The 72,089-nt window shown below is 34.2% G+C and overlaps 4 protein-coding genes and 1 pseudogene across 5 annotated transcripts in view; all 5 read right to left on the bottom strand.

Moving 5' to 3' along the window:
• The window catches only part of LOC115951621 (cytochrome P450 94A1-like), a 6,760-nt gene extending 4,304 nt beyond the window's left edge, over positions 1-2,456 (bottom strand). The window contains exons 1-2 of the mRNA XM_031068790.1: positions 1,777-2,456; positions 1,267-1,273 (exon numbers count right to left, since the gene is read on the bottom strand). Coding sequence (XP_030924650.1) covers positions 1,267-1,273; positions 1,777-2,456 — 687 coding nt within the window. The remainder of the gene's footprint in view (positions 1-1,266; positions 1,274-1,776) is intronic.
• Positions 2,457-11,573: 9,117 nt separating this feature from the next.
• LOC115951620 lies at positions 11,574-13,942 on the bottom strand (annotated as a pseudogene).
• Positions 13,943-28,833: 14,891 nt separating this feature from the next.
• On the bottom strand, positions 28,834-49,593 carry LOC115952252 (ubiquitin carboxyl-terminal hydrolase 5). Of its 2 annotated transcripts, XM_031069341.1 has the most exons (15): positions 49,305-49,527; positions 47,449-47,703; positions 45,345-45,489; positions 45,176-45,235; positions 44,969-45,064; positions 42,831-42,861; positions 42,442-42,722; positions 38,414-38,554; positions 38,160-38,330; positions 32,706-32,963; positions 32,464-32,612; positions 31,380-31,955; positions 30,334-30,610; positions 29,774-30,003; positions 28,834-29,419 (listed from the first exon to the last, which is right to left on the bottom strand). In XM_031069341.1, the coding sequence occupies exons 1-14, from the start codon at positions 49,442-49,444 to the stop codon at positions 29,821-29,823; spliced, it is 2,763 nt and encodes a 920-aa protein (XP_030925201.1). In that variant the 5' UTR covers positions 49,445-49,527; the 3' UTR covers positions 28,834-29,419; positions 29,774-29,820. The 2 variants fall into 2 exon arrangements, with proteins under 2 accessions (XP_030925201.1, XP_030925200.1); XM_031069340.1 differs by having other exon boundaries at positions 42,442-42,861; positions 49,305-49,593.
• A 7,030-nt stretch (positions 49,594-56,623) lies between these two features.
• LOC115951619 (sugar transport protein 10-like) lies at positions 56,624-58,857 on the bottom strand. Its single transcript, XM_031068788.1, has 4 exons — positions 58,728-58,857; positions 58,020-58,345; positions 57,165-57,794; positions 56,624-57,043 (listed from the first exon to the last, which is right to left on the bottom strand). Exons 1-4 carry the CDS (start codon positions 58,855-58,857, stop codon positions 56,624-56,626), a joined length of 1,506 nt encoding a protein of 501 aa, XP_030924648.1.
• A 4,960-nt stretch (positions 58,858-63,817) lies between these two features.
• On the bottom strand, positions 63,818-65,376 carry LOC115951618. The gene is made up of 3 exons (XM_031068787.1): positions 65,205-65,376; positions 65,000-65,071; positions 63,818-64,889 (listed from the first exon to the last, which is right to left on the bottom strand). Exons 1-3 carry the CDS (start codon positions 65,374-65,376, stop codon positions 63,883-63,885), a joined length of 1,251 nt encoding a protein of 416 aa, XP_030924647.1. The 3' UTR covers positions 63,818-63,882.
• Between the last annotated feature and the right edge of the window lie 6,713 nt (positions 65,377-72,089).

Genomic DNA, 72,089 nt, shown 5'->3' with positions numbered 1-72,089 from the left:
GATTTCTCCAAGTGTACGGAGCCAATGAGTACCCATAACCACATCATACCCTTCTAGGGGCAGTATATAAAAATCAGCTTGAGTGACATAGCTTCCAAGCTTAATGGTGACTCCAAAACACCTTCCCTTGCTAGTAAGCCTTTCCCCAGATGCCACCATAACACGAATCTTCTTTTCTTGGACTGGCTGCAAAACCAACTTCTGTGCGAGGGACTCACTAATAAAATTATGGGAGCTACCTGAATCCAACAGAACCATGGCTGGTACTGGTCCAATTTTTCCTGACACCTTCATTGTCTCTGGCGCATGGTCACCACTAATGGCATGCAGTGAGATGCCTGGAGTTTCTTGTTCTTCCTCTAGCTCTAATTCCATGGAAACATCTCCATCCTCTTCTGTTGTGCAAGCTTCAATCAAAAAGAGCTTTTTACACCGATGGCCAGGTGCAAACTTCTCATTACAATTGTAACAAAGACCCTTGTCGCGCCGCTCCTTAAGTTCCGCTAGTGACAATCGTCGGACTGGCATAGGGGACCTAAAACCACCCTCCTCCTTGCTAGTGATAGGATTGGTTCTTGCCACAGTTTGAGAAGTTACTGGTGGACGCCGCAAAGAATTGTTTCGAGCTTCAAACAAGCGTGCCAACCCAATGGCTGTAGTTAAATCCAGAGGTCGTCCCGCCAAAACATCTGCCTTAATGCTTTCCTTTAGTCCGCTCACGAAACAACTTACTTGGCGTGGAGGTGGAAGGTATCCAACCTTGGCCAAGAGTTGTTCAAACCGAGATTGGTACTCCTTTACTGTGCTGGTTTGCTGCAGTTTTGTGAGTTCGCCAAAGTGGTCATAAAATTGCGTAGGCCCATAGCGAGCCAACAGCCCTGTTTTGAACGTGGCCCAAGTGGTTGTATCTGTCTCTTGCTGCAAGAGCTGATACCACAGTTGAGCTTCCCCTTCAAGATGGAATGAAGCAAGAGCTACTTGGTCCTCCGCCGGTGTTTCATGAAAGCGAAAGAATTGTTCAGCCCTACATATCCAACTTGTAGGGTCTTCACTCCCGTTGAACTTTGGAAAATCCAATTTCACCAAACGAGGAGCATATGACTGGTTGCTACCCCCAAGATAAGATCCCCCCTGTTGCCATCTTCCCTCAGGACGTTTTCCCGAAGCCACATGTGACCCTTCACCTTCCTCACGTCGAGAAGAGAGCTCCGAAATCTTTGCATAAATATCAGCCATTTTTTCGATCAACTGTTGTTGTCCGCTCACCAAGGAGCTGACATTTTGTTCCAATTGCTCCACTCTTTGGTCCATCCCCAAGCTCTGATACCACTTTGGTACGTATATCTCCTTATCGTTACCTATGATGGCTTATTTGTGGAATTTAAATAGGAAACAATGGATAATTTCTGGATTGATTCGTGGTAATCCGGCCTCCTTAAGAGATAAGTTTGAATGATAAATTTTTTTGATGACTTTTATTCCAATTGCTGCTGAATTTATACAAGTAGATGGTAACGTTCCAAAGCATAAAATCAGGACCACTAACACAATCGTGATCCTCTTAAACTCCAACTCCTAAAAAATAGAACTAAATAACAATAGACTCCAACTCCTAAAAGCTAGAACAAAATAATAACTCAACGTTAAAAAAACTACAACTGACATAACATTCAAATACCAATTATCTTGGCACAAATCAAGGAAACACCACTGCTACCAATCTTCAAAGATCCCACTTGCCCTGCAACAACTTGTGCACGTAACAGTAACGCATACAGGAATCTCCCAGAGCTAAGCATAGTGGCATTTTCAAAAGCCCGCATGAACTCAGCAGCACTAGTGGTCGTTCCATCAACGCTGAGACAAGTTGGGTCAACATTAAAAGCCAATTTACAAATATTGTCAAACGTAAAACGCTCCAAGATGTCTTGAAAGTCCAAAACTTGTTGTGTTTCCGAGGCTTTGATTAAAATAGGAAGCAATCTGGTATTGATCTCAACAGTGACATTTTCCATGACAAAGTTGCAGAGAGATTTGGTGTTGAATTCATAGCTTGCTGTTTTTCTTTGGAGCTTCCAGAGTTCACCATCAGAGTTGAAAATTCCATGGCCTAGAAAGTCTTCGAGAAAGGTTATAAAACGATTGCCTTTTGGGTAGTTTTCAAAGTTGGTCTTGAGCATGTGTTTAACGTTGGAAGGATTGGCTGTGATGATGCCATGGCCCTTGCCTGGAATCCAATATACAACACTGTTCGTGCGAAAATAGCTTAGAATTTCGAATGTCCAGTCAAGGAAACGATGCCTATTCTTCAAGAATTCGGGTAAAACTCCAACAATAGGGTATATTTTGGGGCCTTGTTTTTTTATGGGTTTTTTCTTGGAAGTGTTAAAGTTAAAGTAGAGATACAGAGAAAGAAGAAAGAAGAAGAGAAAAGTTTCTACAGAGAAGAGCTCCATAGACAAATATAGGATGAGACAAGAGATAAGATTTTTTTTTTCATATAACAAAGTGATAAGATTTAAAGTGCTAGACATGGATGAAGCATATGGGGAGGGCTTGGGTTTTATAAAGTTAGGGGTTGTCTCGCAGAATTCTTTTATTTAGTAGTTTAATTAGTGTTATGTATTTTGTTTTTCCGAAGGGGAAATAAATATTACTCATTTAATTCTCCACCTATAGGTAAATATTTTAATGAATTGATTCGTTTAACCTTTCACGTAAGTAATGATTTTAATGAATTAGTATTTAATTTTTAGTCATTTATGTTCAAGAATAAATAATTTTTATCGGATTGATTTATTTAACCTTCCAATTAAGCATAAATTTTATTGAATTAGTATTTAATAATTATTATTTATTTATATTCAACTATAAATATTTTTAATGAATTGACTCATTTAACCTTCTAGCTAAGGAAATATTTTAATGAATTACTAATTATATTTTTATTATTTAAATTGTTGGGCAACCACTTAGCAGCATGTATGCATGTATCTCATAGAAAAAAATTAATAAAATATATAATGGCATTATACACCATAGATGGCTTACCAACATGTAAATGCATGCCAAGTATTGGCTTGAATTTGGTCAAGTCCCATTAACTAACATCTCTGCCGCCACCTCCATAGTCCTTTAGTGCTATCACAAGTTACAAACACCAACCAAGTCCAAGTAATGCTTGAACTTGTCCTTTGGAACCGGCTTCATTAACATTTCAGCTACATTCTCCGAAATGTGAACCTTCTCAAGAAAAATTTCTTTTGTAACAATCAACTCCCTTATCTTGTGAAACCTCACGGCAATATGCTTTTTCATCACATGATAAACTTGATTCTTTGCCAAATAAATGGCACTCTATCTGTCACAATGCAACTGAATTCCTCCTTGGTTTAAACCAAGTTCTTCAACTAGCCATTTCAACTATATCACTTCCTTTGCAGCTTCACCTGCATCCATGTATTCAACTTCAATTGTAGACATGGCTATTATGGATTGTAATGTGGATATGCAATAGATAGGTCCACCTGACAATGTGAAAATATAACCATCCACATTGCCTACACAATCCGATTCCACATATCCTACCAATGAATTATCACCCTATTGCCCTGCAAACAAATTCCCATGTTCTGAAGTACCTTCAAAGTATATGAATATCCACTCACTACACTCCAGTGCTCTTTACCAAGGTTTGGCATATACCTGCTGATAGTACTCACTACATGAGCCAAATCCAGCTTAGTGCAGACCATCTCATACATCAAACACCCAATAGCACTTGCATCTGAGACCTTTGACATGTCTTTAGCTTCCATTTTTAACTCCTTGCACAACAAACTTTCGTCTATTAACCTCACACCTACTCTTAGCAGCAATTAACATAACATCCTTCTCTCTAGACACCCACTTGAAACCCATTGGTTTCTTTCCTATTGGAAGTTCTAACAACTCCTAAGTCTTGTTCTTATTCAAGATTCCATCTCCTCCATTGTAGCTTCCATCTGCTTGTCCCTTCAAAGCAATCCATTGCTGCATGAAATGTGGAAGGATCCCCATTACTAATCAGTAAATAATAAGAAGCAAAATTCTCTAAACTATACCTAATTGGTGATCTTTTGTTGTGTTTAGGTCTATCTGATATTGTATTGTGATTTTCCTGATCACAATTGTGAGATTCCTTATCGAGCTGAGACTTCAGTTCATCTAGCTTCACTTATACAATTGATTTACCACTGTCACTACAACTTCCCACTACTTGAGACTCCTCTTCCTTTCATCAAAGATCACATATCTACTTATCACCACTTTTTCTACAACCAGATCCCAAAGCATGTATCTCTTTACAACTTTCTTTAACCCAAGAAAGATGCACTTCTTTGATTTTGAATGCTCTCTTCACTAGGAATATGCCCATAGTCAAGATACCTGAAGATCCTTATTGAAAAATAATCAACTTCTTTCCCCATTCAAACCTCTTTAGCAACGTTCCCATCAAGTGAAAACCTAGGTGATCAGTTCATGATGTAACAAGACATATTCACAGTTTCAACCCATAAGACCTTAGGAAGCCCAGCATTCAATCTTATGCATCTAGATATTTCACCAAGTGTTCTACTAAGCCTCTTAGGTTTTCCATTTTGTTGTGGTGTTCTTGGTACAATAAAGTGCCTCCTAATGCCATGCTTTTCACAAAACCTCAAGAACACCTTATTCATATACTCAGTGCCATTATCAGTTCTAAGGCACTTGACTTTCCTTCCAGTTTGGTTTTCCACTTCTTGAACTTTGCAAGGGCATCAAACTTGTTTTTAAATAAGTAAATCCAAACTCTCCTAGAATAGTCATCAATGAGACTCATATAATATTGAGAACCACCTTTAGAGATAACCTTCGCCGGTCCCCAAATATCATAATGAACATAATCCATAATACCCTTTATCTTGCGTGTGGAAGTTTTGAATTGCACTTTACACTTCTTTCCCATAATGCAGTATCTACAGAAATCTAATTTGCATGACTTAATTCCAGCCAACAGATTTCTATTTTGCAATTCCCCCATACCACACTCACCTATATGCCTGAATCGCATATGCAATAAGAGTGTATCATCCTACTTAGATTTAATAACTATAGTAGCTCCACCTATATATGGTGCTACCAAGCAATCTGTAGATATTACCATTTACTTTCTGTCCCTTCAACATAACCATAGCACCTTTCGATACCTTTATTATCTCATTTTCATATTTATATCTAAAACCATTAGAACTTAGGGTTCCCAATGAAATAAGATTTTTTTTTTTCAAATCTAGAACATGTCTTACATCCTTTATTGTCCTCACAACATCATTGAACATCTTAACTTCAATTGTTCCTATTCCAACAACTTTGCAAACAACTTTGTTTCCCATTAGAACCAAACCACAATTAATTAACCTGTGTGTGTCAAACCAATCCCGATAAGGAGTCACGTAGTATGAACATGCTAAATCCCCGAAACCCAAGAATTGATTAACCTGTCTACACTTGATGAAACAGAACACAAATCTCAATTTGAATTTGCATCTACTGCCACTATGTTTACAGGTTTTAAGGACCCTTCCTTTTCTTTATCCTTGTATATTTTCCACTATAGACAAACTCACAACATATGCCCTTTCTTTTGGAATTTATAACACTTCACTGTCTTACTCTTGGATTTGGATCTACTATGTCCCCTAGCAAAACTGTTATCCTTGTCTTTTTTTCTTCCACGATCTTGATTGCCTTTTACCATGAGCCCTTCACTAGAACTCTCACCCAAATTTTGTTTCCAATGGTAGTGATCCATCAAGGCTCCTAAGATCTCTTTAAATTCAAGAGTCTCCTTCCCCAACATAAGGTTGTAACCAAGTGTTCATAGGAAGCCGGAAGTGAGGTCAAAAGCATCATCGCTTTATCTTGATCATTGAGTTTTATATCGATCCTTAACATGTCACTAGAAACCAAGTTGAATGTGTTGATGTGTTGAGTCAAATCTGCACCATCTACCATCTTAAGCTCATAAAGTTCCATTTAAGATTCGATTTATTTGTGAGGGACTTGGACATATACTGGCTTTTTAACTTTAACCATATAGCAACAATGAGCTCATCCATGACATCATTCATAAGCTCATCTGTCAGACATGTCCGAATCGTACTCATTGCCTTCATCTCGAGTTCTTCCTACTCGTTATCAATCATCTTCTCTTGTTTCTTTGTTTTCCCATACAAAGCCTTCACCAAACCTTGCTATAGCAACATATCTTTCACCCTTCTCTTCTATAACCCGAAGTTACTAGTCTCGTTGAACTTAACAACGTTTACCTTGGCAATAGAAGCATTAACCTCCATTAGATCTACCAACCTGGAGCTCTAATACCAATTATTGTGAAAATAAACCCACTTATGCAAGATTAAAGAAGAGAGAAGAAAATTAGACATAAGGAATTTTCGTGGTTCAGCAATATGCTTACATCCACTGGTGGTGACAAAGAAGGCTCCACTATAAAATAAGGAGATTACAATAGTAGCACAATAGTACCCTCACAAATATACCCTTGGCTCTCTCACATAAAGAATAGAGCACCCTATTGTATTTTCACTAGTCTTGTAGCACTACACTTTCTCACACATAATTTACTAAAACACAAAAGAATCTATGCATATATATATACTAGCATAGGTCAGCTACTACAAGTCCTAAACCAAGTAGGACTTGGTTTTCTAGTGCATGTCATACACGGCCAAAGTAGAGTCATATTACTACTAGGACTATGCAAACCTAATTTGACCAAATACATGCTATTGACTCAACATACACTAAAATGATATCTATCGTAATATATTCATCATCTTACCTAATCAATTTCATCTCCATATAGTGTGTTTGGAAATAGATTATGAGTTAGTTTTTTTTGCTTTTTAGCTTTTATGTATAGTTTTTTAAAACCTCATTTTTTTCTAACTTTTTTTTTTTTTTTCAAAGTACAAGTACACTTTTACACACACTTTTAGCAAAAACAAAATCAACAAAAAGCTAAATAAGCTATTCTCAAATAGTCAGATATAGTCCAAGTCAATGTTATCATCATCTTCATCATATTACAAAATCATCTCATCATCTTCGTCATCTTCAACATTTAACATCTTTTCTTTTTATTCTCTTTCAATAATTGTTCCTTTGTATATTTTTTTTTTTTTTTAGAGAAAGCCCCAAATGGGGAAGTATTGTTCATTATTCAAGTAGAGATCATTATTGTAAACATCACACATATCAAGAGGAACAGACTCCATCCAAACAAGAAATTAATTACTAATAGCTCTTCTAGCAAGCCTATGAGCAACACAATTCCCTAACCGTCTAGAATAGCAAACAAAAACATTATTGAATATAAAAAAGAAAAAAAAAATTAGCTTAATATCTAGACGAATGTGACCAAAGGACGAAGAACCCATATTGTCTCCAATGATAGAGTGTATAACAGATTCCAATCACTTTCCAACACCAACTTGTCGAAGCCCAACTCTTGTACGAAACAAAGTGCTCAACATTCTACTAACTCTTCCACCATCTCTACTGCAGTAGGCGTGGAATTTGTTGTGATAGAGTAACCCTAAGTAATCCATTATCATTATGTATTATAATGTCGAGACCAACAGTACAATCTTTTAAGAAGAGAGCACCATCAAAATTCACCTTAACCTATCCCGTTGGAGGAGGCCTCCATCTAATTGATCTTACTATTGGAGGGATCTTAATATGAGTAGGCTGGAGTTGCTGAAATTTCTGGATCAAATCCCAGGCCATGGAATTTATCTTTGATATTGGGACCTATTTTGGTCTTGGCCTTCAAGTTTTAAAGTTTACTAACCTTCTTGATTCTGTTCTTGATTAGATTGACTAAAAGGAAATGTCAAATCAAAGCTGTAAAGAGTTCTAGCGTTTAGGTAAAGGTTCAAACTTTGTCTCTTCATTTTCTTGTTGTTTGTTTATTCTTTTGTGCTTTATTGCTTTATTACCTCTGTCTTTAGTTTAGGTAGTTTAATGTTTGTGTTATAAGATGATGGGTTGCAAGATTTCCCTGTTTAAATTTATTTGTTTTGTATTTCTAAGTTTGTGTTTTTGGGCATGTATGCATGCACATGTTTTATACATACGTACACATACACACGGGATGTGCAAGCACTCCCCATGTATGCATACGCATTCTTATGCCTAAAAGCCCAAATTCAAGTTTCTTTGAATTCTATTTGTTTTCTTTAATATGTTTAGCTTCTATGTAATTTAGTTTCACATGTTTAGCTTTATAGTCAGTAGAATAACATGTTTTGCTTTATTTAATTATTAGATGAATGATTAGGGTTTGTGCTTGGATGAATAAGATGAACATGCATTAATGTATAGGTACTGTGATGCAAAGAGATAAGTGAGATAAGGCATGCATGGCCACATGAATATGGTTTTGCCTGATATTTGTGAATTGATTGTTCATGATGAATATGCTTGGTTGATGCCATGATGCTTTGATGTCTTATTTTGCTCAAATATGCATGTGTTGATGTTTGATGCTACTACCTTATGAAGATTATTTGCATGTGCTTTTTGCCGCTCTTGGATAATGTGAATGAATGACATGATAGATGAATGTTAGGGTTTTAGGATGTTATACCATGTTGATTTCTTTAGATGCATGTTAGAATGTGTTCACGTCTAGAATAACACATTAAAAGACCCCTTTATAGGACTAAGATTTGGAACACAACGAGTAGAGGTCAGCCTACGGGTCGGGTGGGGTTAGGTGCCTAACACCTTCCCATCCTATACCTAAACTTCGAACACGTGCTTTGGTAAAGATCAGTCCTTTCACAAAGGCGCTTTACATATGATTCCCAAACCTAATCTAGGTGGTTACTCCATTTATACCTTCCACTTGGTTCACCCTAGGCCAAGGCGTACTTCGCACGAGGAAAACACTCATTACAGGCGCTTGCACCCACACCTTCATCACGCTATTGTTGGATGAGCTTGGAGTATTCACACTATCCTCTTCCAATAATAGATGATACCTAGATTTAACCAAGAATACCCCATCATAGTTCCTAGGCTAGAAAATTCTATCCTCTTGATTGGAAAGGGTCAACATAATGGATTTGATGGAATTGGTTACGTGAGGTTGGAAGAATCTATCAATAGTCGAATCCCTCCAACAATGAGACTCCTGATCAATTAGGTTTGAAACCATAGCCTCCGGGTTGTAGTCTCCAAGAGGAGATAGAACTCCCCCATATAGTAAGTCTGGTAGCCAATAGTCTTGGTAAATCCTCACAGATAAGCCATTCCCTCTCCTCAATTTCATTCCCTTTCTAACTACATCGTGCCCCTTCAATATACTCTTCCAAGCTAAAGACCCTATATTTTCCTTGGAATCGAAGATGGTACCATGAGGAAAAAATTTGCTTTAAAAAATCTATAGAACAATATTGAGTCTCGATTACTCATCAATCACCACACTTGTTTAGCTAATAAAGCATCATTGAAGTTTTGGAGCTCTTAGAAACCAATCCCTCCTTCATGCATCGGTCTACACAACTTGCTTCATTTAACCCAGTGAATCTTTTGTCAATTACCCCTTTTTCCTCACTAGAATTTTCGAATCATAGCCTCTATCTCATGACAAAGAATTATGGGTAGTTTGAAACAGCTCATGGAGTATGTTGGAATAACTTGTACCACTATTTTCAAGAGAACCTCTCTAGTCTCTACCTGCTTGAGAAATAAGTTTTTCCTTCCAACCTTGAAGTTTGGACCATATCCTCTCCTTAATGTAAACCAAACTAGCTTTTTTGTTGCATCTCACAAAGGAAGGAAGGCCCAAATACTTTTTATATTTCTTGATCTCCGGCACCCCAGCAAGTCTTTAATGCTATCTTGAATCTCTAAAGGGGTAGCTTTGCTAAATTAAGAACAAAGTATTTTGTTCTTGTTCAGTTGTTGCCCTGAATCTTCCTCATAGATTGTAAGAATACCGTGGATGAACTGAGACTCTCGCACTGAAGCTTGGCAAAACAGACTATCATTTGCAAAAAATCGGACTATTCTACAATTACATTTTGTTTGGAATTTATGCTTCCTAAACTTCAAAATTACAAAACTGACCACAGAGATTGATTTTATGACCCCCTGTGAGTTTTTGCGGTATTACACAATTCAAACTCCAGGAAGTAATCAGAGATGATTGTTCATACATGGCCTTACAAAAAGACTGGTATGATTTTACAAAATAAAGTAGTATAATCCTCAGGTCTTTTAGATGCCACGCTTAATTTGTCCCGCGAAAGTAAACTAGGAGGCTACTTGACATGTAATGTGATGACCAATCAAACCTTGAGCAGCCTTGCGGCCAAGAAACTATAAAATCGTCTTCAAAACCGCAAAGGACTAGTTCTTTCATGCTGACTTTAACATGCCATCATAATCATCACTAGAATCAGACTCCACACAGTAAACTATCATAACAAAGAATTTTTTTTTTCTTATGTACAAATAACATGTAAAAAGAGTTTGTGTTTATCTTGGGTAAAGCAATGTATGATGAAGTATAATAAAGGAAAGTTAAAATCTGATTTTTCATGTTTTATTTTAATATATATATATATATATATATATATAGAGAGAGAGAGAGAGAGAGAGAGAGAGAGAGAGAGATTTTTTAGTGTGATGGTATTTGAGATTGGATGGTTAAGGTGACGAACTAGCGTGCAGAAGATATATTTACAAAAGTTGAAGCCTTAAGTTACCATGAAAAATTGATCACTAACAATGATTCAAAACACTTACAGCAACATTTTTTTAAACAATTTTGGATTTTAATTAGTTTGGATTCCTCCTGGCATACGATTTTGGAGGCCTTATCATGAGAAAGATAACAAATAGTCCAACTATATTACTATTTTAATTATTTTTTCAATATAACTAATTATTAAACAAACATTTAGGGACATTTTACAATTAGAATAACAAAGTTATTGATTTTTTTATGTAGAAAGTATTCTAATATAAATCTTGTGTTTGTAACAAAAACTTTACCGGTTAATTGAACTAACTGAAACCAAAAGCACTACATAAAATAGTAAACACAGATATATACAAAAATATCTATTAAAACATATTTGTATCTACATGTATAACAGATAAATGCTATGTTTATGATATTTTCACAACACATTTATAACAAATCTTAAGTGATAGGTTATTACTAGTAGATAAAAAAGTAATTTCAATGTTAGGTTCAAATTGGAAACAATAATAATTTAGCACCTAGTATTTGTTGTAAAAGTATTATAAAAATGTTGTGAACATAAAACTTCTCATGTATAATATTATATAATTCCATGAACATTGCTATATAACCAGCTTATTTTATAAGGAATGTCAAATGAATACAAGGTAGGTTGTGATTGATGAAATACAAAATAAATACAAAGCAAGTTGTGATTGACAGAAATTAAAGTAGAAGATAAAAAGTGCTACATAAGATATGAGCATCATCAATTATTCTCATCCACACATCTTTTCCTCACCCTCACAGATAATCCATTTTTCATCCTAAGAGTCAAAGCCAACACAAACTCAGGAACCTTATCCTTACTTTCCACTTCCATCTCAAAACTTTCCATCACGGACGCAGCAATGGACTTCATTTGATTATAAGCCATATCTTTCCCAAGACAGATTCTCGGCCCGGTTTGAAATGCTGGAAACCTAAACGGGCTCTCTTGCTTACACACTCCATTCTCAATACATCTTTCAGGTAAAAACTCAAAGCAATTCTTCCCCCAAATGTTCTCCATCCTACCCATTCCATACAAGTTAAAACTCACTTCCCAACAATAGTTCCATCTGGCATTATATCATCGTTTAAACATGTTTTCTTATTGGCCGGTACAGGTGGGTAAAGTCGTAGTGCTTCTGAGATTGCTGCATGTAGATAATGCATGTCATGAAGCTCATCATAACTATATGTTTCACCTATTTTTTTCCATAACAAACTCGAATTATTTCAAGCTCTTTCAATATGTTTTGTTCCACATTTGGATGCGAAGATAAGAGCCAAAAGAACCAACTCAAAGAGGAAGAGGTTGTGTCACGTCCTGCTAGAATAAAGCTTATGACAATATCTCTAAGAAATTCGAGTGAATTTTCTTCATTTGACATAAAACGAGATAATAGGTCTTTTTCCTTATCAACTTTATGGCCCATTCTGGATCGTATAATATTGTCTACAAATTCATGGACGATTTTGATTGATTCTTTTAGCCTTCGCTCTGATCCAATATTTAGAAACTTTTTGACTTTTACCATAAATGGAAACGCATACATGAATATGTAAGAGGAAATTTTTGTAGCTTCTTCAAAAGTCCTTATGAACTCAAAAGCACTAGTTCCATCAACGCTGAGACAACTTGGGTCGACATTGAAAGCTAATTTACATATATTATCAAAAGCAAAACACTCCTGTTAGGTTCTAAAGACTTAGGATTTTATGTATTTAGAACTCTAATTTGTATTGTTAGCAAACCATGATCAAAACAATGTGTTTAGAAGTGTTTTAGTCTAGCTCAAAGTTGTGCTTTTATGTAAAGTTGGAATCGAGTTAAAGCAGGAAAGTATTGTGCCTTTCGGCCTGGCTCGATCGATCAAAGCTTAGGCTCGATCAATCGAAACTCGGGCAGAATGTTTTTTCTGCAGAATTTTCCAACTCAGCCCTAGTTGTTTTAAAACGTTTTTAGGGTTTCTTATTTGTCCTAAGTATAAAAGGCAAACCCTAGCCACAGTTTAGTGTTGCTCATATTGCGGTTTGTGTAAATCTCTTGTGAGATCTAGAGGAGCTTTCCTTTATACAAACTTAGGGTTTTCAAAGAGAAGATTTATCTACAAATTGATGATCAATTCAGTTGCTGCCATTGAAATTTAAAGAAAACACAAGCGGGTGTGCTTGTATCTGGTGGTGAATCCAAGAAAGAAGGAGTCTGTGGATTCGGAGTTTGCATGTGGTCATGTCAGTAAGTTCTACTAGTTGGTAGCAATAAGAAGTCGAGCGTGAGGGCTTGTAAGTCTTATTGTATGAACTTCGATTCTTTCAAGATAGTGGATTCAAGTTTACCTTGAAAATAGCTAGGTCAAATCCTCCCCAGGTTTTTACCGGTTTGGTTTCCTAGGTGATCATATCTTGTGTTATTTATTTTCCACTGTTTTGCATGATTTGATCTTTGTTATTGTGATAACCTAGACTTGTTTAATTGGACTAAGTAACAACTTGGCTAATTACCTAGGTTAAATCAATTGTTTTAAGGGGTCTAAAAGCTATCAACTCCAATATGTCTTGTAAGTCCAAAACTTGTTGTGTTTTTTAGGCCTGTGTTAAAATGGGAAGCAATCTAGTATTGATCTCAATGGTGATGTTTTCCATGACAAAGTTTCGGAGAGATTTGGTGTTGAATTCATGGCTAGCTATTTTTCTTTGGAGCTTCCAAAGTTCACCATTGGAGTTAAACATTCCATGGCCAAGAAAGTCTTTGAGAATAGGTGTGAAATGATTGCCTTTTGGGTAGTTTCCAAAGCTGGTCTTTAGCACATGTTCAAGGTCGGATGGATTGGCCGTCATGAAGGTATAACCCTTGCCTGGTCTCCAATATACATCACTATTTGTTGGGCAATCTCTCAGATTTTCAGTGAACTAGTCAACGGAACGATGCCTATTTTTCAAGAACTCAGGTAAAATTCCAACAAGAGGGTAAATTTTGGGTCCTGGTTTTTTTATGGGTTTTTTTGTGGAAGTGTTAAAGCGAAAGTAGAGATATATAGAAAGAACAAAGAAGAAGAGGAACGTTTGGATAGAGAAGAGCTCTATAGACATTGGAAGAGACAAAGAGATAAGATTTAAAGTGATAGAAATCCATGGAGTATATAAGGAGGACTTGGGTTTTATAAGGTTACATACTAATACAAGCAACGTTTAACAATGGAACATAAAAAGTGGGATAAGGAATTTATATTCCTAATTAATATAGTCCTACTTGGGTTTTATAAATTTAGGTAATAATATAAGCAACACTGCGTCAGCATTTTCTTTAAAAAAAACAATCCACATCAAATAAAACAATAAAAACATTAAATTTTAAACTTCTGATTTTTTAATAAAATAAAATAAAATAATTAAATTAAACCTTTTTTCTTTACATTATATTCTTCCTAGTCATCGTGAAGAACATGCCATCATGTTCTTCCTTAAATAATATGTTTGCATGCCTAAGAAATTTAAAATAAAAAATAAAAATAATAATAATAATAATAATCAAGAACAGACCCAACATGGAACACGTAAAATCAAAGGGCACAAATCTACAAAATAAAAAGACCTTTAAAGATTCAAAACACAAAGAACACAAAACCAAACCCAACAATCAATCTCCAGCAAACCCATAACATCACATGAACCCAAAAAAATGAAAAATCAAACCCTCCATATATATCAAACCCAAAAATTTCAAACCTAGAAAAATTTGAAAAAGGAAAAGACCATTAGATCCAAATCACTTCAAACCCAACTGATTGTTAAAATTTCCCACTACAAACAAACCCACATGAAACTAAAAAGCCAAACCCAAATGAAACTAAAACCAAAACCAAAGATCTAAGATTACAAAACACAAAGGCCTTTAACAATTACTCTGCTGATTCTTTCACTTTCTCAATACAAAACAAAAAAAAAAAAATCCATCGGAGGAACTCTAGCTTCTTCAAAAGCAAGGACATTGAGAATCTTGATCTAGGTCAATATGAAAATGGGTGCTTATCTCGGTTCTACCACCTACCTTCACCGCAATCTCCACCACCAAGTTGAGAGAGAGAGAGAGAGAGAGAGAGAGAGAGAGAGAGAGAGAGAGAGACCCACCCACCAATATGAGAGAGAGAGACCCATCGATATATCTAAGAGAGAGAAAGGATTTTAGGTTTTTAGTTGAGAGCCTGAGAGAGTTTGGGGAAGAATTTTGGTTTTCAGCTAAGAGAGAGAGTATGAGATAAGAGAGAGGGAGATATAGGAAAATAACAATGACGATGGGTTTTCAACTGATGTTGTGCTTGGTTGCCAAAAATGTTTAAGAAAAGTTGAGAAATTTACTACAAAAATTTTTCTCAATCTTTAAAACTGAAAAATTAAATTTTCTAGGCAACTAAACATGATATTCAAGGAAGAACATGAACTGTCATGTTCTGGTGAATGTTCTTCCAAAAAAAATAATGAAAAGAAAAGGAAAATTTATTTTATTTAAAAAATCATAAGTTTAGAATTTCGTTTTAATTGTTTTTCCGAAATGGATTTTTTTAAATATGTAGCATTATTTAAATGTTAAAGAAAAATTTTATTATTATTTTAATAACTTTGTAGGCATTCTGTGTGTCAACTGTGCACTTTGTCTACCACATAGACTATTTTCCTTTAGTAAGATGATGATAAAGACTAAAATAAAACGCATTTTTCATTTTGAAAACTAAAGGCGATAAAATAAAAAGTAAAAACCTAAATGAAAATAAGATTAAAATATAAGGACCAGCAGTACATTTAAGCCCTTTTTTATCTAAGCTGCCTCACGTCACGTCACACAAAATGAAAATAGAATTCTAGAATGCTTGAACAGCTCTAGAAGGTCAAATCAGTTTATCCTCTTCACACAAGTCCCGTGGGGTGTCAATGGTTAATGGCTTGTAGTGGCAGCTTCATTCTTACAATTCCTCCTTTGTTGCTGGCTCTTCTTCACCTTGGCTGAAATGTTGACAACTCTTCTTCGATTGCCTTAATTTTCGACATCTAATACTACCACTTGTCAGTTACAAATTACAATGTCAGCATTCTCGCTCAATTTCTTTTGACTATTTCCAATTAGATAACTATCTCACTATTTTTTTTTCAACAATTTGCTTGATTTCTCTTCTTACATTAAGTGATAATCTTTTCTTATCTGGAGTTGTAAAGGAATGTGCAAATTTTCGTACCAATCAATTGTTCATTTACTCTGCCATACCATTAAAAAGGCTATGGAATTGGAACCTTTAGTAGTCATTTGTTTTATCATGAACACTAGACCCTTATGAATTCTGTATAGAATTACATGAAGTTCTTTTGCTTGTAAAGTGTTTGTCATATTGTTTTTCATCTTCCTAGAGTTGGTTGTAGATGAAAGATTATCTGTAAAGTACCTGCATATAAATTATCGGTATATAAAGAGCATAAGAATCATGTTTTTGTTTCAAACTTCACTTTTATTTCATTTTCACAAAAGCAATTCAATATAAGTCTACTTGAACTCCAAACTACTTGTAAAAAATAACAAATGGTCTTCTATCTAGTAGCAACCATTTTGGGATCAACTATTAAGGATATATAAAATGTAAAACAAATTTCCAAAATCTTTAACACAGCTGATTTCTTCCGTATTTCCTCCTTTTTAATTTGTTCTTTACTTAAATTTCTTTTGCAAACGCACTGACAATGCGACTACCCTTGCGCTGTAGAGAGGAGAGAAAACCAAAAAATAAAAAAATAAAAAAATAAAAAAACAAAAAAAAAAAAAAAAACTTTGAGAAGCAGTAAAAGCCCAGAGGGATCCATGAAACGGATCAAAATTTTTTACCTAAAGCAAAAACAAGTTGTCCCGTGACTCTACTGGTGTTTTACGGTCAACTCAATCTAACCCAACTAACTCGTGACCTAACCTATTTTTAATTTTTTTTTTTTTTGGTAAAATATAATAATAAAAGTAAGAAATTATTGGTTTGATTGTAAAATATAATAACCCGTTGTGAGTTTTACGGTGCACACGTCAAACTCAATTGGCAATATATAATAGAAATTATTATTATTAGTTTTTATATATAAAAATAAAATAAAATAATAAAATAAATAAATAAATAAACATTAATTTTTTAATATTTTTTGGATAACACCATTCAAATATATATATATATATATATATATATATATATTTAACACTATTTAAATACAATGGCTTTAAGGAAACAACTAAGACCCTTACATAATTACATTTAAATGAATTGAAAGATGAATAGTTGAGACATTCTATAATGAGTTAAGATTTTTAGATATCAAATAACAAATTACATAGCAAGATTATCTGGTTACAGTAGAATAAAAAAACATATATTTACAATTATATACATGTATGAGAAACATAAGTGTGAAAAGAGTAAAGCAAAGTCTATCAATCAAATTAGCATAAATTTTGGATACTTGGACCCATTTTTTAACAATTCATGTCCAAAATAAATGGCTTTTCAAAATAAAATATGATATTTTTTGGAGTGTGTCTTTTAACAATAACATTATATTCATAAAAAGACACCATATATAAATAAGTAAACAATCAAACTTTAATGTATATTTTCAAATTGAAATAGAGTTCCAACCACAGTTAATATTAGATTATAAAATTAATTTTCAAAATTTTAAATTTCATATATGTTTCTATTCTTTGTCAAATTAGTTATCCATTAAGGCATTTGTAATTTTCTTTTATATTTTCGATGTTGATATTGTGTAGAAATGAAACTTGTGTGGTTGTTTTAATTATTCTTTGTGCTATTTTGTGTTTTGGTTAGTAATATTGGGATTTATGTAATTTTAAAATTATTGAACAAGTATTAATTTGTTTAGCTGAGCCATTCTTGATATAAATGTTGAATTCAAAGTAATACATTTTATATCAAGTAATTTTCTATATAACTTTCCAAATGACAAATGCATTTTTTTTTTCTTAAAAGAAAAAAATCATGTGAAAAAATACGGGTAGACCCGACCTGATCCGACCTTGCAACCTGATTGACCTAACTTGTTTCTAATCCGCTTAAAATGACCTTTTTTTTTTTTTACCCAAAACCATTTCTGACTCACAACCTGATTGACCCAAACCCGACCCCGACCCCAACCCTGGCCATTAACCAAGCTGAACTAAAAAAAAAAAAAAAATTTGAGTGAAAAGATGAGCCATGTGCAAACTAAAATGTAATGTTGCCATTTGAAGGAAGGTTAGTGAACGAAAGAGAGGTGACGTGAGGCAGCTTAGAGAGAGAGAGAAATGCGTGTCGTTAGCTCACCGGTGGTACATGAATTGGGATAGGAAGATTGAAACAGAGGATGCTCTAAGCAACGTTTAAAATGAAACACAAAAAGGGGATAAGGAATTTATATTCCTAATATAGTTCCTGCTTCGGTTTTATAAGATATAAGCAATGTTTAAAATAGAATACAAAAAGTAAGATAGATAATTTGTATTTCTAATATAGTTCATTAACCAAGAGAGAATTCTATTATTTTATTAGCTTCCACCTTAATTATCTCTTAATTTATTACTCTTCTTTAAAATGAAAATAGATATCATTCATTTAATCTTCCACCTGAGTAATATCTAAATGAATAAGTATTTAATTATTATAATTTATTTATATTCAACTATAAATCATTTTTGATTAATTCATTCATTTAACCTTCCACCAAAGGAAATATTTTAATGAATTATAATAATTAAATACTTTATTTCTTATTTACTATTTATTTATATTCAACAATAAATAATTTATTTCTTAGTGTTTAAATTTTAATTAAATTTTTTGGCAACCACTTAGATATATATATATATATATATATATATTATAGAAATAAAATCCAAAAACTAAATAATTGTATTATGCACCATAGATGGCTTGCCAACATGTAAGTGCCAAATACGTAAATTAGCATGTTAGCCAATAAATCTTCTAAAAAAAAGGTGTCTAGTATATGTTATTATCCCATGAACTTTTAATCATTTACTTAATTATTTTTAGTATTATTTTTTTTTCCCAAAAATAATTTTAACTTTTGTGACAAGATATTAGTTTATTGTCATATTTTAAAAAAGGTACATGCATTCATTTCTAATTACTAATTTTTTATAGCTAGTGAATCAATTATTAATATAAAGAGAATTTGTATGGCTTTTCTCTTTTTCTTTTTAATCACAACTAGCTGCGAAGGAGGACTTTTTCTTTTTCTTTCATTTTTTTAAAAATTTTTTACTAATGTGTACAACATTGTACATATTGTTTAGTCTATAATGTAATCTTATATTACTAGTAAGATGTGAATTAAGAATTTTCCTTTTATTTATTGGAGTAAGGTGTACATTGAACAAAATTTTGTAGCTTAGCCTTAAATTCTTCTGGTAGCCTAGAAGCTAATTGGCACATCTACTCATGTCTAAAACATGTAGGGTCGAATCCCTAAAACCAAATTGAGATCCAATGCAATATCATTGGCTTCAAAATTTTGAAAATTTAGGGAACAAAGTTTTTGATGTTTTGGGTTTTTTTTTTTTTTTTTTTTTTAACCTTTTGTATATAATCCAATGGCTGATGACAAAACTTAACTTTTTAATACTTCTTATAAGCCATTGGAATTTGGATGGGATATAGATCTCCATCTCCTAAACCACTAACTCCTTTACTTTTTTTTCTTTTTTTTTTTTTTTTAACTTTAAGCCCTTTATTCAACCAAACAAAAGAAGACAAAAAAAAAGGTTAAATTCTAACTAGTCACTTATCCATCATATATATATATATATATATAGTGGTACATGTTTGAAATATTTATCAAGAAACAAAATGCTAAATATATATATATATATATATATAAAATATTTAAAATGTATAACTTGTTAGAAAGCACCAAACGTAATATAATTAGAGTTTGTTTAGTATTGGATTGTTTTATTCTTTTAATAGAAAACTGAGTTGTAATTTGTTTTAACTAATTTAAGCAAAAAAATTAATCAAAAATAGGATAAATTGTATTTTTGTCCTCAATTTTAAAACGTTTGACTTCAATCCCTGAAATTTCAAAAATAGGATAAAACGTTTGACTCTAATCCCTCCATCTATTTTTTAGTTTGCTCGATTATTAAGATGTTGAGGCACACCCACGATAAACAAGCCATGCTTAAGAACTGAATTTAATTCATGCCAGCTTAAGCTTTACAAAAAATGTGCCTAATTGACAAAATGCTTGACGAAGATTTAGTCCAGGTTCAGTCCCATGATCAGGACATCAAAGAAAAAGGTTAAATTAATACTCTAAGAGTAATGCTCATTTCTCTCACACATGAATGGTAGGTATTAACATAAATTTTATTAGTGAGATCTATTATTATATAAATAAATAAAAAGGTGTGGGTTCCAGTTAGCTCAATTGTTAAAGTCTATGATGGTTGAATAAGAGATCTGGGGTTCAATTCCCGCCTACACCAAAAATTGATTGGTGTCTTGGTCTAATAACTAAAGAGCATCATCAGGAGTAGACGCTATAGGTTGAAACTCTCTAAAAAAAATAATAATAAAAAGGTAGCATTGCTCCCAAAACACTGAATAATTACTCATTTTCAACATTCCTATTAGGGTGCTTGGTACTGTTCCAAGTTAAGCCTTATAGATTATCATCACTAGGAATGAGTACTAGTATGTTTAATTTTTATTATTTTTTATAATTTTGTTTAATTTTAATTAATTGATCATTTTGAGCAATTAGTCACTTGGCCTAAACTTTCTTATAGGCTGTTCCAATAATTCCATATTGGGTATGGAAACACGGGTAAATTTGTCTAAATGAAATGATAGTTGTCTACGTTGTTGTCATTTGTCATAATGTAAATTATATCGTGAATTAACTTTTTTTTTTATTTTGTTGTGTCATATCTCATATCACGTATAGTAAGATACACAAACATTTTAAAAAAAATTATAGATATACATATATAAATGATATCTTTATTATAAATCTAGAACATATTCAAATAATGACCAATTTGATTATCATTTATGAAGTATTATTTAACAAAACTAACTAAATAAATCAATTTAACAAAACTAACTAAATAAATCAATTTAAAATACATTTATAATATACACATTCAAATTTGTGAAATTCCAAAGTGATGATACATTGATACATGATATGTAAGCTAAAATAATATTTTCCATCGTAGCATATTTATCATCTTGCCTAATCAACTTCATCTCTATAATCCAAGTCAACATCACCATCGTCTTCATCATATTACAAAATTTTCTCATCATTGACGTCTTCTTCATCATCTTCAACATTTACCACCTATTCTTGTTATTCTCTTTCAATAACTGTTCTTTTATATTTCTCAATGAATTCCAGTTAATAACAAAAATAAAAGATAATAATATTTTCATTTAATACTTTATTCAAAATGTACAAAAGCAATTTGCAAATGCAAAAGTGAAATTTCAAGTGTGTGGTCCAAATTTTATACAAGAAAAAAAAATATGGACGTGTCATTTTATTGGCTCAACCATGTCACTCAATAATTTTGTGTTAAAAATAAGTCCAATGATATGTTGACTCAAATTAAAGCACAAATTTTAGCACCAAAAAAAAAAAAAAAAAAAAAAAAAAGCCTCAAGAAATGCACATGTTCATATATCATTCAATAGATACTATTCATAAAATATGAACATGCATTTATATATCATTTGATTCATTAAACATGGTTGATATGTAACTATAATATGGCACTTTTTTAATTCAATCCGATACCTAAGATACTATCGAGGTAAGAATAGGATAGTGTTTTGTATAGGATAATTTCCAGTGTAATAATTTCTTGAAGAATGAAAAGAAAATAGGAGGAAAATAACAACAATACCTTCATGTCCACATAAACAAATATGAAAAGAGAGGTAGCTTGTCATGTGCTTTGCTTGGGTGTTAGAATGTGTCGATAAAGACTAGCTTCATCTAAGAACAATGATAGGGGCAAAAGAAAAGAAGATTGTTCTGAATCTTCATTTGCTTCAAAAAGTAGGTTTCTCTAACAGCAACGCTGGTTAAGAGATGTTGAATGGTTGATTTGTTTTCGTCGCTAAATTTGCATGAATTTCATTTTCCGTCTCTAAACTTTTAAAAGTTTGTTTTTCATCTCTAAATTATTATTATTATTATTATTATTATTATTATCATTATTTTATATATATAACCGAAACCTCTGAAACTCCCATAATTTTCCACATCAGCACAATATTAAAAAACAAAACAAAACAAAGCAAAAAAAACCGCAAAAAAAAAAAAAAACTAATAAAACTTTTCTAAATACGATGCTCTGCCTTTCCCTTTCATGATGCTCTACCTTCTCTACCCTACCTTCCTTTTTACCAGCTCCTCCTCGATTAGACCCACAGCAAACCAACAGCAAAGCATTGCATCGCATAAAGACCCACAGATTCCTTAATCAAAACCCACCATACCCACCATACCCATAAACCAACAGCCATCTTCTTCCTCAGAACAGAGGTCAATCTCCTTCCTCAGACCACCCATTTGCCACAAACCACACACATCCAACTTCTACAACCCAGAAATGGCGCCCCATTTGCCGTGGGTCTCATCCAGCCCATGGCCACAGATTCCTTAATCAAAACCCACCAATGGAGCTTACAATCCCATACAAACCAAACTCACTTTTATTTTCTTCAGCTCCACTCACACACAACTCTCAAACTCTCATTCTTCTCAAGCTTCCTAAGAACCCCAGGTCCAAAAATTCCCACCACAGACCCAATTTTCGTATTCTAGCTTCTCCAAACCCAAATGGGTCTGATGGGTTTTCATGGCTGAGTCTGACTCGGTCAGTCCGACATGGCTCTATTGTAGGGAAAAGAAAAGAAAAGAAAAAAATTTTAAATGGAAAAGATAGGAGAGTGATACGGAGTGACAACTAGAGAGAAACTTCCTGGCAATGTATATGTAAATACTATTCCAACTATCTCCCAATAGTCTTAATAAAATATGTAACTCTAACCCCAACGTGACTCTATTTAGTATTTTATTTTTTCTTTCTTTCATTTTTCAATAGGCACATTTTCGGTCAAAAGACACCTTTTGATATATCTAATATGAAGAGTTATGACATTTCAATAAGAATCTTTTGGTAGTCACCTTTTTATTCAATAAACACATTTTCATTCAATAGGCACATTTTTGGCCAATAGACACTTCTTCGGTTAACAAGCACATTTTTAGCCAATAGACACTTTTTGCATATATATTACAACCTATCTTTTATATACCTATATATACAACACAAATTAAACTAGAGACGCAACATTCTGTCTTTTATTCCTTCCCACAAAAAAAAAAAAAAAAAAAAAAAAAAAAAAAAAAAAACTAATAAATAAAACAACATTACTTTCTTCTACTTAACTAATAAAACTTTATGCTATTTCTTTCAATATCTTTTTTTTTTTTTTTCATGCATTTTTACTTACTACTCCAACTCAAAAATAATGGTTTTTTTTTTTTTCTTGAAACTCATTCAGTAGCTATTCTCATGCATCGCACAAGTTCGCGACTATTTACTACTAGTCGCAGACCCACATGATGCATGGGGATATACAACTATTTTGTAACATTTTATAATATATGATTTATTCTAGAAAACGTACTGAAGATATTATTTATAAAATTATTTTTCATCTCTCCATCTCTACAAATATATCATTCTATTATTTTGAGTTTTTTTATTATTTAAAAATTTAGGTGCATTTGATTGATATTAGTCTATTATATTTTTTGAGATGAAAGAAAGAAATACTATTTTTTTTTTCAAGTGATCTATTTTATTCAAACTTTTGTATAGTGAGTTATGGTTTTTTTTCTACAACTAAAATTTTTAAGTTCCAAAATTAATTATTTGAATTTCTCATTCTCTAAAGAAAATTATCATGATAATCAAACCTCATTACAAATTTACAATTGATATTACTCAAATAATTTATAGAGACATTAAAATACATAATCATCTCACTTCTTAAATATCTAAAAATTAACTCAAACCAAAACTATAAGATAGAGAGTACATGTGATAAATAACTCAAAAAACACACCACCAAAGTGTATCATCCAAAAGTAGAGACACAAAAAAAGTTCATTAATCTAAATTTACAATTGCAAGAAAGAATTAATAATTGAGAGAGAGAGAGAGAGAGAGAGAGAGAGAGAGAGAGAGAACAATCACCTTTTTTGAAAGAGAATGTGAGACAAATAATAAAATTATATAAAATAAGATGAGTAAAAAAAATATTTAAAAGAAAACTATATAGTTCTAAACACCAAATTATCCAAGTCATGCTATGTAATAGAATAATAGTAAATCATTCTATAATTTCCAAGGATAACATGTAACAAATAAATAAAATAATATTTAAAAGATAATAAATTAAAATATAACCAAATCATATCAATCTAAAGTAGAGTAAAACATAAAAATTTATCAATCTAAAGAATTAAACATCCACCAAAATAAAGAATATATATATATATAGAGAGAGAGAGAGAGAGAGAGAGAGAGAGAGAGAGTATTCACCTTTTTGTATGATCAAAATATGGATTGAATGTAAGAGAAATAACAAATTTTTATAGTCAAAAAATGGGGAGAAGAAGAGTCAAAATAAAAGGAAGTTGAAGGGATGGAGAAAGTGTAAGGTTAAGGTGTAGAGTAGTGGGGAGATAAAAATGTTAAAATAAGTAAATGTTGGAAAATGTGTAATTGTAAAGTGGCAAATTAATAAGGAGAAAAAAAATTAAAAATAAGAGAGAAAATATTAAAAATAGATTGAAGATGTGGTGTTGGTGTGGTGTTGGTGTGGTGCTGATGTGGCTCGATAGGAGCACGACAACATTAAACTCTACGTTTCAACTTTTAAATATATAAAGATTATCACAAAACTAACAATAAAAGTTCTTTTTTCCTTGTTACACTACTAAAAAAAACTTTTTAAAAATCTTAGAGATATAGCAAAGAGCTGATTCTGGTGGGCATCCTTTGAAGAAGGAATAGAAATTGGTGAAAGATGGCATCGGGAATGGTCTTCATTATTACAAGTTCAATTGGAAAAAGATTTTCTTGGAAGCCATATGCTCTTACCTTCACTGTGTTGTTTCTCCATTGGCAGTGTAGACTTGGTCTAAACCATTAAAGAGTACTAATGTCTCTTAGGCATACCCGATCCCTTAGCCAATACTTAGAGGGTGTTTGGATTGGCCTGTTTTCAGTTATATAACTCAAAACTCAAAATCCATGGGACCCACTAGTTGAAATGTTGTTTGGTTCAGTTTCTAGTTTGTGTTTTTGTAACTCATATCTCAAAATTTTGAGTTTTGAGAATGAGAAATGAGAACTCCTCAAAGGCTATTTTCACTTTCTGAGAAATGAGTTTTGTGGCATTTTGAGTAAATAATTGCAAATATGTGGGACCCTCTTCAGTGTATTGTCACATCACCCTCAAAGCCGTTGGAAGCTTTTACTGTGCCAAATGCTCCAGCTTCAGTTATAGCCTCTATTTTCCTCTATTTTCTTTACTCCTCTGACTTCTCCATTTACTTCATTTACACCTTCTCCATTTACTCCTACTCCTTCTCCATTTATTACTTCTCCATTAACAACTCTCACCCACCTCTACCAACATACCATTATTTCAAACTTTTGCCTTTTCTTTTATTGCTCAGACCTCTCACTTGTTCCATTTTTTTCACAAGCTACTCTTAAACCCGCACAAAGCAAGAGGAAGAAGAAGGAGTCCCAACCAGAAACAAGCACACCTCGACACATCCGATACCGGCGCCAACACCGGTTTAAGAATCCGACCTCTGCCCAAGTGACCACATTTTCTCTCTCTCCCTCCGTAAACCCACCTTGCTCTGTTTTGTATTCCTTTAAATTTCAATGTTTGTATTTCAAAGTTTTTGTTCAGGTGCTCTGTTTTGCTTTTGTTTGTGTTTCAATGTTTTTTTCAATTTCTCTAAACATTGATAGGTTTTGTAAAATAATGAAATTTGTGTCTGATGTGCTCCTTGGTGTTTGTGCTGGCTTTGGAGTGAAGCAGCGAAGCTTCATCTAGATGAGATATGGGTTTTTCTTGTGGGTTTGTGTAGGTACAATGTTTGATGTTTGGCTTTGTGTTTTGGGCTCTGATTTTGGGGCTTTTGATGGTTAAGGTTTGGTGTCTCTATTCTGTGTATGGGTTTTTGTATTTGGAGATTTGAGGTTTTGGATGGAACTATTATAGATTGTGAGTTTTGTGTGTGTGTGTGTGTGTTTTCTCTCTCTCTCTCTCTCTCTCTCTCTCTCTCTCTCTCTCTCTCTCTCTCTCTCTCTCTCTCTCTCTCTCTCTCTCTCTCTCTGTTTCTACTTCTCCTTTCAAGAATCTCCCTTTGGATTTTCAATTAACAACAAAGAGCTCCAGAGACTCTCTCAAAATTGCTAGCCGTTAGCTTTTGTGAACCTAGCGGTTTTTGGCACAATTGCTAGCCATTTGAAAAGGAAAGGACAAACCTGTGGGGTTTGGGCAGAACAGTGGGTACGATTGGCCTAGAAGAAATGGAGAAAGGGGTTTGATGGAGATGGGTTTTAAATGAAAATTTGGGGATTTAGGGGTTCTTTTGGGACAAAGGAAGAAGAGCAAACCTCGTCCATCATAGCCCATAAAACAGAGAAAGAAAAGGAACTCACCGGCAGAAATCAAGTTGGCTGTTTGCAGGCAATGGGTCTTCGGGATATTAAGGCAGAAGTGTAGAGAAGGAAAAGAAAAAGAAAAAACCACAAAACCTTGTTCTAACATTTAGTGTGTGTGTGGAGATAGGAAGACAAAACAGTGTTTTGGGTGAAAGGAGAGAGAAGAGGACACGCACGAGAGGAAACTCCCCTTCTAACCTATTCAGGTTGTGGACTCCACCAAAAAGTGAAAAAGTTAAGTACTGAGATGTGGGGCACACTTTTGAGATATTGGAGCCAAACAAAAATTTTCAGTTTTGGGTTTTTAGTGAGATAGAGTTTTGAGAAATGAGTGATGAGTTTGAGTTATGTGTTTTGAGTTTATGATTTTTAAGTTTTGAGATACTCTCAATCCAAACACCCTCTTATTTTCCAAAGACTTGTGTGTTCATGTCTCTAAGCCTTTGTGTCGATTTTTGGGGTTTTCCATCTTCCCAATTTTGTTTATCCCTCTATTTCCCTTATTATGAGGATCCCTCACCCCATTGCAAGATTTAAAGAAAATAGATGAGCCATCCAAATCCAATTCTTCAAACAATCTCAATCACCATTTATTCCAACTGCCCAATCTAAAATAGTTGTTTTACCATCAACCCTAAGTTATTTCAAGGATTTTTTTTTTTTTCCATAAATAAATCGTTTTATGATTTTTTTTTTTTTTTTTAATCTCAAAACCAAAATTCCACTTATGAATAAAAAGATGTTTAATAATTAGATAGACACCATGTACAACTTACCTTTATGTAATTATCTTAAAAAATTATTTTGCTTGCCTTACTTAACCCACCCCTCCCCACTTCACCCCGCGCAAGTTTTTCTCGCCCTGCAAAGGTAGTGAGGTAGGGATGGGGCAAGATTTTAGCCCTGCACCACTGGGCGGGACGGGACGGGTTTAGACTTTTTAGACCCGCCCCGCCCCGTGTTTCTAAGAGTTATAATTGTAAATTTTTCACACCCTAAAACACTAACATTTAAACAAACATATCAATATTAGCTTATTTTATTCTACTCAATGTGGTTCTCTGCCTTTATTTTGTTATTTGTCATACTATGAGATTTTTTATTTTTTTTTATGATTGTCTTGTTAAACACTTGGATATATTATTCAATTTTTTCTAATAATTGATTTGATTTAATGAGATAAATTTAGTTGTAATTTCAAGTATATTTTTATTAATGAAATAGGTTTCATTAAAAAATTGTACTAGTTGTAGGGCAAATTAACAAAAAGTAGAGTTTTACAAGATGAGGCAGGGCTTCGCTAGGCCCTAAGGGGCAGGGATTGGGTAAGAAAGTTTTCCCCATCATGCGGAGCAAGGCGAGGATGGGACAAGACAAAACCATGCGGGGCGAGGACAAAGACCCCATCCTTCAACCCCACTCTGCCCCATTGTCATCCCTAATTTTGCTTATTACTCGTTTTATGAAGGAGATTTTGTTTTTATTATTTAGAAACTAAAAGAATAAATTATTAAAATAAGATGACATATAACTCTATGAAGTGAATTTTGGGTTGTCATTCAATAGAGTGGAATCAAAGATTGTAGTTACCTCATCTACATTGGCTTGAAAGCTTTTTTTTTTTTTTTTTTTTCTTAAGCATATATCACTTTAGTATATTAGTGTGATATGTGCAAATGTACCAATAAAACAGTTCGATCATTTGTTAATCCACTTTTGGAGATAAGTGTACTCGAATCACTAACATCCGCAACTGGTTACACCCGTGCCTCTTAGGCCCACGATTGATTCTACCAGCAATGGATGTGACTGCTCTAAGGTAGTTTTACTATTTTTTTTCTTTTTCTTTTTAAAATCATTTTAGAAATGTAACAGCATTCAGCAGTGATAGGTGACTAAACTTCCATTCCATTTTTCCCTTACTAATGAAGTGCAAATTGCCAGACTAGAATGCTGCCAAACCTGCTCAAAAAGCAAAGAATTATTCACAACTTATTTTTATGCCACAGTTGTTTATATATATATATATATATATATATATATATACTGCCATTAGCTTCCACACCGACTTTCCAACCCTTACACCATCTCATTCTGATCTCCAATTAAAATTCTGATCTCCAAAATGGACAAAGTAGCCTAAAGACTAAAAAAAATTAAATTATACAAAGAATTAAAACGACTCTGCTCATTCAGTTCCTTTGCAATTCAAGGTCCACAACCACATCCATTTGAGAATTATAGAAGGTATGAGGGGGAAGAATCATCCTTTAAACCAAAAAAATAGACCTCTTTGAGCCACATCCTGTCAATTGGACTATTCTCAATTACATTTTGTTTGGAATTTATGCTTTCCTAAACTTCAAAATTACCAAACTGACCACAGTGAATGATTTTATGACCCCCTGTGAGTTTTTGCAGTATTAAACAATTCAAACTCCAGGAAGTCGTCAGAGATGATTGTTCATACATGGGCTTACAAACAGACTGGTATGTTTTTACAAAATAAAGTAGTATAATCCTCAGGTCTTTTAGATGCCACGCTTAAATTGTCCTGCGAGAGTGAACTAGGAGGCTCCTTGACATGTAATGTGATGACCAATCAATCCTTGAGCAGCCTTGCGGCTGTGAAACTATAAAATCGCCTTCAAAACCGCAAAGGACTAGTTCTTTCATGCTTACTTAACATGCCACATAACCATCACTAGAATCAGACTCCACATCAATACAGTAAACTGCCTAGGAATCTGCAATATGCCAAACATGAGCCAGATCTTACTAAAATATCAATCAAAAACCATCAACTAAAGCTCGGTATTTTTAAAAGCAACAGCTGCATAAAATTTACATCCTGGCCCTTCCTCTTTTCTTTTCTTTTTGTTTGCTTGGTACATCAAGGCCAGATAAGAACATTCCGCTTATTCTCATAACATGATTGGCACTTGCCTTTAAAATTGTACTAAAATGTCAAAATGTAAGTTCAAGTAAGACAATTTGCAAGCATTAGCACTCAAAGCTAAATATGTGTGTGAAATCATTTCAGCCAAAGGCTTGCAAGTTCCATAATTCAGAGAAAAGTTACAAAATTAATGCATGCACACCTGGGTAATGCTCTCTTGTTTGAAGAGAATCATACATGTCCACGGACTCATTTTTGAGAGCTAATGTGATTGCCGCCTGCACAGGACTGTGCCCCATTGCTAGCAGAGGTACCATCATTCTTCACCCTTCGGTAAAAGAGGACATATGCATGAGCTGTCTTTACTTCTTCCTCGTGTATGGGTGATACCTGGTGGTCATCAAAATTGTACCACCTATTCTCATCTAAAAGCTGCACTTAATAGAAAAAAGTATACATCAGGATGAAATATTGGAAAAGTAGAAAAAGTCCACTAAAAAGTAAACTGGATAGTTGGTAGATAGGCTTATCCACATCTGCAGGCTAAAATTGGACAAAAAACAATGGTGCGCCATAAAGACGAAGGACTAAAGGTTTATATGTACTCATTATAACAAAGACACTAGACATCAACAATGATCAGTAAAGCAACACCCAAATCAGTGTCAACCACAATAGTTTGCAACTGAGAGAGCAGCTGATCTTTGGAGGGGGAAAAATGACGAAATCTTTGAGAAAGAGGTACAAAGCTTTTTCACTGACCTTGATATGTGCAGTATAGTGCCCACTACCCATGCCACCATAATGATTAGTTAAAGCATACAGTTCGTAGAGTTGCCGTCGGGATGTGATTTTGTTTGCAACATAATTTGTTAAGTCAAAGTCATGAATGGGGAAGTTGACAAAGGTTTCTAACTTATTATGCTTTATGGACCTGCTGTATGAGAATCTCTTTAGATGGATGACCAATACTTCTGGAAGCCTCCATAGATCAAGCTTTTTACTTGCTTGTCGTCGCTCTTCGCATTGAGGACAAAACCTTCATCAGATACACAAACAAATCAGATTAGTGTTTAGTTGTTCAACAGGTAGCCATTCTTTCAAAAGGATTTTTGCATTGATCAAACAGTTTAGATATTGATATAAGAAATTTAGACTACGAATGTCAATAGCAAGTGCAAAGTAGTGGAATCCAACATTCTTCATTCAAGGGCTTCGTAAAGTACAAAGACTTTATGCACTACCAAAAAATGATTGAGCAAAAAACAAAATCTGAGAACACAAACTAAGAGCTGTTCCATTAAGTAACCAAGGAAAGCATTTTGCATTCATTAAATTTGCAAGGCATGACTTGCAAATTCGCATGGTGTTTCAAGGTTAACTAACATGTAATAGCCACATTTTCTTATATTTCACCGCAATCTTAAGGCACTAGTCAAAGGGGCAAGTTGCTCCCCAAAAGGTTGAAAGATTGAAACCATCGATATTCACCAATTCAGTCTCAATACCCCTATTTCTATTTGTATTTTGTCTTGAGTCAGTAAACATTATTTGCATAAGGCAATAGAAAGTAACATTCTTTTGAACAACTAAGCAATGTTGGTCAGTAATGCAATCCACCAACTAGAAGAAATACAATTTTGTTGGATCACCAGTTTATATATCAATCTTAAATTCTTGACCCTTAGGTAGGATCACCACCATATCAATCTAAGTCCATCATGAACAACATGCCTGCACACAACAACATTTACATTGACAATGACGACACCAAGAACAAGTAAAAAGAAAAAGAAAAAGAAACTAACCACATATCTTCAGGGACCAGTGGTTCTTCACGCAGAAAAGCTTCCAGGCATGTATACAAGGAGAGAGGTTCAGTACGAGCTTTCTTGTTAGGAGGCCCATTAAACACTTCTGGCAAATTTTCTAAATAATGTGTATCATACTTGTCTAGAAGCTTCTGTGACCAGTCAACATAAACTAGTATCGAAGTTGATGATGAGGACAATCTAACAGGTTTATCTTCTCCCACTGAAAGATCAATGCAAGCATTGCTTTCATCAACCAACTGAAGAGGTAGTTTCAGTAATGCTACTGCTTCAGAATTAGTGCTTTCCTTATTTATTGAATTTGACATAGAGGAATCAGTGCATGCTTCACCAGAACTGATATCATGACTCTGGTCTGATGCTGCTATAGAGATGCTAGTATCAAAAATATCAGTTTTTCTTCGGCTTTCAGTTGTTACCATTGGTGAAAGCATTTTGTGAACAAGTAGCTGTATATCACCTCTTGTAATTACATCATCACATGAGATTGATGAGACAAGAGGTGTTCCATAAGGCTTCCAACCTGACATGGTTTGGGCATCATTTGTTTCCCTAAGAAACAAAAATATACAAGAACAAATTAGAAAGTGGCTCAACACAAGAAACCACCATATAGACTAAAACTTCTCGAAATTGGTATTTTTCTAAACTGATAATTGCATGTTAGCATTGGATCAATTCCACCCACCATCTGGCATCCTTTTGGTCCAGGATGTCATTTTTCTTTTCCTCTCGTGTTTTTTCATTTTTGAAAGCTAAAATTAGACTGGGATGCCATTTGACTAGAGACAATTTTGGTCACAGAAAAAATGAAAAAGAGAAACTGTAGTCTTGACTAACTATGGAACTATTTGTTTCTTCAGGATATCTATGATAGTTAAAAGCATAAAGCAGTCAATGTAGTAATTAAAGCAGCCAGTATAATTTTTTTTAAATTGTACTCAATAACTACTGCCAGTTTTCTGGAGGCCCTGCCTTCTGGAACAAGAGATAAAAGATAGAGAAAAGGCAGCCCAAATTTTTCTGTCACTGATTAAAAGTGTCATGAAATTATACATACTGCTCTCTATGGCGGTGTATTAACTGAAGATGTTTTGTATTCTTCACCAACTTTGGCATCTTGTATGCAGCAAGGTAGTCATCATCTTTGATGGTGGACAACATTATTAGAGGATCTTCTAGAAACTTTTGAATCAAATGGTTTCGTATCTGTGAACAAAACATTTGTATAATTCAATCCAATTAAACATATAAAAATTAAGCCGCATACACACAAAATTCAGAATGTTTACTGCTGCAAACCTCAACAAGCAAAAGCTTCTCACTGTGCTTCAGGGAACATGCACTGCTAAGGGCCTGTATTAAGTCCCTGCAACGTCCCTGCTTGGGGACAGTCACAGTGCAAGAAGATGGCAGGGCACTTCCATCACAAGTAAAAACTGTTACTGTCATAGTGCGGTTGATGGTCTGCTGGAGAGGTAGGGAGAGGTACATGAATGGATCAAATGTGACGGAGACTTTATTGCATACTGGACACACCAATGTTGACTTGTATTGGCCCTGTAATGGAGACAATTTAGATGTATAAGTTCAAAAGCATTAGTAGGCAGGTGAAATAAATTGTTTTTTGTTTTGGGGGGGGGGGGGTGTGGTGGGGAAGAGTGAGGGATGACAACAATGAAAATCAACAGCATGCCCTGTGGCAGGATGTGATTAAGAGATTTATCTAATGTGAGAAAAAGTGAGGCATAAATTGTATTTGTTGAACCTCATCTAAGCCTTTCACAATTTTATCGGTAAGTTACACACCCGGTGGATCTTAAACCCATGTCCGGATCCTCCACCTTGCTATTACAAGGAAGAAATTTCCATTGAACTTATGATCATTGACTCTAAGGGCCTGTTTGGTAGAGATGTTCAAACAACAGTTTTCAATGTTTAAACATTGAAAACTATGGGCCCAAAAAAAAAAAGTGTTTGGTAGCAATGTTTAATTATGGGTATTTAAGTTACAATTCTCAAATTAGGGTGTTTAAAACATGTATTTTGAAAACTCATCTATACTAGTTTTTAGTTTTCAAGTAACGTTGTTAAATGGTCTTTTTGTAAATAAGTTGAAGGCCCATTGACAGGACCAAACTCTCTCTCTCACACTTCAACCCTTTTTTTTTCTTTTTCTCCCACGGGCCCACCTCTTTGTCCTTCTCTCTTCTTTTTCTCTTTTTCTCTCTCCTTAAATAAAATAGTATTCTTTTATTCTACAACCATCATTGCTATAAAGAAGACATATATACATACCAAACACACAATTATATTTTTTTCACATTTTAAAATATGTTATTTGAAAAACGGTACAAAACAAATTTTTTGCATTATGAGTACTTTAAACAAGTGTTTATACAACACTTTTTAAACCACAATTTTTACATCAATTTGAACAACAATATTTAAACACAACTACCAAACGAGCCCAAAGCATTTTACATTAATTAGGGCAAGAAATCTAAATAGATCATAATTGAACCATAGTACTTAAATATAGGCTAAAGCACAATACTGTAATATAAAATTTTCATATAATAATATAAAGATCATATTATTTTAGCTTCTAGATTTTCTACAAGACGATAATGTTTACGCAATAAAGCCTTAGTCCCAAAATTTTGGGGCCGGCTATAGATCCTCAATAGATTAGCCAGGAATGGCTACATGTATTATTTTCCTCCACTCTATTTTATCTGAAGTCGTACTCTATGCTAATGAAGTCCGTTACTTCGTTACTTCTTTAATTGACATGTCATTTTTTATTACTTCTATTAAAAGTTATTTTTGGTCTTCTTCTACCTATTTTCATTCCCTTAACTTGGATCAACTCACTCTTTCTTACCAATGCATTAATCGCTCTCCTCTAAACATGACCAAACCATCTCAAGCGACTCTCCCTCGTCTTTTCATCAATAAAGGCTACCCTCCTTATCTTTAACGAGATTTCCTCATTTTAAATCCTATCTTTCTATGTATTTCCACTTATCTATCTTAACATTCTCCTTTCAGCTACAATCAATATATTAGTATGTTGCTTCTTAATAGCCTGCCCAACATTTAATACCATAGAGCATAGCTAGTCATAAAGCAGTCTTATACAATTTTCCATTTAACTTAATATGTATTTTTTCTCTTATCTTTTTTTGATAGGAAAAGATTTCAAATTAAATAGGAATCCTTTTTTTTTTTTTTTGAGATAATTTCATCCTATGGCGTCCGTCCACTTCTAATAATTACTCTTTATCATCAAACCAAAACACTAGTAGGTTTTTAGTATAGGCGGGAATTGAACCCCAGATCTCATATTCAACCTATGTATTTTTGCTCTTATCTTGATTGACATCCTCTTCAATCTCTCCATCTTTATGGATTATTGATTCAAGATATCAAAAGTGTTTGATCTCTAGTATTTCTTGACCATAAAGTCTTACCACCCCTTCGTTTTTTTTTTTTCCTACTTTTACTAAACGCACATTTCATGTACTCTATTTTAGTCCTACTTAATCAAAAACCTTTAGATTCTAAAGTGTCATGCCAAATTTCCAACTTAGCATCACTCTAATTCTAGTTTTATCCACTAAAATATTACTGGTATATTATAAATATTTCATTTTTGTAGAAAGAATAAATTGATGATTAGCCATTTCCTTGAAACTTTAGAACTTGAGAATAAGCATAGGAAAATTAGATTTGCAATAAAGACTGCCTTGCTTCATTTACTATTAAACAGGATGAATCAATCAAACCCACTAAAGTTATGATGCTTCGTGAGGAAGACTCAAAGGGGCACTTATAACAAGGTAATTTCAACTTACCTCAGCCAAGCTTCATTCATCAACCCTACTAAAGTTATGAGGCTTTGAGAAGAAGACAAGGGGCACTTATGACAACATAATTTCAACTTATCTTAGCCAAGCTTCATCTGAACCGATTTGTAAAATTTATAATGATTTAAATTCTTTTATAATTTTAATGGAGGTATTATTGATAGGAAGTAACTGTAGAACACGAAGCACAATGCATGCGAAAGATAACAGGAAGTAACCATAGAATAAAAAACACAATAATGCAGGACAATGAACTCTCAAAGGGAACTTGGTGTTTGAGGAAACAAAAGAAGTACAAAAGGATAAGACCTAGGAATCACCACCAAGCACCAAAAGAAAACTTCGAACCCAAATTTTATAAATCCATGATCAACTATCTACAATAGTTTACTTTGGGCCCTTTAAATAGAGTTCCCAAATTACATTAAATGCATAAAGAAAATAAAAACTCATAATGCCTATTTGAATTTCAAATCTTCAGTCATATTCAAACTCAAATGTAAAATTCTAAAACACATTGGATTTTGGATTAAATTTGGATATACTGGTTTTGAATACTCGAATTCAAAGTCTGACTCCAACGAGTCTGCACCAACTAATAAAAACATGACTGATAATAAGCTTAATCCATCTCAAAATGTATCCTGTACAAAATAACATATTGTGTAGAGAATTTTCGTTTTATAAGAGTACATATTGTGCAAAGATGCAGACTATTTTTGGAAAACATCTGGTTAAGGACCGCTAACAACCTGACTTTACAGTTAGAATCTTATCCAAAATGAAGTCCAAACAGTTTCTTAAGGGATGAAAAGATAAGAAACCAGGCAACCTTAAAGATTTCTGATGAAAATTATCCAAAGGGTCACGACCACAGCCAACAGTAAAGATAAACAACACCTTTTTTATACATAATTTAAAAAAATAAAATAAAATAAAAACAATACTGATTTTGTGTGTGAGAAACTTGTGAGGTTTAATATTGAAGAAATGAAGGAAAACATATGGACAACAGGTTTGAATATTCTAGAGCTAATAAGCAGCACCCTCTCCCCTATTTTGAGAGACATTACCATAACAAGTAAGCTTGAATATCTTAGAAACAATGGAAGACATAAGGAACCTCTATTCCTGGAAAACTACCTCGAATGACATATGGACAGCAGGCTTGAATATTCTAGAGTGAATAAGCAGCACCGTCTCCTCTATTTTGAGAGACATTACTATAACAAGAAAGCTCGAATATCCTAGAAACAATGTGAGACATATGGAACCTCTATTCCTGGAAAATTTCCTCCAATGAACAATACTCACAAAATGGTATAAACATCCCAAGAAATTGGCACTTACTGGTGCCAGAAGGAAACACATACAAGTTACTGCTACAGGTTTTATTCAACTTGCTTACAGCATAAGATTTCATAAAATATTGTTTTTTTATAAGTGATTTCATAGAATATTGTGAGTCAATACCAATGTCAACCAAGTTCAAATACTAGCATTGAGAGGCTTAACACCATATCTAGATATGTGATGGAGGTCTTTGACAATACTACCAAGACTACTATCCAGAAAAGCAAAACCCTAAAGAATCATCCTACAAATTCAATTAAGGTTTTCAGTAGGTCTCATAGGACAGTTTTACTAGCTTCCAGAACACGTTTACTTGGGTTCCAAGTCTATATTGTCACCATATTAACATCTTACTGATTTATTTTCAAGTTGGCAAGATTCTTTCAGTAGACATCGAAGCATAAATCTGTGGAGGGCTGTACCACATTGTCTTATGGTGTATTTGGTGAGAACCAAACTCAAGATGTTTTGAGGGGAAGGAACGGTCTATTCTGGAAATTAAATCTTTCCTTCTCCACAACTTGTGGGATTGGAGTTCAGATTTTAATCTTTTCCATGTTCTAAATTTTAAAAATGCTTGATCTTTGTAATTTAAGAGTTTGATGTACTGCTACCCATGTACACCCCCAGTGTACCTGGATCTTTGATTAATACAATTTCGTTTTTATCAAAAAAAAATTTAAAAAAAAATCTTGAAGATGCAATGACAAAGAAGCAATTTTAGTTCCATTGGTGAATGGTTTGATATGTGTCAATGTGTGATATAATCTAGGTTAAGATGCCTGAAGACCTTAGATTTTATCCTGTTTAATGCTAGATTCTTTCTGTCTTCTCTCTAACTTTTTACTTTCTACCTCTGTATTTTAGCTTTCAAACGTCCAACCAGTATTCCAACCATCAAATACTAATAAAAGCCTAAACATAAGTTACATAACAGCCTTTTTCAAACTAGTTACCAAATCCTTAAATTCTGATAAGTTTCCATTGCCATTTTATGGAAATCCAAAAGATTGGTGTGTGTTATTCTTTTCTTCTTTTTTTTGTTTAAGCGCAATTGTTATCCTACATTAATGAATGGACACAGAAAATCTAAGCAGAACCAGAAAAATTTTGGTTAGAATTATAAGTTTGATGGTGTCTCACTATTAGTGAAGCTTAAGATCTAAGCAAGGACATTGCCCAAGATCCAACAATTTTTTTTTAAGTTCTTCAAGGTCGAAGCTTCTCACATGAGAAATAAACATGGACTAGTATCAGTGGATACCGAAGATAGAATGCCCTATACATTCAGTGTAGAGTATATCAAAGGTGAAAATATTATTTAATAAGTGGAAGAACTCTGCCTGCAACCTATAAGCAAGAGATTTGCCCCCAAAGCTTGACCTGGAGTCCAAGTAACCCATCCCCAAAAACAGCAAGACATACAAGAATAATTGATTCCAGAAAGAGGGTGCTTGCATACAGTAAAAAAGTACAAAACCATAAACTAAACTCACGATTTAGATTTAAAATGTATCAATGTTATACTCACTTGGCACACATCAACAATTATAGAATCATTACGAGCAATATGATTTGCCCAATACTCATCGGCAACCTCTTCATCAGGTCGGCCATCAGCATCCCTTGTCTTCATATAAGGTTTGTGTTTGACGCGATTCAGATCTTCGTGAAGACCATCTAGCAAAAATGCTAAAAGCTCCTGACAAAATAACACACCATTTTACTGATGCAAATTGCATGGAAACCATGGAATGAATAAAAGCTTCAAGTCAAGCACTAAACCTGAGAATCATGCTGATTGTATCCAGTAAATTGAGGTGCAAAGCGAGCAAGCTTCGCTTTAAAGGATCGAGGAGCAACTGGTGCCCGTCCAGGTGCCCACAGCTTTCGAAGTAACTCACCAAAAGCTAGAGCTAGCTCACCCTACATAATGACTACATCAATTCACAAGAATAATAACATAACAGCACTATTATCAAGTTATACTCATTATAGAATTTTCATCAACAAATTTATTTCAATAGAAAGAATATCTACCTGAAATAAGTGTGGCATTTTGTTTTTGATAAGTAAAGAAAAATTATTGATCCAAAAATATAATCCCATGTACACCAGCTGTGTACGTAGGAAGCAGCACATTCAAACTTTCAAATTACACTGCTCAAGCATATCTAATAAAGAATAACAGGGAGGAGATTTTAAGGCAACACTCCAATCCAGTAAAGTGTGAAAAAAGAGAGATTTAATCTCAAGATTGTCCATTCACTTCCCTCAAAACATCAAGCATTCAGTTCATGCCAAAGACACCACATAATGCAATGTGGCACAACCCTCCAAAAAGCTCTATTTCGATGTCTACCAAAGGTACCTTGCCATGCTGCCAACAATTCAAGGACTCTCTCTGTGGCATAACCCATATAAGACCAAACAAAATCCACACCATTGCCCATAACTCATAAGCTATGGGATAGTGAAGAAGCAAATGATCCACCAACTCCCCACTCTGTTTGCACATATAGCACCATTCTAAGGAAATAATACTTCTCTTTCGTAAATTTTCTATAGACAATCCCTAAGGCAGCACTCCATGATTGCCACACCAACTTTCAAGGGATTGACATGCCAGTAGCTGGGGAAAGAGAATGGTAGTACCCATGCACCTCAAAACCCTGACTCTTGACTAGCCTCCAACAGAGGTTATCAAGATCCTCACCCTTCACTGAGGTGGAATGAATTAAATGCATAAAAGCAGTCAAGCTCTCCAACTCCTCCTAATCCTAGACTGATCTAGAGAACTGAACATCCCAATGAAGAATCCCATTAGGGAAATGCATAATCTCAGCTATAGAAGATTCCTTATCACGAAAAATTCTATATAACTCCAAGAAGGCTTCTTTAAGAGGACAATCGCCACACCACTAGTCATGCAAAAATTTTACCCTAGTACCATCACCTACCTTGAATTGAATAAACCGGGAAAAAATCAACCAAAGATATACACATGGATTTCCAGAGATACACAATATGGACCCGGCACTATAGAAAAAGTCAACCACTCCCGTCTTAAGGAACTTTATTGATGAAAAATTAACAAGAAGCAAGCCTTATTAGTACACAGGTAGTGTACTAAGGATGGATGGGAATCAACAGAATGTACAAAGATCTAAAAATTATATAAGAGGAGAGAAAGAATGACCGCTCATCACAGCCATCTAAGCATAGAATACAAGAAAAACAACCATCAAACATATTCAAGATCCAATCTTTTCATTAGCTAAACCCTTAAACATCATACCTTATTCAAGATCCCTTCATGATCTCATCAAGAAATCTAATTTCATGCTAAATTCCAAAGGATCCTACATCAAAATTGGCATCAGAGTCCCATTAGGTTGGATAAAAAAGGGGGAGGATGCAAAATGAGAGTTTCTCTTGTTTGGTGTGGTGGAAATGAGGGAGGATGGAAAAGGGTCTGAGTGGAAACACATTTACTGAGACTAGTAATAGCTACAAAATATGGCGAGAAATGGGGGGATGGATATTGAAACCTGTTAAAGGGACCCATGGTTGTAGCCTATGGAAATGTATCAGAGTAGGATCGAATAGATTATGCGTCCTTTGATGTAGGTGATGACACTCAAGTACAGTTCTGGAATGACAATCGGTGCTGGAATCGTCCTTTGAAGGAGTTGTTCCAGAGTTGTTTGTATGCTCTTCAGACAGTGATCCATCAATTCAATCATTGATTATTGGTCAGATAAATGGGAAGGTGCGGAGTTGGGATGTTAGATTTCATAGAGATTTTAATGATTGGGAATTCGAATTGTTACATTCCTTCGTAAATCTTCTTTACGCATACACTTCTATGAGAGAAGGTTGTGATAGATTGAGCTGGACATTGAATGGGAGTGGATATTCATTCATTCTACATTGTCTTACATGGTACTAGTGCAGTCTCTTTCCCTTGGAGGAGTATTTGGTGTGTTAAGGCTCCAAGGAGAGTTTTTTGTATGGACAACATCTTGGGGTAAGATCCTTAGATGTGAGAATCTCATGAAGAGAGGTTTTACTTTAGCAGGTTGGTGTTGTAGATAGTAGATCATCTATTGAAGCATTGCTCTCTAGCTCATGCTCCGTGAAGTTATGTTTTTAGTTCTTTCAAGATTCAATGAGTTTTACCAAGGACAGTCATATATCTTCCATTTACTTGGAGGAATTCATTTGGGAAACATTCTTCATATTTGGAATCTATTTCCTTCATGATTGATGTGGACCTTGTAGAGGGAAAAAAATTGACATACTTTTGAAGATGCAAAGTGTTCGACGACTCAATTGCAAACATTGCTGCTTAGAGCCATGTTTGATTCCCATGTATGGAGTTTCACCACCAGCATTTCCATTGTACATTTCAAAGAGTGGCTATGTTTACATCACAACTTACTCTTCGTAATTCTTCAGACTTCTTTATGTTCTTTGACCATGAGGTAGTCTTCATTTTCAATAAAATGTCATTACTTATAAAAAAATTATAATAATAAGAATAATAAAAGAGTCTCAAAAACCATCCATCTATAGAATTCGAAGTCAAAGTTTCACAAGTACTAGCACTAGAGAAAAAAAAATCAATCTGCAATAGAAATCCACACAAGTCTATGTAAAATTCTAGACTCAAATAAGCTTATTTGGAACAAAATTTCAAAATAATTTATTACTATTTAGTTGTACCACGATACATCAATGTAGCATATTATGTTAGCCAAAGCAAGGAATCAACAATGGCAACAACCAGGCCTTAGTCCCAAAATTTTGGGGTTGGCTATGGATCCTTAACAAACTAGTCAGGGTTGGTCACATGTATTATTTTCTACATTCTATTTCATCCAAAGTCATACTTTCTGTTACTTCCTTAATTGACATGACCTTTATCTACTTCTATTTTAGTTATTTTTGGATTTCCACTACCTTTTTTGTTCTCTCAACTTGAATCAACTCACTCTCTCATTGATGCAAAGCAAGGAGTTATAGATTAAAAATAAAAACAATAAAAAAGTAAAAAGAATAGAACCACGCAATCAACACAATTGAAAAAATAAAATAAACACTTCATCGTACTTCAACAGTAATGCAATCCACACAACAATAAATATCTAAACCTAAACTCAAACGTGAGTGCCCTTTCAAACAAAAAGTCAAATACATATTAATTCATATTCCGATGACTGATGGCTGCATTGTGTTTCGTTTATAAAGAGAAAAGAAAAGGTGAGCATAATAATTCATGCACAAAGGACACCGAGAATGAGAGAACATGAGGCATCAGGACTTGTATTTAACAAAGCCACAAAGGGTACTGGGTCTTAATGGAATTGTCGCATTTAAAAAATATCAAATAAAGGCACCTTGAAGACCAAAAATTATTTATGAAACTATGGAAAAGAATAAATATATATGGGAAAAACAAAACAAAACAAAAACCCTACAAACTGATCCTATAAATTCAACCTACGGTGCCTTAGACACCAAACTCTAGCTTTCACATAAAATCTCAAAAGGCTTTATAATCATTAATCAGGCTTTGATAAAAAAGATCAATTTTTCCTTTTGTCTTTAACTTTTTTGTATATAGGTAAGTTACACATGCACCCAATGGATATTGAACCCATGACCTCAAGCTCTAACTTGCTCTTACAAAGGGAGGAAGTGCCATTTGAGCTAAAGCTCACTGGCCAAAAGATCAGTTATTTCACATTTATAATTGTTTTAATTTATTTTTATAAGTAATAAATTTTATAATTGTATATGATACTTACAACCATGCCCAAAGGGTTCTGCCAGTTGATCTCTTGATGATAATCTTCTCGAAAATATCTAGCAAACTCCGGTGTATGAACAAGGCATTGTATTGCACTATTCATAAAACAAGTGTTCCCAAGGTTCATCAACCCAGTCAAACCACCAGTAGCACCCCTTGTACTTACGCCGCTGGGACCGTATGCATTATCCGATTCTCTTACTGGAGAAGTCAGGTTAGTAATTTGTGGCAGCTCCACCGCGTTGCTTCTAGTTGCACCCTTACTAGCGGACAAGCCTCCTGCAATTGATAAGCTTGACTTAGACGGCTCTATAAGAAAAGAAGTAGCTTCCCTCTGTGAAGATCCATTGTCCTGAATAGAAGTTATGGAACCAGCCAGTGCAGTACCATTCACATGGTTAAGAACCTCCACCAGAATCTGTTTTAAATTATTAAAGAACAAAAGAAAAATGTCTGTTAAAAACCAGAAAAAGTACAGCATTAACTAGATGGCCATCATCAAATATATAGAAGCCAGAAGGAAAAATAGCCAAATGATTATTATAGGGGGTGAGGCTATTTCATCTTCTACTGTATGTGACTTTCTCAAATTTTAATGCATACATGTACTACATGACTGTCACTGTTTTGGTGTTTTTGTAACAGTGTGTGCGCTCATGTGTAAAGATGACTCTACAGATAATGTTTTCAGCAGGAAAAACACCAGCCATGACAAAATTAATACAAATTACAAGAAATAGATCATTTTATGGCAAATGCACATTAATAAAAAGGTTTCATAAATAGTCTGCACCTCGTGAAACTAAGTGTTCAGATGTTGCAAGATAATGTCGGGCAGCATCAGTGTTGGTAAAAGTGCAAGGCGCACTTAAGCACAAAGGCCTCTTGGAGCCTAGGCACAAAGCGCAAGCATGCGCCTGATTCAAGGGAAGCATATATTCTAAAAGAATAATTTAATAAATTTAAAAATAATTATTAATGAGAACTACAACAATCAAATTATCACATTAATTGAAAAAAAATTTATATAAGCCCGACTTTTGCAATTTTAACACAAAAATTGCAAGTCAAGTCATTTTAATTTTTTGGATCAGATTTGAGTACTTCCATGTAATATCCTTTCTTAAATCTTTGATAGCCATAATTCCCTATGACTAATTACTAATATTAGTTAATATTTTAATCACTTAATAATTACAAGTCTTTAAGAATTAGTCTACTATGTTCAACATCAACTACTAAAGTAACTAAACAATTAACACAAATATATTATATCATACTTTTTTTTTTCATGAATGAGCTAAGAATATCAGGACAAATCAGTATGGTAATTGGTACCAAGCAGATATTCAAAAGGGAAAAAATAAAATAAGAAGAAGAAGAAGAAGCTGGGTGGGTTATTGTTTCGGGGAGAAAAAACCAAGAAAAAATGAAAATAAAAATAGAGAAGAACTAGGGGGTTGTGGATTTTAGCACAAGTTACACTCAAAATATTTTTTTTTTTTTTTTTTTTTGACAAGTCACACTAAAAATATGCCAAATCATGGTTTATATCAATTATGCTGGGGCTGCATCAACATGACTATCAATCAAGGGACATCTGGTAATTAGCAGCAGAACCACATGGCTCACTGTTCTGTTTTTGGCCTTACAAAGAATGCAATAAATATATGTTCACTTATTGAATATATTTTTAGAAATTTCTAACACAACAAGAGTATCGAGTAAGCAAGCTTAAGTGTATGACTGCCTTCTAAGCACAATTTAAAGGAGAAGATAAATTCAAAAAAAAAAAAAAAAAAAAAAACTTCAACGCTCACAAAAGCAAAGAAGAATCTTAACTTTGAATAACCAAAATCATTTGACAACCATCTTTCATTGCAACCCAAATGACCAAGCCCTATGAGCATCTAGATCAAGAGTTTCCTCTCTCTTAAGGAATGCATGGACACCAACAAGACTTTTTTCTAACCACCTCCCTACCACATTAACATTGATCTTAAACCTATCAAAACTTTATATCATTCCAAAAATATCATAAAACCACAAACTAAACAGTCTTATACAAAAAAAGCCTTCAAAAAACCAAGCACTCAGGTTTCAACCAATCCATTACTTGCTCAAAGAGGAAGCGCATTATCTGGGATATTTCAAACCTCCAGGAACATGACCAGCCTAATTGATATCAACTGCATGGCTCACTGTTCCGTTTTTGGCCTAATATAGAATAAAATAAATAGTTTTTCACTTATTGAATATATTATTATAAATTGTCCATAACAAAAATATATAGTAAGCAACTTGGAATTATATGAGAGCCTACTAAGCACAATTAAAAGGACAAGACAAAAATATTAGCCTTCATCACTCACAAAAGCAAGAACGAATTTTAACTTTAAGAACTGCACCTTAGATATTCAACAGCAATTACATCAAATGCAAAATCTTATTTCATATTCTAAGTGACTTCTTTAGAGAAAACATAGTAGTCATAAAAGGATAGCAAGTGTGCAATGTAAACCTACATCCTGATCCATCTGTACATTGGCATCATCAAGCGTCTTATCCATGTCATTCATCAACGCATGTTTTCGACGGCCATAGTAATCCCAAATGCACACCTGCAACAGAGTAATACTCCTGAGAGTGAAAGAAGAGATTCCCAAAGAAGAATATTTATCAAAAATAGACTACCAAGTTATACATGTAGGTAGGATATATGAAGTCTTTACATGTTCCAAGTTAAGATCAAATATTTCACAGGCTTTCCTATGAAGCTCTCCAATGGTTTCCTGCCCACCAAGTTTGAAGACACAATTCAATATGCTTATACCTTGTAACAAGAGAAGTGCAACAGGCACTAAAAGGAGTCATATAAAAAATGAGGTCTCAATTTTATACCTTCTTGCTTATTCTAATAGTAGAACGGTCACCTTTAGGAATCACATGTAACTGAAGACGCAGAGGATACACCTCAACAGCCAACTCTGTCTGAGAAAGACCAGAACTGATTACTCTCCGTTCTAGTGTTGGACCACCACCATACCTAAGACACACAGAAGGCTATAATTGTCTCCTTAATACTTCATGTAAATGATAGACTAGAAAATACAAGAAGTAGTTTCAATAGATTCACCCATTCATATTGAACAAGGGTAAAATATTTAGTCTTGAAGTTTAAGGATGGTTTCAACCTGGTCCCTCTAAATCTAAAAGTTGCAATAAAGTTCTTAAAATTTTGAAGTTATTAGTGTACCATCATTCTGTCAAACAAAGTTACAAATCCAATGGAAATTGCTAATGTGGCTACTTTTGGCTGATATGACACATGGCATGTGCCACATCAGGAAATAATAAAAATTTTAACGTTTAATTTTCATCTTATGTATTGGATAAAAATATAAGTTTTTTTTTTTATTAAAAGAGGTACATAATTTCTACTGAAATTTCAGTTCAAATGGATAAGGCATTGAAAAGATAAGGTTCGGGAAGGAAGATATTTTTTGGTTTTCCTTTTTTTGTGTTTTAAATTTAAAGGGAAGGGAGGATAGATGAAAATTAGAGAGCAGTGGGTGACGGAGGCAAAACAATGGATTGATATATATATATATATGACAAGAAATGGAGGCAATGGAGAAATCTGGAGTAAAATAAACGGAAATGGTTCTTGACGGATGCTTCTTCTATGCAATCTTTTCTTTTACTATTCAATCGCATTCACTTAAACAGGATGAAAAGGAGAGATGCAGATCTGAGAAATGAGTCAATGCAGATTTTAATTTGAATTTCATAAATCAGTCTGAGGAAAACAATTTTAGTGATCCACTAAACTTTGAACTTCAACCAAATAAGCAAACATGGAGAGATTTAAGTGAGAGAAAAGCATGCGAGATGTAAGCAGATTGATTGGGGGTTGCAAAGGATTTTGTTGAATATTCTTCATATCATGTATGCGCCATGTCAGTCTCCATTAGTGCCACATTAACCAGATAGTATATAACTTCATACAAAAATCCACTGAATAAGATTTTCATAAGTTTGGTTTCACCACAATTTGGACTATATCAAATGGTTTGTTTGAAATAATCAAGAATGTAGGAATCAAATTGAAACTGCATACCACACAAAGGGAGCTAAAATGTATTCAAGCAAACATATATTTAATAAAAGCATGAGGTTGCAAATGAAACCTCTATATTTATAAGGATAGAGGATCATTTTAATTAGTCTATAGCATTATGTAGAGATGACTATGGCCAATGAGTTTTAAATCAAATGGAACTTCCTCCTCCCACAATAATGGGATAAAGGGTGAGGTTGTGGGTGCAAAACCCACTAAGAGCATATGCAAGATACCAATAAAAAAATGTATGGAGATGATTATGGATTGATCAAGCACCTTTACATCATATATGTTCACCAGAATGTCATCAAGAGGGACCTTGTTAAATTTAGAGCTCTTTTCATATAACAAATGACTAAACTCTAGATCCAACTGAGAAATCATTCAAGTTTATAGTGTTTCTAACATATCAGAACATTTCAAATTTTTTTATCTTTACCCTCAATCAAGGAAAGGGAGGAGTTTATACCATGCCCCATGGTATGGGGGAAAGATCATTAAACCAAAAACATATTGTGATTCCGAAGATCATCGACACTATATCAGTAGTGTATTACAGCTCAAGAAACTATTTTCTCATTCTAGTTTTTCTAATAGACCAGAAAGGAATGCTACAAATTTTCTCCAACATTCCTTCATAAAACAAGACAAAAAGTACATATATTGATTGTTCAAAAAGTAGCCTACTGATATTTTCTACTCATGATGTTAGTATTTTATTGTAATAGCAATCAACATAATAAAACTAACATAAAATATGTTGCTAACCATCTTCATTTAATATGAAATAGCATAATGCTAAGAATTACAGAGAAAAAATGGAACCAAATTATGGAAGGACATTCTCACGTCCAAAATCTTGTACATTCCCACTTAACTTACCACAAATATAATTGGTGCCAAACTTCTTGCGGAAGTAATACATAATCACGGCCTTCTAGTAGAGTATCGTGAATCTCAATAACCATACGAGAATTTTCAGATGCTGTATCATATATTAAATCAGAATTATCAATACCAGCAGGCCTCTTTAGAGAACTTGAACCAACAAAATCACCATGATCAGTCAATGAGGATCCATCATTTGCATTGTTTGGCTGGTCTTGGTTCACATATTCAATCCAATGCTGCCACCATCTGTAGAAACCAATTATGAACACAATAAAAATATATTTGCGTTTAATATAACCCAAATCTAAAAGGACAGAAAATTGGGAGCAGCACACAAGGAATTTCAGACTATAGACAGCAAAACATACCACAAGATACTAGCTATTGAGTGCTGAAAATAAATAAATAAATAAACTCGCATCATTAAGGTAACAGCTAATGTTAAGGCTTTAATTGTTCCTTTTTCTTTTTCGGCTTACAACAAGTGGTGAAGAGGGGGATTTGAACTCAAGTTCTCCCTCTGGGGGAGTTCAGGCAGTGCTGCTAAGCCACAAAGCTCTTTGCATGTTAGGGCATTAATTGTATGAGAGGCTTTTCATTTCAAAAATTCCTCCACATCATTAAGGTAACATCAGGACCAAATTCCAAAATGGACCTCAAAGAGATTGGACATGATGGCTTCATGGAAAAAAGGAGCAATGTTACCTCCATGAATCCCACCATATATTTAACTTAACCTACACTGAACAAAACATGAAATATGAAGTAATGAAGGAACAGGTGTTGACCCCCACACCCCCCCCCCCCCCCAAAAAAAAAAAAAAACAGTTTGTTTTAATTCAGCTATAACAAAATTCAAGCCATGGAGCCACATCCAAGTTATAGAATAGCAAGCTATGTTCCAAGTATAAAGCTACAACAATTATATCCAATTTCTCCACAAATATCTCTAAAATAGTGGGGTTGTTATTTTTAAGTGGTAAGTTACACACACTCAATGAGACTTTAACACACAAACTCACCCGCATCTTTTTAATACAAGAACTCACCCATTGACAAAGCACCCCAACGTAGCATTTCTTTTTTGTGGTAAGTTACACACGCACTCCGTGAGTCTTGAACCCGTGATCTCACCCCTTTTCTTTGATAGCATAGGGAACCTTTCTAAAGAAGAGCCCATTGGACTAGCCTCTAGCCAATAAAACCTACAGGCACTTCCCAGAACCAATTGTCTGGTAATTCAGAGGCATTCACCCCTGACAAGCTACGCAGTTTATGCTCATTCCCAGAAGCATCCTCGTCCCATTATATGGGCAAAGGAGGGCAAAAACACCCCCAACATATATAGCAAGTGTCCTTCACCATACTAAACGTGTATGGTCCTCAAGACTCCAAACTTCTTTTTTTTCTTTATTACTAAGTTACAAACTTACACACACCCAGTGGATTTTGGATCCATGAATATGAAATTACCCTCCACGCACTCTTAAGAGACCAGAAAAGCTGCATTTGAGGCAGACCCAATTTGCAAATGTTGAATAGAAGCCCTAGAGTACTACAAACACACAAACATTTCAACTGAAAAACCCTCACAACCAAGCTAAAAGCCTAAAACTGTATAAAATAAAAAATATTTAAAAAAAAAACACTGAAAATTCACTCTCTTTTTTCCTCTTCCATAAAGACCATACTGAAATTGAGGATTTCGGTTTCACAACTCTCAAATTCCTACAATCCTTTCGATTTTCTACCAAAAAAAGTGTTTTCCAAAAAGATTGAAATTTTGAAATAATTCATAACCAAAAAACACAAAGACAAAAACAAAATTACAAATTTGAGAAATTCACCTCTGAGTGATTAAGAAAAAAGTGTCGCCCTCTTTGCTATTAGATTCGGAGGCCAAAGCAATGTCACGGATCGTAATCCTCTCTTCCTCTGGCGTCAGCTCCGTACTGCTCGCGTTGCAGCACATCTTCACCTCCGCCATTGCCCTCTCTCTTTTCGCCTCAAATCTCAGTTTGCTGAGTAAGCGAATGAGTGAGTGAGAAAATTTTTTTTTTGTTTTTCTTTTTCGTTTTCTCAGTAACCAAACGAGGTGGTAAAGATAACACAAGCTGAGAAATGGCAAAAGGGAAGTGTTTTTAAATGTGGTTTTAATCCAGACCCGTATTTTCTCATCAAACGGGTTGAGAGCTTATAAACCCGAACTAAACCCGTATATCTTATATTTTTAGTAATATTTTATTTAAGTTTTTCAATGAGAAAATTTTTTTTTAAAAAAAATTATTGAAATGATGGAGTTTAGATTATATTAATTTCATGTTATGGCTTTTAAATTCTTTAAAAAAAATTAAATCAAATATGTGAAAAATTTTAGTGAAGTAATTAATGGTTTGAGTGAAAATGTTTAGTAATTAATTGTTATTTCCATTTAACCAAGTAAATTTCGGTTCTAAATAAATTTAAGTGTTGCTTTTAGTCCTACCAATTTTTACTTTTTTTAATAGGAAAGCACACACTTAATATTAATCAAATAATAGTAAAGTTTACATCATGAAGAATTGCTAGTTCTAAGAAACTAGGACATTTCTCCATCTACATACACTGATGAACTATGCCCTTGGCATACTTTGCTAACAAATGAGCTGAGGTATTTGCATTACGTTTTATATGAGAAAAATACAAATTATGGAACTCCAAGATAGCTGATCTAATACCCATAATCACCGCATCAATCGAGACTGGAGCTGAGGAAGAGTGACTCAACGCCCTAGAGACAATTAGCGAATCACCCTCAATTATGAAATCTAAAACACCAAGTTGCTTTGTGAACTGCAAACCAACTTCAACAGCCTTCGATTTCGCTTCAAAAGGCCCCAGTGGTGCATGAATTTGCTTGTACATTGCTGTTACAAATCAGCCATTCCAGTCTCGTGCTATGACTCCAACTCCCACATAATGCAACTCTGCAAATACAGCACCATCAACATTGAAATTTAAACATGGTACAGGTGGCGGACTCCATCTCAGAACGTGCTGGATAGACACCTAAGCATCCAGTAATAAATCAATAGCAACCCAACATTCCTCTAAGTATTACATTGCCCATTGAAGAAGCATCCTTCCATCTTTTCGTGTTCCGCCATACCGAATATCATTCCTGTTATCCCATATCGCCCATGCACAAGTCAACAACAGCTCAATGTTTTCCAGCGAACTCTTTTCGTCCATCATTAAACACATAACATCTCCTTAAAAGAGCTAAGCTAGTCCAACACGTTGGGGAAAACTAGCTTCGACGAAGACCATAGTTCTTTAGCTCGGGAACATTTCCAGAAAAAGGTGGATTGAATCTTTTGCCTCCACGTTGTCTCCATCACATGTATCAACTTGCAAAACATTTCGTTTAACCAAGTTAGTTTTCAACGGTAGGATGTCTCGACAAGCCCTCCAAGCAAAGTGCCTAATTTTGTGAGGCACATTAATTTGCCATCTGTGTTTCCAAAAGCTTCTTTCTTGGCTGCCATCAGAACTTTAACCCTAGGAATCAGCTAAAGACATTTAAGACACAACCCAGTAGGCATTATTTATTGAAAAAAGCTTCATTAGTGCTCCAAGCCCAAATTTGTTTGTCTTCTGGCAGATTAGAACTTATAGGGATTGCTTTTATAGCCTCTGCTTCATGCGGCAAAAACAGGGCATCAACAACACCAACCTTCCATGAAGCCTTTTCCTTATCTATCAATTTTCCAACCTTCATATCTTATGGCATAAACAACTTGAGAGATGAAAACATAAAAATTGAAGGTTTGGGCAGCCATCTATCACCCCAAATCCGAATTCTCTCACCATTACCAAGTCTCCACCATAAACCATATTTAACAAGAGGTTGAGCAAACATAATACTCCACCAAGTAAATGAAGGATTATTACCCAAAACAGCCTGTGAAAAATCACTTGTGGGGAAATATTTAGCCTTCAAAACCTTGTACACCAATGAGTCATGACCCTGTTGAAGTCTCCACCCTTGCTTTGCCAATAAAGCCAAGTTGAACTCCTTAAGCTTTTTAAAACCCATCCCACCACAATTCTTCGGAGCACATAATTTCTCCTAACTCATCCAAGCTATTTTCCTCTCATCATTTCTTTACCTCCACCAAAAATTACGAATCATACTAGTCAAATCCTCACATAGAAAGTCAGGCAATTTGAAACCACTCAATAGTATACGTCAGTATTGCTTGTGCCACAGTTTTTATCAACACTTCTTTCCCTGCTTTAGACAATAACTTCTCTTTCCATCCAACAAGCTTTTTTCTTAATTTATCCTTAATAGAATTGAAAGTGTTCTTCTTATTCCTTCCCACCAATGATGGCAAATCAAGATATTTTTCATGATGCTTAATCACTTGGACCCCAAACCTCTCTTTGGTGACTTCTTGAATATCAATAGGAGTATTACTACTAAAAAACAGAGAAGTTTTAACGCGATTTAACTGCTGCCCCGAAGCACCCTCTGAAGGGCATCACACTCCTCCAAGGAAGCTCTACAAAATATCAAACTATCATCTGCAAAGAAAAGATGAGATATTTTGGGGCCCCTATGGCAAATTGCAACTCCCTCCAATCTTCCATTCTCCACCTCTTTCTTAATAAGAGCAGAAAGTCCTTCCGGACATAACAAGAATAGATAAGGAGATAGAGGATTATCTTGCCTAATTCCCCTACTTGGAAAAATATGTCCTTTAGGCTTGCCATTAATCTTCATAGAATAAGAAATAGTAGTGACACACTTCATAATCAAAGCACACCATTTATCATCAAAACCCAACTTTTGCATAATTTTTTCCAACCATATCCACTCTACCCTATCATATGTCTTACTCATATAAAGCTTTAAAGCCAAATCACCCACTATTCCACTCTTCTTTTAACTAATATGATGCATCATCTCATATGATACAAGAACATTATCAGTGATTAACCTATCATGCACAAATGCACCTTGGGTATCACTAATAATAGAAGGAAGAACTTTTTTCAACCCATTAGTAATGGCTTTTCAATTTTATAAACCACATTACAAAGACTAATGGGTCTATAATCAGTCACAATTTTTGGCTCTTTGCATTTAGGAATAAGGACAATATGTGTATGATTGAAATTTGGTGGAATGATACCTGAATTGAGGAATGCCAAAACTATTGAAGTAACCACACTACCAATCTTGGACCAAAAGTGTTGATAAAACAATAGAGGCATGCCATTTGGTCTAGGGGACTTCAAAGGGTACATTTGCTTAATGGCATTTTTCACTTCAACTTCTGTAAACTCCCTTACAAGTGCCTAATTCATCCATTCATTATAGGGGTGACTTTATGTTGAATTGCATCTAGAATTTCTTTGAAATCAGTAGGATTAGTACTAATAAAAAACCTCTCATAGTACTGCAACATCAGCTTTTCCATATGCTCATCTCCCTCCAACCACCTTCCATTCTCATCCATCAAATCCTCTATGAGATTCTTTTTGTATCTTGCTAAAGTTTTCTCATGAAAAAACTTGGTATTTCTATCCCCAAATTGCAGGCAGCTAATTCTTGATCTTTGTCTCCACATATCATCTTCCTTATCCATCCAACAATTCAACTCAATTCTAGTGTTCTTCAAAGATCTAATCATATCCGGTGTTAAAGGTTGTAGCTCTAACCATTCTAACTTTTTCTGTAATTCAGCCATTGTTTTCCCCACATTACCAAATCTACTCCATTCCACATCTTAAATCTAGCATGGCAACTCTCCAAGCATCTATTAAGAACATCACCCGACCCTCCATACAAGGCTTCATCCCAAGCTTCCTCCACAATAACCTCACATCTTGGATCCTTTAACCACATTGATTCAAATTGAAAAATCCTACCCATCCTCTTTTTTCTTGGTTTTGCAAACAATTAAAGAATGAGAGGGGAATGATCTGAAGCCAATGATGAAAGATGAGTAAATGTAGCCATTGGAAATAAATGAAACCACTCCACCGTAGCCAAAGCTCTATCCAACCTTTCTCTAATTTGGGACCCATCCTCTTTTAAATACAACCAAGTAAACAATGGCCCCGTGGACCGAACTTCCTTAAGACCACAACAATTAATAGTGTTAACAAAATATTTCATTTGTTGTCTTGTTCTATTACTTCCCCTCTCCTTTTTTCAGCCATGCTAGTAATTTCATTAAAATCCCCAATTGCTAGCCACGACAAAGAGGATGTCCCATGTAAATGTTTGAGTTTTTGCCATGACTCCCATCTCTTAGAAGTATCAAGTTCACCATAAAAACTTGTAAGGTGCCACCAACCAATACCATCCCCCCCATCTACCCATGCATCAATATGTGAATGAAAATAAGTCTGAATATCAAACCTAATCTCTTGTTTCCAAAATAAAGCTAAGCCACCACTACTTCCCTTACTAGGCACAATAAGACCATTTTTATATTTACACCAATCACGAACCTTTATCATCCAATTCAAACCAAATTTGGTCTCCATTAAAAAGACAATATTGGGATCTTATTTATTGATTACCTTGACTAAGGCACGAACTGTCCGACAGTTCCTAATCCCTCGGCAGTTCCAACTTAATACACTCATAATGCCTGATGCGGTTGCATAGCAACCTCCATTGATGTAATTTGATCGTCCCCAGAAAGAACATGTAAAACCTTCATTGTTACTCACCTTGGTTTTCTTTTTTGCCAATTCTGCCTTCTCTGTTTCACGTGAAATCTCCTTATTACTCCTCTTTGGACCAAGTACATTATTAAGAGGCAAAACCAAACCAAGCCGAGACTTAGGATGAGCCCTCTTCCAAGTCCCTTTCTTGAGCCCATCCTCTTCAGCAATGCTTAAATTACTAACCTTTGAAATGGGCTTTTTAATTATAACACCATCTGAACCACTAGAAGGTGGGCCTTGTAAAGTGGGCATCCCACTTTTAATTTTAATTCCACTTCTCTTGGGCTAGCCTTTAATAGGGTTACTACATTCTATTCCACTTCCTTTGCCAGCGTTAAAGCCACAAATATCCTCCTGAAGACACGAAGCATCACACGGCACTACTTGTTTTCCTAATGAAACACGTTTGCAAGAAGTAAAATCTTCATCCATCACTTCAATATCAACCAAACCCGAGAAAAATTCACTTTTCTCCATCAATTGCTCCACATGGATAGAGTTTGAATTCAAAATAATCGGCTTTGATAGGATAGCTTGATCAAGCTCAGAGATTATCGCCTCAAAATTAGGAGTAAGTTTCCCAACAAAAGTTGCAACTGTTTTAGTCTTCACAACCGACTCAACCATAGCACCACACTTGGACAGCCCACCAACAGAACCGCCACTAACAACTTTAGGGTGATTCTACCCTAAAACTACTCCCACTATATCAATCTCTGAGTTTACATTCTCCCTAACAGACGGTATAGATAATCTTCCTCGACTCGGACCCACTTGCGCGTCAACCTCTCAAAACTGCCACCAGTGTTTGCAGAAGTATTGGTTTTATGAAAACCGGCCTTCAACCATTCACCATAAGGGAGTTCTTGCTGATGGTCAATGTGAAAAGAACAATCTCTGGCTTCATGACCAATCCAACCACACTTGAAACAAAGCCCCACTAATTTTCATATTTAAAGCCAATATAGACCTTATCTCCTTTAGGACTTGCAACAACACCACCTTTATGTAGCGGTTTCTCTAATGGCAGTTCAACTCTTGCACGTAGAAAACGGGCTTGATCTGATGAAAAGGCTTTCAAATCAACCTCCACAACCTTACCCAGTCCATTACCAATATCTTTACCTACCTCCTCAGACAACAAATCAAAAGGAAGTCCCTAAACCTGGACCCACATTGGTATTGAAGTAAAACGAATAGAAGTAGCAGTCATACCCCGCTCCTATCTACACAAAACCAATGGATGATTCTCAAAACTCCAAGGACCATTTGCTAGCACCCACTTCAACTGGCTTCCCATGGAAAATTTAAATTGAAATACACCATCTCCAACATCAACAATACGAACATTAGAACCCATCTTCCGCACAGATTGCAGTAAAGCCTTGGCGGCACGTTGGTTAAAAGACCTATTTGTGAGAAATCTCCCTAACAAACTGAGAGAGCATTCTTCCAACATCCTGTCCCTATGCATTGTTCCAACCTTAATTACCTCTCCTTCATCTTCTGTCAACTTAATGTTTTGTAGTTTTTGAACAAAATCCGAATCCATAATTGAAAAACATAAAACTGAAAGAAGTCTAATAAAACTAAATTGCTAGAGAAAGACCAAGCACACTACTACGTCTCACCAATAACATGAGAAGGAGACTCCCATGTGGATTTGAAGAATCTAGATATAGACAAAATCCCCATGAATCTAGATCTCAAGTGTGGGCTCTAAAATCAATGCTCATGATGATGCAAGAAAAGTGGAATTATGCGATTTATGAGCAAAATTTGATGTTATAAGGTGCACAAATACACATTTCTCAACAACAAAAAAAGGTGCACAAATAGACAAACTTAGAGAAAGAACGATTAATACTCTGATACCATGTTAAAATATAAAGAAGAAAATAAAATAACGAAAAGTGACTAAAAGAAAAAGCAAACAAAAAAAAAAAAAAAATACTTGATTTAACTTAACAATCTATATGCAACATAAAATGCTAAACAACTACATTTTTACTATACTGAATTGTGGGTTCTAATTAGTTCAACTGGTAAATTCTCTGATAGTTGAATAAGAGATCTGGGATTCAATCTCCACCTACACCAAAAACCGATTGGTGTTTTGGTCTGATAACAAAGAGCTATCATCAGGAGCGAACACCATAAATTGAAATTCTCTCTAAAAAAAAAAAAGAAAAAGAAAAGAACCTATAGGTTGAAATTCTTTATTAAAAAAAAAAAAAGAATTGTCTTATAATAAACCCAATGTGGGTTATATATATAGGAAATTAGGAATACAGTCATCTTATTATTATAACCCTATAGCCACTTATGGCATTGCAAAACTACGGTAGCTCATGATATCCTACAAAACAAAGGGTTACAAGTTTATGGTAATATTTATACACATTAATGGCAATATCCTAAAATATTCTAACAAATTCTAATAATCTGGTACAAAATCTTGCCAAAACCAATGTGCCTTCCAGACTCTCTTCATATCCTCAATTGGGACTCTCTTCGTCTCGGGCACAAAGAAATATATGAAAATAGTCATCATGATCTGAAATAATACAAAGAAGAAGAAGAGACCAAACTTCATGTAGCAAAGCATAGAGAGGAAGCCTTGATTAATAGCAAAGGTCAGCGTCATGTTAAGGGAGACATTGATGGCTTGTCCTACTGATCGAATCTCTAGGGGGCAAATTTCACTGGGTACCAACCACCCCAATGGACCCCAAGACCATGCAAATGCAGCTACATAAGCACAGATTAAGAACAAGGCCGTATTGGCTTCTGTCGTTGTAAAGAATCCTTCACCAGTGGACCCATACCTCAGGCCTATCATGACGGCTACTGTAGTCTACAATGAAACAAAAGAATTTGTAAACATTAGAATTAATGGTTCTGAATTAGTTAATTAATGTGTTACTGTTTTCTATATATGAAGGATTTTCCTTAATCATATTAGTTTTAAATATTACCTGGCAAATAATCATTTGTATGGCACCTTGAAAGAACAAAAACCTTCTCCCTAGCTTGTCAACTAAGAGGATGGCAACCAATGTGGCAAGGACATTAACAATGCCAGCAAGGACTGCCGACATCAGTGCAGCACGGTCACCAAAACCCAAAGTCTTAAACAAAACAGGTGCATAGAACATCACAACATTAATGCCAGTGAGCTGCTGGAAGAATGGAATGAGAATGCAAAGCACAAGTTGAGGCCTATGTCTTCTTTCTGTGATGTTCTTCCAGGGGTTTTCCACTTTCTTTGCAGCCTCACTTGCTTTAAAAAGTTCTTGAAACTCCTCTTCCACTTCCTCCGTCCCGCGAATTTTTTGTAACAGTTCCTTTGCCTTGCCATTTTGGCCTTTTGTAAGAATGGAATTGGGAGTGTCTGGAAGTAATAGAGATCCAAGAGCCATGATTAATCCGAGAATGGCTGCAAAGCCTAAAGGAAATCTCCAGCCCCAATCACCCCCAAGGTTGGCTGTGCTATAGTGAACAAGGGAAGAAACTAGAATACCAACTGTAATGGCCATTTGGAAAAAAATGTTTAGTGCTCCTCTAAGCTTTGTTGGTGCCATTTCAGATAGATAAACTGGAACAGACTGCAATGCATCAATATTAACATTAGCTTTATGCCTTTTACATTGAGAGTGTTTAGGCAGGAGCAATGGTTAGTGTTAGAACACGAGTACATTTACTTTCCAAATCTTTAAGCTTTTGGGATACGAAATCGATAATATGTATCAAAACATATGGTCTTAAAGTTATTTGTACTTTCTCAGGAGTGCAAATTTTTTGGGGATAGTTAATAATTTATCAATTAGTACCTGATTTCCAAAGCCAACACCAACACCAAGCAACAAACGACCAATGATGAGCATCTCTATGTTCATGGCAGCACCGCCTAGGAGTGATCCAACAAAGAAGACCAGACCTCCCAAAATCATTGAGGTTCTCCTGCCATAGGCCGTCGTTACTGAAGAAGCGAAGATGGGAGCTACCATTGCTGCCATATAAACGGAGGAGGCGAACAATGTAAGCATCTGGCTATCAAATTTGCAGTACCCATCTTCCTTATCCATTTCACATTTCATTTTTATATACACTGATGGGAAGAACTTCCTTAGAAACTCGTTTGATGTAGTCGCCCCTGCTGCTAAAATATAAAAGCAAACCACCAACTTGTTAGATAAGATTATATAATTACATTCATTATTTTCTAACAGCTTTTATATATATATATATATATCAAAATTCAGAATATAATATGGTTTCAAAGTGATCATAAATTCTAACATGTTGGGCTCCACTAATTAAGAGTAATTTTGTTGAAACTAGTGTTAAACCAATTCCTAACAACTTAAAACTTTTGAAATAATCAGACAATCTGTAATTTTTTATCATTACTAAACACTCCAATGTTTTTTAAAATTCATTCCATATTTCTTAAAAGTGGTTATTTTCAACTGAAATCATGTAAAAAAAAAGAGTTCATGCATGGTAAATAGAACAAGATTACAAAGTGTGAATCAAACCTGTAACTCCGACATCATAACCAAAGATGAGACCACCTGTAGCAGCAACCAAACAAATCACCAACACAAGGAGGGTGACCTTGCCTCCATATTTTTTTCCCTCTCTTTGAGCATTATCTTCTTGTAACATCTTTAAGTGAACTAGAAGAAGTATATTGTAATCCTTAGCTTAAAGACACACAACTCTCACAAAATTATTCCATTGATCTTTCTTTTTGCTCTTTTAAGTACCTTTCTTGCTTGTCCACTTCTAATTCTCAATATTATAATTAGTTTCAACTAATAAGATTTTAGTTAATCTAAGTCTAAAGTTAACTTCCTAACTTAATTTTTAATGGTTTACATTGAAGTTTTGGCAACTAATAAATGCTGTCTTGGCATAGCTAAAAGTAAGTTACGTACAACTACTACAGATCTGTCGCACTTGTTCTAGACAAAGTTACTATTTATTACTTATCAAAAGAAAAGAAAAAAAAAAAGTTACTATTTTTTTTTGAGGGGCAGAAGTTACTATTTATTTATTTTTTTGAGAATCAAGTTACTATTTATTAAGCGCACTTGTTCTAGACAAAGTTACTATTTATTAAGGTACGATCGTTGAAATGTGACTTAGCTGACCTAATTAGAACTTGACACCTCAATTAAAAGCCAAAATTCTTCGATCATCTTTTAAGTATTTAATTTGGTGGGTTGGAGCTGATTTGGATTTTTTTTTCTTTTTTTTTTATGGCTTGGATATTTAATTGAGATGGCAAGCCATAATTAGTGAGCTAAGTCACATTGTAACAATTGTACCTTAATGCATTGCACGTGATATGATCTAAAGATACTACAGTCTGTAAAAAAAAAAAAAGGAAAAAAAGAAAAAGAAAACTACTATGGATATAATTAAACAACAAACTCTAAATATAGAAATATAAGAAACTTTACAACTAACAAAAACAAAAAAGGAAAAATTTTACTACTATAACTAGTTTTAACTACTTTTTTTTTTTTATCTTCTTTTTTTAAAAGATTTAATGAAGAATTTTTTAATACCATTAACATTACTAAAAAAATAGTAAATGAAATATGATCTATAAATGAGCTAATGATTAATTAGAACTTAGAACAATTTTTTTTTTTTTTGAGAATACTGAGTTACTAACTATTTTTAACACATACACACGAGGAAATGGGAGAAGATCTTAAAGAAACTGACAGTAGTATATATCCAAAAGGGAACAAAAAGCTTGATTGAAGTAATTAGTGTAACAAGCTTATTTGAATCAAGTTATTTTTTCCTTCACCATCACGAACCCTTAACGTAATAGTCACTTTATAAATACAAAGTTATTATGGGGTGGAAGGGAATAAGGGCTAGAGTTCAAGTTTTTAAGAGAGAATTTCATATACATATACATCTAAATTAAGTTAAAGTAGAATTTCTATCTTGTATATATATATATATATATATATATTTTCATGAAAGGAATAGTTCTAGTCAATCAAGAGAAAGCAAGGCTTATGTTTTAAGGATTTTGGGGAATAATTCAGGCAATCAAAAAGTGAAAGTCATACTCATGATTTAAAGACTTTCCATTGTTATTTATTTATTGCTGAGACTTTCAATTGTTATATTAGTTTTAAAATTTGTCCTTTAAAAATATATATATATATATATATATATTTATATATAAATTTAAATCAATATAAATATGTGATGAATACCCTTATTAAGGTATCGATATCACATTCTTCACCAAGGAACATTAATTTTGAATTCTTGAAGAGCACAATTAGATATGATGTGAATTTTAAATTTATGAATTTGTATTGAAATTTTCCTTTTGGTGTATTGGGATTTAGGTTTGTTTGCGTTTGTGAAGGATTGTGAACATATTTGTATCTTAGAGGATGATTTAAGTTTCTAATTGGGATTTGTGAGAATTGCTCGAATGTTCATAATATTGTTGATATGTCATCACAAATTATTGTTGCGATTGGATATTTGATTGGAATTGTACCGAAACCAATGATTTTAGTTACTGACCATGTAACCACCTAAGGACTCAATACATGCTTATCAAATATTCATTCAAATTATTCAATTCAATCCACACCATTTAGGGTATCATAGATCATCCACTATTTGATGTCTAAATAATTTTGAGGATATCAGTTGAAATTAGAGGTGGCAAATGGGTGGATTTGGGGTAGGCATAATTGGGTTGGGTATATAAAATCCATTTACCCATCAAAAACTCATTTAACTAATTGCTTCTAACCCAAATCCAACCCAACCCAATTATTATGGGTAAACCCCAATCCACCCAATTACCCAATTATAAAAATTACCAAAATGCCACTAAAGTGAAAATTACTAAAGTACTCTAAAATCTTAAAAAATGACCAAAATGCCCCCAAATTTAAAATTACCAAAATACCCCCAAAACCTAGAAAATGACCAAAATACCCTCGAAATCTAAAAAATGACCAAAATACCCTAGAAACCCGAAAAAAGACCAAAATACCCCCGAAACACAAAAAATTTCTAAAATACCCCCAAAACCTAAAAATTACCAAAATACCCTCGAAGTCCAAAAAATTACCAAAATTCCCCTGAAGCCCAAAAAATGACCAAAATACTCCCGAAACCCAAAAAATTACCAAAATACCCCCGAAACCCAAAAAATGACCAAAATACCCCTGAAACTTAAAAAATGACTAAAATACTCCCGAAAGTAAAAAATGACCAAAATACCCCCGAAACCTAAAAAATGATCAAAATTCCCCTAAAACCCAAAAAATGACCAACATATCCCCGAAACCCAAAAAATGACCAACATATACCCGAAACCTAAAAATTACCATAATACCCCTGAAATCTAAAAAATGACTAAAATACATCCGAAACCCAAAAAATTATCAAAATACCTCCGAAACCTAAAAAATGACCAAAATACACCCGAAACCCAAAAAATTACCAAAATACCCCCAAAACCTAAAAAATGACCAAAATACCCCCCAAAACCTAAAAATTACCAAAATAATCACGAAACCTACAAAATGACCAAATACCCCCAGGAATCCAAAAAATGACCAAAATACCCCTGAAACCTAAAAATTACCAAAATACCCCAAAAACCCATAAAATGACCAAAATACACCCGAAACCAAAAATTACCAAAATACCCCCGAAACATAAAAAATGACCAAAATACCCCTGAAATCCCAAAAATAACCAAAATACCCCCGAAACCTAAAAATGACCAAAATACCCCCAAAACCCAAAAAATGTCCAAAATACCCTCGAAACCTAAAAAATTACCAAAATAATCTCGAAGCCTAAAAATTAACCAAAATAATGTTGAAACCTAAAAATGACCAAAATACCCCTGAAACCTTAAAAATGGCCAAAATAACCCCGAAACCTAAAAAATGACCAAAATAACACCTAAACCTAAAAATGACCAAAATACTCCTAAAACCTATTAGACATTGGCTTAGGCATTTCAAACACCAATCTTGAAGAACATATATATGTAGAGGACCTATTAGACAATTGATTTGAGTTCTTTATGTCATCTTCTCCACCGATCTATGCTTCAAGACATCTTGGGATAGAATCAAGAATTTAACTTAGGGAGGGCCAAAATATTAATAATTTTTTTTTGATCTTTCAAGAATAAGAAATATACAAAATTTAAAGCTAAATTAATGCATGAAAAATAAAACTAGTATCGTGTTAACAAAATAAAAGATACAAATTACTATTTTTTAATATATTTCAACTTAATCATTTATGATATATCAAAAGGAACTCGACCTTCTTTTGTATCATTAAATTCATCTATGATTAATTATATGTACTAAATCTCAAAATGATTCTCCTTTTTATGTAACTCCATCACCAAAGATATCCTTATATACCAATTTATAATCCATAGCTTTTTCTTCCACCAATCTATTCTCAAGCAGCCTCCTCATCCACCAATCTATGCTTTGACAACCTTCTCAGAGTCTAAAATTGATCTTACCATAATTTGAGAGAAGACCATCTTTGGTATATGTTTTGGAATCTGAAATTAATGCAATTATCGTGATTTTCAAACTACTAGGACCTTAGTTATGATATACATAAAATTTTCTTTTCAAGGTAAAAAAAGACACATAACCTATAATCACATTTTATTTTTTACTTGCCCCCCATGACAAATGACAAATTCCTAACTCCGCCACTGCTTACCCCCTAGAAAAAAAATCCTAAAGCCGCCACTGTTTTGGTTTCCAGTATGACATAATATAGCCATATCCAATTTTATATGATGAGGACACAAATTTTGCCATAAGGGAAGGGCTGCCATGCAAAGGATAAGTGTGTCAGAGACAGCAAAAATTCTAAATGAAAGTCAAGATGCTACGTCTAAAAACTAAATTTATGGGCCATGATCAACATAGATTTTGAGTTTTCTTCACAGAACAATCATCAAGAAGACTAATCAAGAACTATTAGATATAAGTATTTAGTGGTCTTAAAGATGAATGCCTAAATGAACATGACAACATCACAATGTATTTGTGACCATCATTTTGCACCTTACGACAAATATGGTCAAGTAACCTATTATAGAATCCACAATCACACAGTTAGCCAAAATCTGATCAGTAATTTGCTGTATTAAACCTTGCTTTGTAGCAAAACCTGTAGTTTTAGCAGTTCAATGCAGATAAGAACAAAAATTTCACCTAAAATCCTTCCCAATAATATTCAGTAGATAAGTAGAACAGAACATTTTAAGCAAAGAATAACAGTTAGCATAGCAATTAAGCCTATTGTTAACCATCATGATGGACTTTTATGGCTTAGAGAAGTTCAATTTCCCTCTAAATACATGCTCAAACATTAATAATAACTACACAACTGCAGGCACATAACAAAACATACATAAAAGGTGATAGATTGATATATAGATTCAATAGAGTTTGCTGCTAGTTTGAAATAAAAGAACCTACCCAAGTATTCAAATGTTTAGAACAAAGACATATGAGCAATCTTTCTACTTTCAACTCCATCCTTCTTTCTTTAAAAAAAAAAAAGCAAATTAAATTAAATAAAGTTTGTCATCATCAACCTCAGAACTGCAACTTAAATTAGAAAAAGAACTTCCTACTCCTACAGCAACCCATGCCCCACGAATCTGTGATGGAATTGTTGCAATTTGGGTTGAACATCACGTATCTCCCTCTGTAGATCATCCATTTTGTCTGTCATACCTTCCAACTCAGCCTCAACCATTCGTAATGCTGATTGCAACTTCATTATTTCAAGCTTCATAAAGTCATGATCTCTCTTCCTTAATTCAAACATTTCAGTTGTTTTTACTAATTCAGTTTTCAGATTTTTGTAGTGAGGAATTTGATTCACAGTCTCCCATATTTCATCATGATAGTGGCGAAGCCATTCTACATCCAGATTCACACTTTCAGCAACAAATATAACATCATTTAGAGAAGTTAGATGATCCTCCTTGAGCTTACTAGATGGTAATTGCTGCAGATTCTGAACAGCTGTGCAAACTTTCTCCAGTATGTCCTTTAACATCTCAGGAGACATGAGCCTGCAATTTCTTGCAATGTCACCATGCTCCTTAATTATGGCATGAAGAGTCGGAGCAAACTCAGCACTCACACGATATGAACCAACTTGTTTAAGATTGTTATCCACTGAGCTTGTTGCATCAGAGCTAGTTTCAAAGAAGGTGCTTGCCATGTGAAAAAGTGACGGACCAAAACTCTTACAGCTCACACGATCTGGGCTGTATGTACCAATTTCTTCATTATCTCCTCGAAGATCAGAGTCCAGAAAAACAACTGCATCTGGGACATCTTGTTCTGAAGGCATGGATGTTAAAGCGGCAGCAGTATTGGCACCAGCACCATCAGCAGTTTCCTCAGGAATGTGGGTCTCAAATGTTTTTTCTGGGGCACCTCTAAGTTCTTGCTTAGCCAATGTTACACTTTTTTCTCCTTCAACTTCAACACAAAGTGGCATATCTGAGCTAGATGACTCTTTAGAGGTATGTGCACTTTGAAGAAGTGATGCAATAATGCCACTGCAGTTAAAATGATCACCCTGTCCATTGTTATATCCTTGAGGGTCAGGAGATACTATTTCTGCACCTTGGACATTTTGATCAGAAGCCATTGATGTAGACATGGCAGGAGAATCTCACAAGCTTCTGTAGATTGGTTCCTATAAGTTTGCACTATAATATCTTTTCTGGTGAAACCTGCTTGTTCATTGTCTATTGCACCTTCTGCTTCCTTATTTCCTTGAATTATGTTGTCAGGAGAAATGGTTTCTGCATCATGGACATTGCATTAGGAAATTATTCAAATAAAAAATCAAAGACAGCTCATGTTTAATTTGAGCAATAAAACACTCCAAAAGAGAGAGAGAGAGAGAGAAAGAGAGAAAAAAGAAAGACACATTACCTTGCTTCAATGTGACAGCATTTGGACCCCTTGGTGAAACAGCTCTCTCCCCAAGGAATATGACGGAATTATTGGTATGCATATTTCTTTTCTTCCGCTTACCCAACAATTTTGAGGTCAAACTGATTTCACTTTCGTTACCCATTGGCAATTTGATCTTCAAACCCTTCATTTTTTCCTGGTTGTCTATATTTTTCCAAATTTACATATTATTTGAGATGCATGCCAATAAAAGGCAAAACACAATCAAGTCAAATTACATTGTTTAGGGCTACATGTCTAGCTTAGGGTGAGATACCTCCCAAGTAGAATTCTTGGAAAGAAAGAGATATGTACACATGAAAAACAATTTTTTTAGGAGAACAAGTATAAAGAATTTGAACCTTCAAATGATGCTCTCAATAAACCTTGGGGCCATTTCATACCAAACCATAAGGTTGCAGATGAAAGACCTTCCAGTTCTGAGTTAAAACCCAAGAAGAAAAGATGGGAAAGTGAGCGGAAATAGGTAAAATTTTCCTGGATATTTATTATTTATTCTACAACACACAATCCCATTAATAATTTTGTGTCTTCACTATTCATATACTGCAAAAGACTAATCAGGCCTTGGACAGAGGGAGTATTTCTTTTTTTGAGTGAAAGAGGAAGTGATTGTTAACTATACTGAAATACCAAAAACTCATTTTTGAAAAATTATTATTATGCTCATATCCAAAGTTAAAACTTCTACCCTGATATGCTTAACAGTTAAAACCTATCATTCAAACAAGAAGAAGGCTCCATAATTAATGACATTTCCATTGAACAAAATAAAAATTTGTCTTTATTGGAGTTTCAGATCCAATTGCAGAATGGTCCAGCAGCAAATAGGCATCATAGCCTTTCAAGTTAAGGGCCAATTAATTTTTCCAACAGATTCTGGCTTTTCCAAAAAAAATGATATTACCAAAGTGCAATTTCCCAAAGCTACATCTATAAAATGTAGGCAACAGATTTACGACATATAATTTTGTCCCAATTATTGATAATCTGATTCTTTTAAAAAAAGAAAAAAAAATGTATGGAGCTGTAGCCGTTGCAAAAGAATAAACTAAATGGTACTTCCTGATACAGTAATTGAAGCAATTGTTTGCTTCATTATAATATGCAATTAAAAAAAGTTCTTGAAAAGGTAAAAAGTGAGCTTTCAGTATAACGACTGTTAATATTTTACCAGAAAGGTTTGAAATAAAACCCCCCACCCCAAGGAAACAAATTTTTCCCAACATTAAATAAAAGGTTGGCGTTCAGAAATATTTCCCTACAAAATAAGATATTCTAGTGAAAGATCCTATTCCTAGTCAGGAAAACAGTGAAGTCATTGCTATTCTTTCCCCATATCCCACTACTAAGAAAGATGTCCACTTCTAAAAGGGATCATATTTATCCCAGCAGAAGTAATAATAACGTTTATAATGCTATAACAGATGGTATAAAGAGCAAAATCATATGAAAAGAAAAATGAGAATAATGGAGGAAGATGGATCACCTGTAACTGCCTTACAGTCCTTCAATATATTTCTTGATTTTTCTCGTTCAATATTTCTTGATTGTACACGTGCACTTTTTTGGCGTGGAATAGAACCCCAGTTTGCATGCCTAGATACCTCTGGACTTAACATATACTCTTCACCAGAGCTTTCCTCCATTTGTTGCAAGCGATTACTGGGAACAATGCAACAAAAGAAAAATAGAATATAATTAAAAGGTAATTTTATAATTATGTTGATGAGAAGAAGAATGAACAAGAGGTTTCAGAGGAAGGACTAATGAACTACTTAAAGAGGTATACCACTATACCTACACCCTGTACACACACACACACACAGAGTACACACTAAATCAACATACGAGTACTTTGATAACCTTTTGCAAAAAGCCCCTTTTTCAGGCCAAACAATAGCAAGGTATTAGACCTGGATCCAGCTGAAAAAAATGATGGAATACTCTAAGATGCATAGCTTCAACAAGTGCAACAGTTGTTTAAAAGGGATTTGGCAAGTCTTTGCTCTATGGAGAATGTTTAATTGAGTAAGTTTTGATTTGTATTTCAAACAACACAAGTTTTTTCAATTCCAATATTATCAAGTTTAATATTTTGAAGATAGTCTCCTTCCAATCTTTATTATATTAGCTATGAGTTTGTCTTCTTTAAGATTGCAAGAGGAAACACAAACAACTCATTTTACTGAAATTGACATCAGAGTTTGTCTTACAATTCTATGAAGTGATATAAATTGGGCATTATGTAACTTGATAAAGCAATGCAGCAACTTGATACCTGAGTAATTCAAAGACTTGGAGTAGCTGTAAGCCACACCTATTAATTATTAACCAAATATATTAAAACTCCTCAGCCAGAAAAAAGAAAAGGAAAGAGAGAGAGAGATCTAAAGCAAGAAAGAAAGAAAACCCTGAATAGAAATTGGAATTCAAGGATGGAAAATCAAGGGATGCAACAGAATCATAACAAGTTTCTTTGCTATTGTAAACTAAACAACAGTTTATGATGCTACTACTTCCATCTTAAACACTCTCCCATATCTTGCACACAATCGGTTAATGACGTCAATCAAAGAAACATGCAAATGGAGTGAGAGCTTGAGAACCTAGCTACATGCTACTCCTCTGCCTCTAAATAATATTTTACATTTTCTTTTTTGATTGTCTCTAAATAATGGTCCATTATTAAGAAAGGTAAGCATAATTTGTTACACGTAACCCTTGTTAATCCTATCCATTAAAAAAGATATTTCAATGTAAAAATAAAGAGTTTTGTTGGAAAGTTAAATTCTTGAGATAGGTGGGAGTTCAGTTCCCCTCTTCCCCCCCCACCCCTTGAATCATTTGTATTTTCAAGTGAAACTATAAGAAAGAGTTATTCAGCATTCAAGTCTATAGGTCTAGTGTGTTCATCCTCCCAAAAAAAGGTTTTGAAAGCTATTGAGACAATTCTAAACAAGTTCTTATGGAATGGTGCCCGAAAATTCTGCTCCAAGGGCTAGAGTTTCTTGGAAAGAAGTGTGCTTTCCCAAAAGGGAGGGTGGATTGGGCTTGAAGTGGTGTGAGGAATGAAGTAAAGCAGCAATTATGAGATCCATTTGGCTCTTGTTCAAGCAGGCTAGCTTTCTTTGGGTTGCATGGGTCAGGAATAACTTGTTGAAGAACCAAAGCTTTTTGGCAAGTGAAGGTTCCTCAACAATGTTAAGTTTGGATGAAAATCCTAAAAATTCAAGAGTTAGTGAGACCAAGTATCAACTTCCAGGTTGGTGATGGCTCTAGTATGTTTTTTTTTATAACAGGATGGTCCTTTGTATTTGAAGTATGAACATAATGTGGTGTGTCATACTGCCAGCACTACAAATGCTAAGCTCTCCTCAGTCATTAGCAACCATTCCTGGTTTTGGCTGCCTGCTAGGTCTGAAGACCTTGTAAGTATACAATATAAGCTTCCTGAGATAGTTATTGGGGACTCAGACCAGGTGGTTTGGGTGCATACAAATGGCTGCTAATCTTGTGCTTCAGCTTGGGAACAAGTCAGATACAAGGATGTTTTCCAGAAATGATTCCTAGTCATACCTTTATATGTTGGTTAGCAATGAAAGACAGGTTGCTAACAAGGGCTAGATTGGAGATATGGGGAGTATGCAGTGATGTACCGTGTCTATTATGCAGTGCAACTTTAGGGAGTCAGGACCATTTATTCTTTGAATTTCTTTTTCCACAAAGAGTCTGGAAAGTGATTATGGAATTCAGTCTACAATGTAATCCTGAGTTTGATTGGGAAAAGATGGTTGGGCTGTGAACACCACTGGAGAGGGCAGAGCTTGAAGGCTGTAATTTGTAAATTTGGCTAGGAAGCTACTGTTTATGAACTCTGGAAATGCAGTAACGCTGTGTTGCATCAAGGCTGTCCTAGTTCTGAAGAGCAGATTATTACTTCAATTAAGAAGCAAGTGAAAATGAGACTTGAGTTCAAAGGGTCATTCCCTTGTACTAAAGAGAACAGGGACATTTGCTGTAAATGGGGACTATCTACAGACTTTCTTAGGTCTTGTAGGCCTTCAATTTAGACTAATGAATAGGTGCTTGCTGGCATATCAGCCAGTTGTATTCTATGTTGTTGTAATTTGTGTTGCTATTATGGCTGCTTGTTTTCACTTAAGATTTGTCTTGATTGTCCAAAAAAAAAAAAAAACTATAATAACAGTGGGACTATTAATTAAGAAAGATAATTACTTTAGCCCTCAAAACTGTAAATTACTAAAAAATAAAAGGTGATTGTAAAGGCCTCATTCTCATCAAATCATTTAGCCCTTTTTGTTGACTGAGAAAACTCAGTAAGAGCAACATAAAAGCAAATGTTGTCTTATGTCTTTTGGGATTTGTAAGGGATAAAAAATCCCCCAACTCAACAGATCGAATTTTAAAGGTTTTTCCTTTCTTGGGTTCCACGTAACAAACAATCATAACATTCCCAACCCATCTAAAAAATTTCCTTCCTTTTATTTTCATTTTCCAAATTTTCAAACATTAAAACATTACTCTCAAGCTAAGTATGAAGCTCAGCCTTGCTTCCTCTAATACCCATCAGAAGTTCAGACACATCACAAACACTGACACACAGACACCCACACACCCACATATATACATGCAAAAGGGTGAACAAAAACAATAGAAAAGTAGTGAAACAAGAAATAGTGTTTTTTTTTTTTTCTTACTTGCTTTGTCTTCTTAGTGACCCTTTGACCAGTACCAAACGCAGTTTGCAAAACCAGAGGGAGTGAGTGAGAAAGAGAGACAGAATAGTTTTACAAAAGCTGACCCAAGTAGTAGCTGGGTTTAGATTATATGAGTCTGGGACTTTTCTTTTTCATTTTTTAAATTTGGGTCTGAGTGATAAGTATTCGTACTCTGAGTCTGAGATTTATTAGATTCTCACTTATATTCTTACTCTCTTTTTTTAAAAATCTTTGGACATTGGCATTTCATTTCATGGGTGTAAAGTGTCATGGTTTTTTGGGTTGTTTCTATAGATAGAAGTTGATGAAGTTAATATGTCTCCTGCAAAGCTTGCCATGCCATGCGCATATTTGGTATGAGTTTCTTGAGAAAGGACAGGCCATTGACACGTGGAATGAATGAGTGGAGGCTTTAACTGTCTTAAAGTTTTTTTTTTTTTTTGGACAAAAGTGATAGAACTGTCTTAAAGTTTGAAGTTTGAAATGATGTTATTTGAGGAAAATAAGAAATAAACAGTGCAATGGTTTCTAGCTAGTTCTTTTTTTCCCATTATTTTTCTAGTTAATTTACACATTATATATTTTTCCTTTTCAAGATTAATTTCTGCTTTTTTTTTTTCGGTAAGAACAAAGTATTCGTTTTTTTGTTAATAATGTTAGATTGAATTATTAATTCATAATTTTTTTTAATAATTTAAAATTTTGAGATAATTGAAATTTATCATGGTATTAGAATACAAAGTTTTAAATTCAAGTTCTACTACTATCTCTACCTTACATCTCATTTCAAAAATTTCCACAATATTATTTGTTTTGATTTTTTTCCTTTTATGATTATATAAGATTTGAATCTATGATCTCATTACAATTGATCTTTATAATCAAATCCATATATTAATGAATTTTCTGCTTATATCGATAGAATTTGAACTCAATTTCTTTATTCACTAAAATTCTCATTATAATAATAATAATTAATAATTAGCCTGTTTACGGGTTAATTATTATGAGATATGCTACGTTCATAACATTTTTACAATATTTTCACAACAAATTCTAGGTAGTAAATTATTATTAGTTATAATTTGAATTTACAATTGAAATTACTTTTTTGCTTACTAGTAACAATTTCTTACTTAAGATTTGTTGTGAAAGATTGAAAGTATTGTGAAAATATTGTAGGACCTAACCTTTCTCAATTATTATAGCTTCATTGGTATAAAGATGCCGTGTAAAAATGTCAATTAAAAGGTTTGTAAAGGTGCAAAGGAGGTGGGAGTGGTTTGAGATTAAAATGGAGCATGAATAAGTGGATATATCTTTGATGAAAATATTGGAGTTATCAAAACCAGATGATTCAGTTAAGAAGATGAACGAAACTTCCTTCAATTTCTTATTTGGTTACACAAGTCAATGACCCATGATGAGGACATGTAAATGATTACACAAGCAGTGTAACTAGCAACCCCCAATTCACATATACTAAACTTGTCACACGCGGTTTACACATACAATAATACACTTTTTATTTATTTATTTGTTTTTTGAATTAGTATTATAATGTTTAAAAGTGATATATAAATAACCTTGTGTATTTTTTTTTTTTTAAAAGAAAGAAATAAGGTAACGTAGAATAATGTTTAAAAATGAAATAAAAATAGTATTCAAAGTTTTAGGCCAAATAGAGAAGATAAAGGAAAAAGCAAAACATAAGAACAATAAATTACTCTTTTAACCAGATTGTGTTTTTTAATTTAAAATTATTTAACTAAAAGATAGGAGTATTTTAGAAAATTTAAGAATTTGTGTAAGGGTATTGTAATATGCAAAATGTTAAAATCCAAACAGGGAATCCTGTTATTAATAGTGTGTATGTGTGTGTATATATATATATATATATAAGGGTGTCAATTCGGGTTAGCGTGTCGGGTTCGTGTCGTGTCGAGATAGGGGTATTCGACTAAATGACTCAACCCTAACCCGACCCATTTAATAATCGTGTCATGATCCTTCAACCCTAACCTGACCTATTAATAAGACGGGTTGACCTGACCCAACCCATTTGACATGCTTAATAAACGAGTCGTGTTGGGTTGACATG

This window comes from Quercus lobata, chromosome 7 (assembly GCF_001633185.2).
Source record: "Quercus lobata isolate SW786 chromosome 7, ValleyOak3.0 Primary Assembly, whole genome shotgun sequence".
Classification (NCBI taxonomy): Eukaryota; Viridiplantae; Streptophyta; class Magnoliopsida; order Fagales; family Fagaceae; genus Quercus; species Quercus lobata.
This window is presented reverse-complemented; position numbering and strand designations above follow the sequence as displayed.

Excerpts from the sequence above, each read along its gene's own strand:
- LOC115952252 (XM_031069340.1), bottom strand. The coding sequence starts at position 49,444 with ATGGCGGAGGTGAAGATGTGCTGCAACGCGAGCAGTACGGAGCTGACG. Across the intron at positions 31,956-32,463 it reads ATACACCGCCATAGAGAGCA|GGAAACAAATGATGCCCAAA; the intron begins GTATGTATAATT and ends TTTGTTTCTTAG. Across the intron at positions 30,611-31,379 it reads CTGGTCCCTGAAGATATGTG|GTTTTGTCCTCAATGCGAAG; the intron begins GTTAGTTTCTTT and ends TATCTGATGAAG.
- LOC115951619 (XM_031068788.1), bottom strand. The coding sequence starts at position 58,857 with ATGTTACAAGAAGATAATGCTCAAAGAGAGGGAAAAAAATATGGAGGC. Across the intron at positions 57,795-58,019 it reads GTGTTGGCTTTGGAAATCAG|TCTGTTCCAGTTTATCTATC; the intron begins GTACTAATTGAT and ends GATGCATTGCAG. Across the intron at positions 57,044-57,164 it reads TACAAATGATTATTTGCCAG|ACTACAGTAGCCGTCATGAT; the intron begins GTAATATTTAAA and ends GTTTCATTGTAG.
- LOC115951618 (XM_031068787.1), bottom strand. The coding sequence starts at position 65,376 with ATGAAGGGTTTGAAGATCAAATTGCCAATGGGTAACGAAAGTGAAATC. Across the intron at positions 65,072-65,204 it reads TGCTGTCACATTGAAGCAAG|AAACCATTTCTCCTGACAAC; the intron begins GTAATGTGTCTT and ends TCCATGATGCAG. Across the intron at positions 64,890-64,999 it reads AATAGACAATGAACAAGCAG|GTGCAGAAATAGTATCTCCT; the intron begins GTTTCACCAGAA and ends AAAATGTCCAAG.